General features: G+C 37.6%; 1 protein-coding gene across 1 annotated transcript; it reads left to right on the top strand.

Moving 5' to 3' along the window:
• Nucleotides 1-345: 345 nt before the first annotated feature.
• gabra6b (gamma-aminobutyric acid type A receptor subunit alpha6b) lies at nucleotides 346-28,224 on the top strand. Its single transcript, XM_040032203.1, has 10 exons — nucleotides 346-760; nucleotides 912-1,036; nucleotides 1,424-1,491; nucleotides 2,572-2,792; nucleotides 4,233-4,315; nucleotides 4,514-4,657; nucleotides 4,942-5,094; nucleotides 9,428-9,705; nucleotides 17,333-17,589; nucleotides 26,420-28,224. The coding sequence occupies exons 1-10, from the start codon at nucleotides 675-677 to the stop codon at nucleotides 26,430-26,432; spliced, it is 1,428 nt and encodes a 475-aa protein (XP_039888137.1). The 5' UTR covers nucleotides 346-674; the 3' UTR covers nucleotides 26,433-28,224.
• The last annotated feature ends 32,724 nt before the right edge of the window (nucleotides 28,225-60,948 follow it).

Here is a 60,948-nt window from a genome sequence, read left to right as displayed (position 1 = left end):
GTGTTTTCCCCCCTTGTTCTGGGTCTGTGGAGTTTGAAGGTGCACTAAATGTACCTACCGCCCACTCCACTCAACCACCTAACTACTATATGAATCATGCTTTCGCTCTACTTGCAGTTTTCGGGTTTTGCATGAACAAAGTCCCGCGATTACACACACACACACACACACACACACACATACAGACAGAAAAATGAATTTGAAATCAATCCGTACTCAAAAAGGTCCCTTGCTATACTGTCCATTGATATAACAGTATTGTATTTGTGCAAGCTCTCTTTCTCTACTTCTCCCTCCTCCCCTTCTGTATCTCTCTTCGCGCTTTTCTTTTCCATCGTCTTTAAAAACACAAATAAATAAATAAATAAATAAATAAAGGACGACATTCTTCGTTATTTAACCTTCAAAACGATCTAAATAGCAAAGTTGCCGTCGAGACCGATGTATTCCCTGCAAACTGCTTTGTCCCGTTAACGTTAAAGCTCGCGTCGTTCTTCCTCTTCACTCTCTTAAAAACTCTTCAGGTTTTTCCAGCTGAGCGATTCAGGCTGAGGCGGGCGCAACCGCACTAGAGGGAAAGTCAAGTCGTGCTGGACTGGCGCGGTATCCTCTCACGGTTTACAAGTAAAGCAAGAGCGGACTCGCATTTTATCAAGCTTTGAAAATGATGGAATATGCTGATTTTAAAAGTTGACCTGGGATTTCTAGTTGTCAGGTGTCGAGGCATGGCTTTCCTTGTAACTTGCTTATTTTTGTCTTGGTGAGTATGGCAACTCTTTTCTCTGCATGTTCTCGGACTTTTACGCATCTTAATCACAGACTGTGGATGCTTGTGCCTTTGAGAAACTCAGTATATTCAACTGATTTTCTATCTGTTGAAATGAGCTTTGAGCAGTGCATATGTACTTTAGTTACAGTGCTAGCAGTGTTTGGGGAAATCAGCACAGTGAGACCAGTATATATTTGGATAACATCACGCGTATATTGGATAGATTACTGGATGGCTATGACAACAGACTGCGACCTGGATTTGGAGGTATGCTAATGGACGTATTATATTGTATTTTGTATAATATTGCTTCATGATGATTAGATCCATATCCTTCCTTAAAGGATAAAGTTTTACTCAACTAGTTGTGTGTATCTCATCTAGTTTACGTTATCTCTTAGCCGTTTTCCCCCTCTTACATTATAATAAAATCACAAGTTTACTATTAGAAACTGTTCATAAAATTATCATATCTAAAGCATACTGTTTTGTTGTGTGTTCGTTCGATCTGATGTGGTTATTTTAAGTCTGTAAATGGCACATTTTATACATATAACTTTATTCCTTAACCTCTTTATATTTTAAGAAATTAACAAATAAGCTAGTCCAAAATTTTTGTCTGCATCAAAGCAACCACTTATCTTTCTGCTGTAGGTCCAGTTACAGAGGTCAAAACTGACATCTTTGTCACCAGCTTTGGACCTGTTTCAGATGTTGAGATGGTATGTCAACTATGCCGACCACTGAAGTACTGATACAGGATACACAAGGAAAAATGTGTGGATGTTATTCACATACATGTGTTTGGTTGATTGTAAACAAAGTACATGTGAAAACAAGATTTCACTGCAATGTATATGGTCTTTCAACCTCAACTCATGTTACTCCCAGCATTCATTATTCCAACATTTGGGCAGGATGTCATTAGTGCAGCTTAGGATTTTAATCTGGTTGACAATCCTTCCCCCCCCCCCACCCTCCGCCATAGCGATGTGGCTGTGTTAGGATGGAATAGGCGGGCTACTTCTGCCACGGGATAGACTGAGTGATGTATGTCTGTTGTACTCTACTATCTTTGGTCTTAAGCTTTAGATACTGCTTCACAGCCTCTAAAGCCTACTAGAACTGCCATGCGATATGCTAGGGGCAGTTCTATAGAGGGGTATGTAAAGCTTTTAAGGGAAGCAAGGCCATCCATGTGATCTAAAAGCTGGATAGACTCATAATACTGACTTACTGCTGACTGTACAGATGAAATAAACTGTGTCTATTTTAACTGTGTATTAATAATGAATTACTCAATCAATTCACTTAACTTTCAGAGCTGGTAGGGAATAAAACATGGAAAACAGAAAAGTAAAATTTGCAACAATTGAAGAAAAACTATATATATATATATATATATATATATATATATATATATATATATATATATATATATATATATATATATATAGATATATATATAGATAGATATATATATATAAAGGTGACCAAAGTGTACAATATGCTATGTCTTGAGGGTTTTCATCATAAACAAGGTTTTAGTTTTGGCAGTATTGGCATTAATAACATAATCCTCCAGAAAGAAAAAGAGACTGAGAAAGAGAAAACAATTCATCACATTGCCAATACTCTATCCAGCAGGTTCCTTCGAAACCATGGCTCACAAACCCATCTGCCATTATCTCCGGGGGAAGCAGGAAAAATAATGGCAGGAGATAGTAGATGCAGCACCAGCGGTAGGAGTGGTCATAGTAGTAGTAAATACATTCATAACCCACGCTCTCACCTCCATCCAGGAATACACCATGGATGTGTTCTTTCGTCAGACGTGGATTGACGAACGACTAAAATTTGAGGGCCCCATTGAGATCCTGCGGCTCAACAACTTGATGGTCAGCAAGATCTGGACACCGGACACATTTTTCCGCAATGGCAAGAGGTCGATCTCTCACAACATGACTACCCCCAACAAGCTGTTCCGCATCATGCAGAACGGAACTATCCTCTACACCATGAGGTAACAGTGCTGGACAGTGAGATTCAAACCTAGCCAAGACCGGAATAGAGCACAGACCTGGAAAACAAATTAGATGAACAGGCATCCAAGAATATGCACAGACATGAAAAGAAACAGCGTGCCATTCCAAAAACAAGATATGTGCCATCTGATACTGAAAACAGCCCTGGAAAGTGATTCAAACAAACATGACTCCAGCTTTGTTCCAAAAGGAGATATGCAGAATGAAAAAAAAAAGCCCCTAGAGTCAATAATGGCACAAAAACAGATTTTTTTGTTTTTAATTAGATTATCTAAGTGGATGAACTCTAAAACATTTAAAAGTAAATAAAAAGGCTTTATCTAAGAAAATTTGTAAACTATATTACAATAAAGGGATGCCACCTTTATCTACATTACAGATTTTATGAGGGTGGGGTGGGGGGCTATAGACAAGATGGCAGACACAAACCAACTTGTTTGTTTTTTTATTGTTTTTTTTTTTTTTTTTACATATATGAAGTAGTGCTACATTTATTGGTTCACTGGCTGAAAAGAAAATACATTCGAAGGCAATAGATGTTTAAATAACAGATAAGCTAACTGTAGTTTTGTGAGTATAATGATGCAGTTTCTACAGTCTCAGCTTGAATTTTGTCCTTGTGTTAGCTTTGGGTAAAAGATCTAAACTTTTTCTGAATTACTTCATCTTAAAGTTTTTTTTAAAAAAAAAGTAGTTTAACTGGAATCATTTCATTTGGGATCAGTTTCCCCCCCTTCGTCTGTGAGCCTGAGAAATTTCCTCAAAGCTCTGAGCTGCTTATTAGCTGTGAGTTCTTGTATAAACTGTCACTCTGGTAAACAAGAATATTATAACAACATTGTAGAACTGAATAACCTAAGTCATTTATTACATTAACAATAAAACCAATATAATATCACTGGAAATGTTTTAACAACTAAGGATATTATTAAGATGTTGTGTTCTGTGAATTTTATAACTTGAATAATTCCAAAGAATCAAATGTGTTTTACAAGTAAATAAACAAATAAATAAAATAAAATAAATACAAATAGAAAATAACATTAAGTTGTTATTAAAAAAAAGTTATAAATAAGTTATGAAAATATGTAAGTATATGTTTTACTTATGAGCAGACAACAAACATGGGATTCTTCCTCTGCCATTAAAAATAAATAAATAAATAAAAACATCCTTTGTGAAATGTGTTATCCACGGTTGTCCTTCGCCAAGTTGTGTGTTCACCGCAGTGAAATGGTCTTGCAGGTTTTAGGTCATCTATGTTACCAAAAATATTGTATAATCCTATATTCTGTACTTGTTTTTTTGCTATAATGCTGAATGGCACCACACCAGACCCAGCTTGAAAGAGCAGTGTTTATAAAGCTAGTATGAAATATAAATCATACACTTAATTAAACTGTTTTCTATTCCTACAGATTAACTATAAATGCAGAGTGCCCCATGCGTCTGATGAACTTCCCCATGGACGGCCATGCCTGCCCACTTAAGTTTGGGAGTTGTGAGTTAGTTTTTTTTTCAGCCTTACTCACCCGACAGATGGTGTCACTTTCAATCACTGATTACCCTGTCACTGAGCAGATGACTGACAAGATATCGTCAAAGATCTTAATTTGAAATGCCATACATATGTGTGTATGTGTGTGTGAATTTTTGAAAGTTTTCATTTTTAATCTCCCTTTTTATCCATGCTGTCTAGATGCTTACCCCATCAGTGAAATTGTGTACACATGGAAGAAAGGTCCTCTGTCATCTGTTGAAGTGCCACAAGAATCATCCAGTTTGCTGCAGTATGACCTTATTGGTCAGACAGTTTCCAGTGAGAGACTAAAATCCAATACAGGTGAGCAGATGTTTAACATCACCTGTCATAAAGAGTGTGCAGTGGTCACTGTGTTAAAACTAAAACCTGCTAAGGACACTTCGGTAAATCAGTGAACTCTTTACCATTACATGTTTGTGGAATGTTATGTCATGCATGAACTTGCATTCTTTTTAAAAATTTCATCATAAATAGAACAATACTTTTCACCAGTCAGTATTAAAAGACTGGTGTATTCATCAGGTGGCAACCATGTCAAGTAAATTCTCAGCATTGACAAATCTTTTTGGTATTTACTCTTCCAGGTGAATATGTCATTATGACCGTTCATTTTCACCTGCAAAGGAAAATGGGCTTCTTCTTGATTCAGACTTACATTCCCTGTATCATGACTGTCATCCTGGCCCAAGTCTCATTCTGGATTAATAAGGAATCAGTTCCAGCTCGGACTGTGTTCGGTAAGAGCTCCTTAAATTCTCATACTCATTTAGTGTATAAATTTCAATGTCAGTTTCAAGATTTGAAAAAAATATCAGAAAAAGGGATTTTGATGTAGACTCCAGAGCTAACACATTTCACACAGCCATTGACTACTTGGATTGAAATATTTGGAACGCTGAAGAACATTTTCAGTTTGTCTTCCAAAAATAACTCTGGCAAATTTTTGTAAATATTCAGGTTTTCTCAGTTCTAATTTTGCACCATTGCAGTTAGCTTCAGATTATGACACAACTTGAGTGCCCATTAATTAGCTGAACAAAATAGCCAAGCATACATTATCCATTATTTTGTTGTGGCTTACTTCTTTTTAGTAAAGTATCAAAGTATCAAAAAGCCAAATAATAAACTGTCTGGATTTATTGACTTGCCGCCCACTGGTTGACCCCACAACTCCTGACTCTCACTTTACAAACTTTAAGCAACTATATTTTCTCTGTTTGTTGCACCCTAAATTAAACTGCAATGAGCTGTCTTTAAAATGAAACCTCTTGCAATAGAACAAAGACCACCACAGTCATCACAGTCAGGTTTTACCTTCATTATCTCTATTCCTCCTCCACTATGGTGGAGCTGAATTAATTGGGAATAGATGTCCTTTTTGAAATTGGTCATGCAAGGGCTGAGAGGGGGAGGATGTTTACTTGGCCCTTTTCCGAGCACTCACAGGTTCCGCTTGCTCACATTACATTACGCTACAGTTGCTACCAAGCTCTAGCCTCAGGAGCAGCAAGGGTGAGATACACTGAACAAAAACAGAGATAGACTAAGAGGAATGACAGCAACAGAAAGACAGAAAAAGCACAGATGCAAAAAGTGAGGATAATGTGCAAAAGTGCACAGATTTTGCTATCATTTTTAGCTGAATTTCCATTATTTGTAAAACTCAAGATGCAGCTGTGCACAGAAGCAGTGCTAGCCCTTGTCTTTGGAAACGAGCCAGTGCTCCAACAAGTCTGCATTCTCCTTCAGAGAATAGATCCCCGTCATTAATGTTTGCATGGAAGTTGAAGCCTCATGTAGAAAGCACATCTGTGGCAACTCATTAGCCTCACTCATCCTGCTGTTCTCAATTCACTCAGTACTGGCTGGAATGAAAAGATACAGACAAGCAAAAAAAAACGAAACAAACCCAAAAACCTGCTCATTCTCAATCGAGGACAGAGGACACAAGAGATTATGTACAAAACAAGTTGCATTGCAAGTGATGGCCAAAAAGCCACTGCTTGAATAAATTGAATTAACACACACGTTTTGGGTTGTGACTAAAAGATAGACAGTTTAGTTAAGTTTGAGAAGAACAGATAAGTTATAGGTGACCTATAGGTGTAAGAATATTAAACATACAAAACATGTATTAAGGGAGTTCAAAACAAACAATTATTGTGTCTATGAAGTCATAATTCATTTGTGAACTTTAAACACTTCTTTGACTTCACAAGACATACATTTGCTACAACAACAGAAAACAGTGAATAGCTGTGTGTATTAATCCGATAATCATTATTTGGAAGGTAACCAGAGCTGGTGCACTCTCATTTTCTTCAGATGCATCCTAGGTTGTTTTGTTCTGGAGACAGGCCTGACACTGACAGTGCATTAAACCATACCATGTTGCGTGCTGAATTGTCAACAACCTAAGAGCTGAAAGTCCCTTGAGCACAAGTCTTACAGACTTAATTGAGTGTGGCCTAATTTGTACCTTGCTTTTTTTCTTATAAAAGCCCATAAATGCCCCAAGCATTTCATTTCTATCCTGTCTTTATACTTCATCCCTCTCCCTCCCACACTCTTTCTTTCTTTTTCTTTTGCCTCTCCCTCCTACCCTGACAGGCTTTCTTTCCATGTTCCTCCTCCCTTTTGCAGTCATTTAACTGGTGCTTCAGATTTAAACAGTCAGACTGGTTGACTGTTGGAGGAGGTTGCATCTGAGGGTTGTTAGGTTTTACCATCAAAGTGCTGTGTAGAAAATGTTTTTGAGACATTATTAGGTGCATTAAAACCCCCATAAGTTCCTACAATGCTAATGAAAAGTGCACAGCTACAGTGCACATTTGGTAAACCATGGGAACAGTGTTCAATGGCCCTTTATCCCTGCTTGCTTTAGCTTGATGAAAGTGAATTAGATATGTACTTTGGTAATGGGCTATTAAAAGAGATGTTCATTGTCAGCATCTTTATCTGACTTAATAAGGAAGGAATCTGGGTGGGGAAAAGGGAAATTCTTATCTAAGGATTAAGAACTACGGATCATTTCTATTCATGAATTAAGTAGTATTAGGGGCTATGTCTTAAATGTTATATCTAAAATGCACATGTAATGGACCTTTTGTGTGATAAACTACTCTTCTCCCAAATGAAAATTACTTAGAAAAAAAAAAAAATAATAATAATTATATATATATATACATGTATATTGATTTCCTACTAAAAGGAAGTCTGTTAGTCTTAGTGTAAGCTTCAAGTTCATGTTCATTCTTTCTTCTGATCATCTCTCTCCATCATCTTGTCTGTACCTCATATTAGACAAGCAGCCTGGATGTCTTTCTCCAGAATGTTTATAGATATTCGGTCTCTTTTTACCGACGTGCCAATGTGGGGGCAGGGGTTAGTCTGCTTATGGACAGATTAGCATTCCCTCAAGTGACTTTTTGGCAACACTTTCTGATTTGAAATGCCACATTCTAGTTATATGCCATAAAACAGGACTGCTGCCACATGTTAAAAATATTCCATGGGAAAAATATGCTCTGCTTGGCTCTGTTATTTTCTTGTTACATCATATACACATATATTTTTATCAAAGATTTATGACATCAACATCTTAACTAGTGTTACACAGTATCTTTTGTCGTATGATGTGCAATGTGCCTTTTTTTAAAAGTATATCTTTCTCTATAAATATTAATAACACGATGCTACGATTTCGATTGGGACCTGGAGGTGCAGGATTAGAAATGAACAGCTGAAATGAACAGAAAAGAACAGCTCAGGTTCAGTAATTTGGAGAGAAAGTAAGAGAAAAGGATGAGATGGTATGAATATGAGAAGAGGAGGGACACGGGGTATATTGGAGAAAAGATCTTAAAGATGGAGCTGCTAAGCAAAAGGAAAAAAGGAAGACCACAGAGATGGTTCATATATATGTAGCAAACGAGGATATGCAGAGAGTAGGGATGATAGAATTGGATATAAGTGATGAGGTGAAATTGAAGCAGATGATCCATTAGCAACCCCTAAAGGAAGCAGCTGAAGAAGAAGATGTATAAATGTGTATGTCAAGTTAGCTTATTATGATATTTATCAGTAACAAGTACGAGTCCATCATGATGGTTTGTTTGCAGTTTCATCATGGATATTGCTGATACTATTGATATTTTGATGAAAGTATAAATTTGAAATCTCAAATTTAGCAACTGCATGAAGAAACTGTAAGATTTTTCCCAATATTTAGGTTAACAATCATTGTTAACCTAAATTGTTAACTTTTTTGTTCTTTAGGAACAAATGTCCCAGTATTGCATATTTGTGTGTGGATTGTTACTGTCAGTGTCTTTAATTTTTTTACTTTTTGAGAAGCAATGAACACCTAAACATCCAGTTTTCTCAAATCCGTCTTTACAGAAGAGCTTCAACTTTGCATTGTTAGTGGGTTTCCTCGTGAACTGCTTGTCCTGATCCTTCCACATCATTTCTGCTGGATGTATATCAGAACCTTGATGATTCCAAAAAATAATCTTTCTTTTACTACAAAAACTTTTTGGTAGAACGACCGATCGGTGTTTGTTTACTGGTTGTCTTTTTCTTTCACGTTTTCTCTGGTAAAATTAAGAATTTATTGTTTCATCACTAATGGCAAGCTGCCCTGGACCAGATGCACCAAAACATGCCCAAACTACAATACTCCCACCACCACGTTTCACAGATGGGATAAGGTTCCTTTGCTGGAATGCAGTGTTCTCCTTTCTCCAAACAGAAACTTCTCATTTCAACCAGAAAGCTCGATTTTTGACTCATATACATCCAATAAAATCTGTTCAGACAATCCTTTGGCCCTCTGTTTGAACAGCAGTGCTTTCTCTTTAAAATCCTGACATGCGTGAAATAGTTTTTTTTCTCTTTTTTGGTGTTAAACACCATTGTAATAAGTGGTGTGAAGATTTGGGTAAAATGATAAATGATTTCTAAGATTTGATCTACAGATTTTGAGAAAAAAAAGGGCTCAATTTAAACAGGCAGGCTCAGCATCCTTATTTAACAATATATCTACTGCTGTCTCCTTCCCATATGCAGGTATCACCACTGTCTTGACGATGACAACACTCAGCATCAGTGCCCGCCACTCACTCCCTAAAGTCTCCTATGCCACAGCCATGGATTGGTTCATTGCTGTTTGCTTTGCCTTTGTCTTCTCCGCCCTGATTGAGTTTGCAGCCGTCAACTACTTCTCCACCTTACAGGCCAACAGGGAGCACCGGAAAGCAGCGGCCATGAAGGCAGCAGCTCAGGAGGCAGCAGCTGCGGCCGCTGCTCCCGCTGTGGCCGCAGGGAATGACGTAGAGGTGTCCTCAGTAAGTCTAGCTCACCTTTTCAAACTTCTGTTTACATGTATCAACAAATATTCTGATAATTAGCTAGTTGAAGATGACCAGCCTGCTGTTGTTTCTTTCAGATAAAACATCTTAATATCACTTAATATCACAAAAGTAGAGAAATGCCACCTTTACTTTTTTGCTTTTCTTTACTTAAACCAGTAAAGGACATGCAGAAAGTGATGGTATAGTATTAGCTCCAGCTTTAAACTTTAGAAATTGGTTAATCCCAGCAAATGAATGAAGCATGGCATTTAAAAAATGTGGCTCAGTAACATCTGGCTAATACTAAGCAAAGTGTATTCATGTCTTTTTTTGCACTAATTGCTCTGTGAAATGGCGTGCACATATTGATATATGCCCCTATTTGAATTACACAAATTCTAGAAATTTACTTATTAGTTTTGGTTTTTCTGAATTATAACTCAAGGAAGGTGGGAAGCAGTTTTTTTGTGAAGTATGAGTCATTTGTTTGGGAAGGGCTAAAAACGCAAAAATGAGGTGGCCAAAAGTGCTTGTGGTTCTAAGGTTGAGGTATATAACATGTGCATTATGACATCATCTCTATATATTGTATATCAGGTTCTTCTCCCTAATCATTGTGTTTATTTAGATCTGAGGTTTGACTTGACTTCTGGTATCTTGCTAAGCTTCTGTATTTTTTTTCATCCTGTCTAGCTGGTGTTTGTCTCTCTTTAGCTGACGAAATCCATTCTTTGCTCTGTGCTGTTATATAACAATTTCAGCGTTTCATTCTTTTCACAGTTTATGTTGGCTCTGTCAGCATGACATAAGCACATCTGTGTGGCAAACGGAGAGCAGTAGATAAAAAAAATAGTAATTGTGTTAAAAAAGGCGAGTACTACAATATGCAACCTTTTTGTTTAACTTACGTTGAGTCTAATTCTTGAATTCTGAATTGTCTAATCCTGAGTTAGAAAAGAGTTTGCTGAAAAAGACCTGAATTACCTGAACACCTGAATTTTTTTTAGCTAACTCTGACTATAGAAAAGTGTCTGACGAAGTTGTATGTATAATAAAAAAAGCCATTGTTAACTGAGCTCTGATGCAATGATTCATGATGGCAGTGATATAAAGAGCAGAGCTGTCATTTTATTCCAAGGAACTTGAAAAACAGCAATGAATCACACAACTTGAAATGTAATTATTCAAATTTAGTTCAATTCATTTCTGATATTTACAATAGGAGTTATCTTAGAGCACTCTACACTGTAAAGCCATACTGTAGGAAAAATGTAGGTAGTACTCCCTATGAGAACCCACGTGGGGAGAAAACACATATTCGAACTATATTCTGTCTATAGTGTAAAATGATTTAAACCACATTTACTTCAGTTTTATGATCGTATAGTTGTTTCAGCTTCATGCCAGCGATGGCAAGAATATTTCATCACTGTGACCGATATCTCCATGACAAATGATTGTTCATTGATCAATGTTTAAAGCTTAGTCTGTACTTATTGCGTCAACACAGTGTGCATCAAAAGCCATGTCACTACCGGAGCCACACACTTTGATGTCTTTTTTGACTAGTTTTACAACTCCTGTTATTTGTGCCATTTTTTTAGAGAATGCTCCATGGACACACAAATGCAAAAAGAGTTAGCTGGAGTTTTGAGTCTGTATCCATCATATAGCAGAAGACTCCTACATGGGCCAGTATTTCTTGGAGGGATACAATTACAGCAATTTGAAAGCATCAGACTTTCTACAGAGCAATGTGATGGATCACACAATTGTGCTTGTGTCCGAAAACTGCTTTATTAAATCTTAAAGGCTGCTTTGAAGGAGAAAGAGCAGGTAAAATTGGTTGTTTGAGCTCTGGTTGCTCCAGTCTGCATGCCAAATATCCTTGGTCAAGATACTGACCCCGAGTTGCTCTCCAATGCATCCATAAGAGTAAGAACTTTTATGAATTTTAGATAAAAACACTTACCAAAAAGAAAAAAATCATGGGAAAATGTACTTGACTGAATGGGGGTGAATTAGGCAAGTTGTATAAAGCACTTTAAGAAAAGTGGTATATAGTCCATAATGGTAGTCCATTTACCAACCACTTTCATTTTCATATTTGTTGTTTATCCTCTGTTTAGTGAAGATTTAGTTTGCATTCCAATTTGTTATTATTAGAAATGTTCCCATTTTAGTGTTACGGCAGATTCGTGTTTTTGTTCACTTTATTTTAAACAGCCTTTTTAATTTAAAGAACTTTGTTTCCATACATGAGTGTTGTCTTCAGTCGAATATCTAATAAAAAGAACAATAACAATATTTTAAAAAATCTTTAACAGCAAAGCCTTTCATGAAAGACATTTAACGAATATAATAAACAGAAACATACGAGAAATACCAAATTACCTGAAAAAAATCTTTAGTTTTTGTTTGAATGTAAATGAGAAAGGCAGGCTTTAACAAGTGTAGACCATGCCAAGTCCCTGCTGCATACATGAAGCAATCATGTCAATGCAGTGTTTGTGATATATTGTGAAATTCTGCAAAGAAAATTAAAGGTTGTTCTGTGAGCAATGGGAGACCTTACCCCTGCTTTAGCATGTTGGTCCTGCTTGACAAGAATAGATTTGATTCTACTCTTAACCTTTTTCCCCTAAATTCTTTCTGTCGTATTTTTTGCTGACAGAACAAATACGACATTTGCCACATCTATAATATAAACAGAACACAATACATGAAAAATCACAAAATCATGCTTTTGTTTGCAATTTATCCAATGCTTCTATCTCACCCTTTTGATCATTTAAATGTTACAATATTGCTTTTCCCTGCTTCCTCTCTCTGCTCTATGCTACTATTGTAAGACCTCTATTCTCTACTTCACACACACACACACACACACAGATCTCCCTTCTGCGTCTCTCCTGCTACTTTTGCTTGAATGTGCTGTCCACACATAAACAGTGAAACATAACAACCTTCACTTTTTCCAGTTTTGCACTCACATAACTCACATGCAGATATTATCTGCAACACACACCTAACCAACCCGTGTATATACATCATCGGCAACAAACGATGTCCCCCGCATCCATATAGTTCACTCATCGCTTTCAACAATGCCTTATCTATCCATCTAGCTACAGTATATCATCCATCCAGCCCTTTCTCCCAGTCCTTTATTCATCCCTGTAACTGTGTGATAACCACAGTGAGTGACACGGGGAGACAGCCAGTGGCTCAGTGAATGATGTTGCTGCCGATTATGTAAGAGCCATAGATTAAGGGAATATCCAGCATATCACTGCACGCTCACAAGAAGGAGGGCAACCACCACCACAATAAAGCAGAGAGGGGGCTGAGAAAGCAGGCACAGTCCATTTAAAAAAAAAAATAAATAAATATTTTTTTTTATATGGAACAAGATGGAGAGATGGATGATGGGCCAGTGTGGTTTGTTTTTTGTGTTTTGTGTGAGTTTGCATTCGTGTGTGTGTGTGTGTATGCATTAAAGTTACACTGAGAGGAGAAATAGAGTGGGAGGGATGCATCATGGAAAATGACTGCTTTCACCAAATATGTAGGAGGAAAGACTCTTTATTACATAGAAAAAAAACACAACAATGGTGTATCACTGGGAATAGAAATAGCCATCTACCAGTCACGATTTAAAAGACCACGACCTGTTATGACTGTCATGTAAAACACAGCAGGCATGGAAACCTCACAAAAGCAAATTGGTTCAGTTAATGAATCAAATATACAACTGTAAACATAATGGGGGATCGAGTGTTTGTCAGTGTGAGTAACGGGTGCTGAATGCATTTCCAGTGGTGAGTAGGTGGTGCAGTATTTAGTGCTGGAAATAAAGAAAATATTTTTTTTCATATTAAGAGAAAAAAAATAAGGTGAGAGATAGAAAGATGTGATCTTTATGCAGAGGTTGAGCCACGGGTACTTGCAATCACAGAATTTGAAAAGATTGCTTAGGCGATGAGACACTGATTAAATCAGGACATTTTTAAGGAAATTCTTTTGCTGTCCTGCTGGCTTAATAGCTAGACTGAAAGAGAGGATTTTCAGGTTCAGGGATCAACACTAACTAAAAAGTAGCGTCATGGATGATGCATAACATTTTGACTTTTGTTGCCAAGATGTCAGGTCTCTCTTGGAAATGAGATTTTTAATCTCAATGAGATTTTTTTTTACCTGAATAAATGAAGGACTAATAAAATAATTAGTTTAGTAAGTATATTGTAATGAAGTAACACTTGTTGAATGCACTGATTACAGGTATTTATTTAGAAACTTCTATTTCTACATCATCTAGCAGTCTTCCACCCCCCACCCCCTATTTTTACTGTTTATAGCTAACTCTATAATAATTCAGTATGTGAAACATGACCATAAATATCCACCTTTATCAACGGTATTATTAAATGATAATTTAGTCATGGTAATTCGATGGACATCCAGTTTTTGGAGAAAATTCTGCTGTGAAAAACACTGAACAACTGTTATCTTTCAGTCAACATGAGACAGGAAATAATCAAACCACCAGGGACCGGCGCTACATGAAGCTTACATCTCTAGCCTATTCATTTTTTATTCAGCGCAGTTAAAGTTTCCAAGCCTAAAATGACTGCCTGCCAGGCTTAATCATTGGGAAATTTTGTATTTTTAAGAACTTTTTAGAAACAAGCTACAACCATTAAGCCAGTTAATGTATGCCATTAGCCTACTTTCACTTCCCATAATGGCAGTAGTGTAGGAAAGTTAAGTAACTTTCCCACACACTATGCAGAACTGCATGCCTCCCGCTGTTTCCCACCAACTCTTTATTGAAATTTTCAGAAGTCATACTAGTAGCAGTTTTGCAATGTAATTTAGTCATGTAAATTAATTTAGTCATCTAAAATGTGCAACTGTGCCTTAAACTGTGCAATCACCTTGAGCAACCATGCTATGATTCAAAGAAGTCACCTGAATTCACTTCGCCTAGGGCAAGATCTCTGTGTTACTGAATTTGCGAGGTTAAAAGAGTTATGTTGTCACCAGTGTTTTTGAAGGCTTTGATATATGTGTGAACAATTTGTTTCTTATCCTTATTTCTCTGCCAGTAATCTCTTGGTACTGTACATAAAAGTAAAAAAAAAAAAAAAAAAAAAAAAAACAGTTTCGTGAACCCTTTGTGAGATTAATATGGTCTAAATGTGCAAAATGACAATGATCAGGAAATTTTTTCTCTTTTCATTCATTTATCTGTATACTTCGATGGTTCATCTTATTGGATCATAACTGTTGTGTGTGACTGTGTGTGTAATATCCATGGCTTTTAATTTGTAATAATTATTTACATATATTCACCCACTTACATCCAAACACCCACAGAGATGAGGCTCCTTAGTGGACAGAAAGTGAAATCTTGCTGTCTATTAACCCCTTCGCACACTATGAAACATAAACACACTCGTGTGTAGCTCTTAACCTGCTCTACTCACGGAGACCCACGTCCAAACATGATCCATATATCCGTTAGTCAGCACCCAACCTTTCTGTGAGTCTGTTGAAAACTAGAGCAGTGAATAAGGGACAAGGACTTGATCTCGCATGAGATTTAAGAGGAAGCCAAGAGATCCTGTTGTCATCATGAGCAATAGCTTGTCATTTGGCTCAACTGCAGACATGTGCAGTACACCATGCAGAAGTAATGCATGCGGTGTGTGTACTCACTGCATGGTCTTACCTAAAAGGGAAACAGAAACAGGTAGCTGACATTTGAAGCTACAGCCTGGTGTTGTGAAGCATACAGTACACCACTCACAGATAAGAGGATACACTATTATTCACTGAAGAGTGAACTTAACCTCGAAAATGACTGGCGGTAATGGTGGTTAGATCATCTGGACCTGCTCTCTCTCTCACAGCCCTTCCCCAGTGTTGCTATAGAATTTTACAGAGCTTGATATATTCATCAAGCCCATAATAATACAGCTTAAAGAGAATAGAAAGGTTTAAAATGCTGCTCAAACATTAGCTTTTTTATCTTTGTCCAACACCTCCATATCAAATGTTTGTGACTTGCACTCCTGTGAACTGCCTCAAATTATAAACACATTTAAACCCCCAGACGTATAATATATTAAGATTTTACAGCATGATTGCACTACTCAGCATAGCTGCCATGGAATGACTGACAAATAGTTTATATTTAATTTGATTCAGTATTAATGTTGTTAATAACTCTAACTTAACTGCTAATGTATTTTTAGACTGGCCACCATGGATTTTATTTTATTTATTTTTTTGGAATGTTTCCCCTAAGCCTTAGGATTGTAACAGTTTAATAGTTTCTTAACCTGTAGAGGAGCATGTAATCCCGTAGCCTCACAAATCCTGCCTAAATCTCACAAGTTCAGATTTTGTTCCAAGACTGCCAAAAAATATCCACAGTGAAGTGAGAAACACTGAATGCTTTAGTAAACTACTAGGAGTTTTTCCCCAAAAATAAAATGTAAAGAACTGTTCAAACTCTGCTCTGCAATAAATGTTGTTCTAGAAACTTGCAAATTTAACAAGGAATATATTTGAAATTTCCATGTAAACAAAAAGTGTCCTATAAAGCATAAATATGGCACAAAACAACATATATATAATAAATATTAAATTATATTATTATAAATTTCATATTCTGTATAGTTTTTCATATTTATATCCTGTTCATATCCTGTACATAGCTTGTACTCACTACAGCCTGTACATACTTATAGTTATAGAATATTCACAACATACTTCATACCGTGTACATTATAACATACCATAATAGACCCATTTCTGTAATATACTCACATATCTATATTATTGCTAATATATATTGTAATATATCTATATCACTAAAGCACTTCTGGATGGATGCAAACTGCATTTCGTTGCCCTGTACCTGTGCATGTGCAATGACAATAAAGTTGAATTCTATTCTAATTCTAATTCTATAAAGTTCAGTGCTTACTCAGTGAAGCTGCTGATCAATAAAAGGCCATCGTGGAATGACTGTATTTTTTTATGCTGAAATTTGTTCCTTTAAAAGGGAACGTGTTCTTTCTCACTTACTCTACCTGGAGGCAACACATTGTTACTTGACCCATTTTCCAGATGTACACTCCCCTTACTTTCTGTACACATACTGTATATGATTTACAACTATTGGAGCAGGGAGCATGTGTTGCGATCACACTAGTTTACTGAAAGTTGATGAGGCGTGAGAAACCCATGCGCCAATATATTGAGCTTCTTTTGTTTAATATGGTTTGTTTGCCTCCCACAACTACACCAGCCTTGACAGAATGGGCTGAAGTTTCAATCAAAACCAAAACATCATTGATTTTCTTTGCTGGGTGTAATTACTGTGATACTCATACTCATTTTAGATATAGATCTGAAAAAAACAAACCATATGGACATATGGTCTACTTACAGTAGTTTAAACACACCACTATCATCAGAATGGATTTTTCCTTTTTTCCTTATTTCCTCCCTTAACACTAACTGGCATTGATGTTATAAGATACTGACATTATAACATTTTGTTTTTCCCTGGTCTTTACTTTGTATCGTTTTTATTTTCCTCTCCAAGGTGGATGCCAGTAGTGTGCTTAAGAAGAGGATGAACTCCACCCCGATGTTTGAGCGTCCTGCCAAGACATTTCCCAACCCACCGGTCAATGCCCAAGCATTCCTCCAGCAAGGTTCAGCTGTACCGGCCAACAATGTTCTGACTGGCACCAGCATCATCGACAAATACTCACGCATCCTTTTCCCCCTTTCGTTTGGCGCCTTCAACCTGGTCTACTGGATTGTCTATCTTACCAAGGACACAATGGAGATGTCCAGGTGAACAGATGGCATGTTGTTACAAATGATTCCAGCATTTGTTTTTATGTGTTTGTAGAGAGACAACAGACAGATTTTAGGATGACTACTGCCTTACTGAATATAACTGAATGGGTTTTTTCCCCCCCCATTCGGCCATGAAAGCCCGATGGGATATTGTCGGCAACCTGCTGGGTGGGTGGGTGGGTGGGTGGGCGGGCAGGCGGCGTCGACACCCGAATTTGTGAATGCAATAACTTGAGAACAATGCAACATAGCAGTATCAAATTAGCACCATTGGTACATCTACTAAAATCTCACACAAGTTTGAATCTCACAGATCTCAGCCTCAAGGTCAAGGTCAGAGGTCAAGCATTAACCTGACTACTGCGAAACAAATGTACAGCTTCTGTACTTATATAAGATATAATGATATATGGAATGTTCATCAAATTATTGACATATGAACAAGAAAATTATTTGCACTTTACATTACTGCTTGGTAACAGTGTGGTAATAATAGAGTAATAAGGTGAAAATGACAAGGTAATAATATGGAAATAGGAGTTTACTATGACTTAAATACAAATTAATATCAAAGTAATAACTAAGTAATATCATGCATAATCAGTGGCTTTAGCTGAGTAATAGAGTAATAGTAATAGATGAGTAATAATAATATTGGGTGAGAAGGTGGAGTCTGAAGGAGCAGTGAGGACGTTGGATGGGAAACTGCAGGTTTAGTTATTTTGCTACTTTCATATTAATACCACACTACCACAGTATTACCAAACTGTAGTAGAAAGTCTTTTCTCTGTCAAGTTTGCATGCTGAGGTTCTCACACACAGTTGGTGTTGCTCTTTTCATCAGTTACAATTACCTACTTTGATTCCAGATCTTCATAATAAACTTGAAGAGTCAATATGTGGTAAATTTTAAAAGACGCAAAACATGCTTTTTGCTCAAAAAAAGCTCATAAGGTTCCACAATATGACTGTGTAATCTGGTTTATGTCCCCACAACAATAATACAATACACATACATGCATACACATTTCTCACAATCAAGAAAAATGTGAGAGTTTTGCCCCGTGTGGCTGTGTTAAACATGCCAGCTGAAGGATGAAAAGAAAGGCAGTATGCTGATTATGTGGGCAGGTGGTTCTGGAAGTTTACATTTTGCTAAGTCTCCAAGTGTGTGAGAAATAGCTTATATTGTCTTCCTTATTGGTGGATTTTGTTGCGCTTAGGGACCTTGGGCTATTGAGCAAAATATAACTGAAAATATACCCATCTGTGTTCTAAAGTTTGTCTGCTGTGTGTGTGTGTACTTGTGTGTTTGTATATCAATGGGTCTCTGTGTGCAAGAGATAAAGGAAGTTAGAGACAGAGAGAGAAAACAGAATATGGGAATGTGAAGTATTCATTATATATATTGTTTTACTTTTTTTTCTTTCTTCATTGTGCATTTGCTATTCTGGAAGGGCATATATTATTCATCAAATACACAAAGATCTTTCAACTTACAGAGAATTTTTCCAATATGACTTTTTCCAAACGTGTTAGAGACTGGTCACGGGGTTGATACTGAACGGACTGCATTATTTACAGGTTTTATGAGTATGTACTTTCAATACATAATGAATTCTTGCCCAAATAGGATGAACATGCAATTATCTTCTGTTTCTCTTAGCAACATTACTAAAAATATATCTCCTAGCCATCATTTGCCATGCATAGATTGCACTTGTAAACAGGCATAATAGCTGTGTGCAAAGCTTTAATGAGCCATGCCTGTCCAAGCCAGAGAAAATAAAGAAAAAATAATTAATGTATAATTGCTTGACCTCTTTATAAAGTCATAATTCTCTTATATTTGGGCTAATGTGGTACAAAACTGTGCAATATCTGTAATGGCCAGCAGGGGTTGGCTCTCCTATCTTAAAACAAGTCAAAGTGTAGAGAAGACTAGGATAAAAGTAGCCTAATTCACGCATAATTTATTGTCTCAGTCAACATTTCACTAATGACTTAATGGTCTCATTTGGGAATTTCAAGTCATATTGAATGCAAAATTAACTTTATGTTGAATCTGCAGTCACATTAAGTGAAATATATGGTAAAAAGGGACCGCTTGCTCTCTTTATAATTGGCAACTTCATTAATCTACCAGAAAACAACCCTTCTACTCACTTGATCTGTGACCTCAGTAAACACTTTCCTGATAGGTTTATTATCTCAACTGCTAATTTAATGTCTTATTAAAACTTTAATTTATAGTCTAATGAAAATTTAAAGTTTGTTATTGAATCATGCTAACTTTTTTAATCAATCCACTTTTTAACCTCCTAAGACCCGAACTCTTCCACTGCATGGATTTTTAATTTCTCTTTGGTATTTGGACATATTGGGGCCCGATGAATGTAAAAACAAAGATTTACCAGATTTTTGTTTTTTGCCTTATTTTTGTTTTTAAGAAAAATGAGAGCCACATATGAGCATATTCGTTTAAAATTTTCATAGAACAGTAGCAGTATAATGTCCTCGTAAGTAGATATCAGGACCTTGTAGAGCAAAATTCAGTATTTTGGTCTAAATAACCCAAAATGTGATGTCCACATATGTGGACACCAGGTCCTAGGAGGTTAAATAGTCATTGATCAGACACACACTCTGTATGATGATCTTTTCTTTGCTGTTTGCTAACTAAGCTCCCACTAATATTTAGTTTTTTTAAATTTTCGTTCAAATTTTCATACAAAATGTGATCTCAAAGAAATCCTTTAGCTTTTTGTCAAACATCAGCATCTTGAGAGGCTAATACTCACAACAGACTATATTATGAATACTTATAGTACAACATAGTAAACTAAATCTGAATCTATTTTTCTGTTTTTTCAGGTGCTGTCTTTTAAATTGTATACTGCACATAACTTACAGTTATTGCTGATATACACAGCAGTCGTGCTGCGTCTTGGCTTTGTTATTGCTAAAGCACAAATAGTGCTACGGTTCTTTTGATGACATCATGAGATGCATTGTGCTCTCTTATATTACATCTATAGCTCCCGTATGACACTTTGATAGGATGTTGAGATTTATACTAGTTAGAGAGAAAAAGGCTCACTTTATTGTGTATGTGTGCAACTTAGTGTGCTTGATTTGTCCCGGCCATATGCTCTAAACAAATGTGTCTGCCTGGTTGTGCGTTTATGTTCACACTATCGATATGCACACTATCAATGTGCATCAACACCTCTGACTCTGGGGCTTTTCAACTGTGTGGGTTCAGCTCCTTTTATTCTCTTTTCTTGCTCTTTCTCTAAAAAGAGAAAAGCCCCCTGGCATGAGCTGAGACAAGTCAGATGACATGACAGTGTTGGAAGGCATCGGGATAGCTGTGTGTGACTAACCCGCTTAGTGACACTCTCCTAACTGTTTCTGTTAATTGATAGGAACTGCAAGCTTGAAAGGAGATCCTGACAAACGTCCTGTAGAAAAATTGCAGAGTGACAGCATTTCAGCTCTGGGAATCAGGAGCAATTAAAAATAAGAAAATGGCATATAATAAAGTATGCATGTGTTTCTTTTGGAATTCATGTGCATATGTCACAGAGGAATTTCTTCACATACAGTGCATTTAAGTGTGACTGAGAAAGTGCAGTGAGTGGGGAGGATTGATGAAAGGCAAGAAGGAGGTGATCCAATACACAGAGCCCCAGGGCTAATAACTGAAACCCCCAGTGGTCATAGAAGCAGCTAGTGCAAAGAACAAGTATAACCACAGGTTGTCATTCTGATCGATAACAGCTACATGGCTGTAAGAGTTGAATCATCTAACATCGACAAAAACTGCCACTGAACACGCTTGCTGCAGGTGGTGTTGTAGAGATGGTTCTTATATTCATCCTGAGAAAGATTAGAAGGTCTTCTCCAATACAGAACATCTCATGTCTGAAATCCTACTTGCGAACTTGGCAAGTCAGCAGACGACAACAACCGCAAACAGACCCTTTTTGGGGAAAATAATCTTATTGACAGTGATATGCTGCGAAGAGATGCACCTGTTAAAATGTTATCCATTTTTTCAGCAGTAGATATTACATCTTTGGAACAAAATTACTTCTTTTCAAATCACAGTGGGTCTCAGAGGCAGCAATAAGTTACTATCGGGCTTGGCAAGGGAATAAAGTTACTGGCAGGATGATCAGAGGTTTTTGGTGTGCTCGTCATGTCAGGAGCTGGGCAGTTATCTGCTGAGATGACTTTAAAAAGTAACAGTACTGCACCTCAATCCATTCCATGAAAATAGACAAGTGCAGAGAAAAACTCACAACGCTTTTGTTGACATAATGATGATTTCTAAAACACTAAAAACAGTCATAAAACATTTCTTGGCATGCATTTTGTTATTATGAAATATATATAGTTGCTTGGTAATTCACTTTTGGCATCTTGCCAACAGACTCACCCAAATGATAACCTTTACGAGTAAAATCACACTGAAATTTGCTGCCAATCTTTATGCCACATGGAGGTAAACATGAATAAAGAGGTTATAAAGCTGCCAACAGTTGACTTTTCTCCATAAATAAACTGTTTGGTATTGTAAAGTTCACCCTTTTCTCAATTAAACATGCTGATTATCAGCATGGAAGAAGGGAAACATATCAACGTGGGTGAGTACCTGAATGGTGAATTGCATTTTTACCTAATTTGCTTGTTGCCTGGGATAATTGAGATATATTTGGCTGATATTTTGAGTTGTGGCTAAAGTGGTGCAAACACTGCCTAAGATTATAAGTTAAATTACAGTTAAAATAGCGGGAGCGCTATAGATTATGACTGAAACAAGTCACGGTCCACTGCACAATACTTTCACAGTTAACACTTTACATTTCTTTGCTCTTGTGTGCAGCACCACCTACACTAGTAACCTCTTGATTCTCAGTAAGACCCACATGAATCCAAATATTTTATCCATTAAATGAAAGTGAGCAGCTCTTTTCATTTCAGAGAAATAAATATACAACTCCAGCGGCCCTAACTGAAAGCAGATAGCTGTGCAAGCAACAGACCCTTTTTCTCTCTTTGTGTCTTTGCTTTTTTATTGAAGGGTCTCCTGCAAAGATGAGGTGAACCAAAAGAAAAGATTTTGGTCTGCTGTGAGTGTATATGCAGGTGGATTTGTGTGCAAGTGTGTGTCTACTTCAGTGAGGATACAGGCATACAAGTGTATAAATGTGCCATGGCAGCAGTGCCTACCGACTGCAGGCTATTTTAATGAATAGCACCATTCAGGGCGAGACATGAAGGAAACAAATTTGCTGAAAACACTTCCTTCCGTGAAGGGCCCCAGCTGGTTGGTTGACTGGTTGCTGGCTGCCTAGCAGGCTAAATGGTGTATGTGTGTCAGAGTGGGTACAGCAGGCGATAAGCCTTGCTCCTCTTTATTGGCCATCAGAGTTCCAGGCTTGAAAAAACAACTTCCCTATTGTTGCTCATAAATCAAAACCACTAAATGCTCTTTCAAACTCAATTCCTATTTTCGACTGCAGGGCCATAGCCATAGCTTTGGTGTAATGATCATTCAATTACAGGCCACTCATACAGGGAGTAGAGAAGACCGATATAAACAGTGATCCCCTATCTATCATTTTTCTCTCCTGGGTCTTGTGAGAACTGTTTACATCTGCCTTTGTCTGTCAGGCGTTTATCACACATCTACCTTTGTTTGCATGGAAGCCTGTGTGCACACTCATGCAGAAAAAAAACACAAGCATTTACAAATCTTAATAGGATAATTTGTTATCAAACAAGAAATCTGTTCTCTTTTTTCTTTTTTTCGCATCGTCCATCACCCCTTGCTCCCATTTGCTTTTTCTATTTCTTACTCTATCTAGTGTCACTCTTTTAAACGCTTCCTTTCTCAGTCACCATCTCTCCACTATATTACCACATCTTCCACTCTGCCACGGTGCACAGTCTGCAGTCTGAATCTTCCTTGATAAAACGGGACAGCCTGACAGGCTAAGCAGAGTGCTGTCCCTCTACCTCATTTTCTCAGCATTAATCACCCAGGCTTTCAACTGCAAAGAAGAGACTTGTCTCTGTGGGACTCTCCCAGTGCTTTGCTGATCAGTCCTCTTTAGCAACTGTACAGATGCAAATTTGTCATTTGGTTAGTTGAACAAATGCAGTTAATAAGGAAAGGCAGCCTTGTTTTAAGATAAATGGTGCTGTTACCAAAAGGTCACAAGTTCACTTCCTTTAAGAGCCTGGCTGCAGTTCTTTGACCTGTCAGTGCACCCTAGAACAAGACTGATGATTCATTTCAAGTCAGACTCTTTGAATCTTTTTCTTAAAGACATATGAATTGTTTTGACAGTAAAATATTGTGAGAATGGAATGACAAATGTCGTAGCAAATGTCACATATATAATTTCTGTCACCTGGACACATGCATATTGCAAATTGTTTTGTTTAATCTAAGCAGTGTTCCCAGGGGTCGCCAAGTGGGCTTTGCCAAGTGGAGGTAGTGTGGGTAAGGGGGCAAAAGGGGAAAAAGACTCATTTACAACTAATTCTTACAATAATTTTGTAGGGTGTATTCATATAAATGTTGCTCCTTCTTTAGGTTTTCCTTTGCTCTTTGTCGTACATGCTACATAGTATATGCAGGAGTTACGTGAAATATTGTATTATGGCTGCTTTCCAAAACCTAGCCTTTGTAAACATGGAAATTGAGAAGAGTTGCTAAAGAAATTCAAATTCAACTCGACCTCATCTCGAAACAAGTCCTGTTACTTAGCAACGACAATGAATCAAATTTGGGGCAGTTATTTTAGTAATTATTTTGAAACATTATCAAAATTACCCTTCATTTCAATGGTCAGGGGACCATAAAAACTGCATGTACAAAATATCCAAATCCAATTGAATATACTTAAACATTTGTTGACTTTGCCCATAAATAAGACTTTTTTTTTTCACTTTTTCCAGCATATTTGCTGTTATAAAATCTCCCATGAATTTCATTTTTAGAAATTGTTTGAGTTTCATGTCTATCTTTCTTATGATGCTACTGCTGCTAGCTCAACCCAACAGTTGTGTAGCAAAGACCACAGTCTGCCTACTGTACAACGTGCCCAATAAGTCTATTGCACACTGCCCAGTTTGGCCGGCACCTGTTGTCCTCCATGACTTTAAATAAGATGAATTTCAATCATCATTTAATTTGTTGTCAAAGAGATTTCATTATATGAATTGCCAACTTTAGCCATAAATCATATAGAGATCCACTGAAAGCTAATATGAATTAGTCCTAAGCCTTAAATTTCCAGCTTACCAAATGTCACATGCTGAGCAGCACTTACATTTGAAAGTAATCTCTCAGTGTCCTCTCTTTGTTGCATTTTTCTCCACCTAAAGTGGGACGTTTTAAAACATCTTTGTTCTTCCTGGAAAATACGTGAACTGTGCACATCTAGCTAGCACACAGATTCTGTGCCAAACTGCACAGAGAACCTGTTTGTCAGTGGTGATGTTTGTTGAACTGCTAGAAAGGTTTCATTTGAGATTACCCATAAAAAAGTTATTTTGTAGTGCTAGCTAGATGCTGAAGTACTGCTGGTGCAACATTATTGATATCTGCATACTTGTTATTAATCTCTGGCTGTCTTCACCAGCATGTCTTTTATACTGTCTTCCTTCTCTTACCCCAACCGCTCGTGGAAGATGGCCGCCCCTCCCTGAGCCTGGTTCTGCTGGAGGTTTCTTCCTGTTAAAAGGGAGTTTTTCCTTCTCACTGTCGCCAAAGTGCTTGCCCATAGCGGGTCATTTCATTGTTGGGTTCCTCTCTGTTTGTATTATTGTAGGGTCTACCTTACAATATAAAACGCCTTGAGGAGACTGTTGAATTCAATTGAATGCATAACAGGAATGAACTGGTGGAGAAGGGGCTGCAGTAGGTAGGGTAGGGTCAAGTGGTGAATTAACTGTAGCATCAGCTGGAAAGATGGAGTTAGTAAGTTAGGCAGTTTCATACAAAATACTAACTATCAGATTTATTTAGTCATTGATCGAAGATTCTGTAATGCTATTCTGGATCATTCCAGCCCTCTTAAACCCCAGAGTGTACCAATAATACAAGACAGTGACAATAAATTATAACAAATCAGTATACAATGGTACATTTGTTGTCATACTCCACTGTGTTTTACTTTTGACTGGAATCTCATGACTCTATGGTTAAACACTTATGTCTACTGGATTTACAAATGCTAAATGCCTATTTTTAATCTGTCACAGCATATCACAGTTAAAACTTGATGATATAAAGGATGAAGTCAAAAGACACAAAAAAATACATTTGCATACTGAAACTATTAAAGATTTTGTTTTCACTTTTGTATTGCAGTGAACTCTAACTAAAAACACACAGAAAACCTCCAACTTTTGCCAGCAGGCATGTAAAGTTCTCTGGCTAAAAATGGCTCCCAGTGCTGTCAAAAGTGTCACCGGCTTCAACACATAAGGCAGAGATGGTAAAGATGTAAACTACCTAGCTGAGTTTCCCAGATGGGTTTCGCAAAGTCTTTCAGGACAACAATGGCAGTGAGACACTGAATAATTTCAGTTTTATTTTACCTTTAAATTCAGTCTGGAATGGTGTTCAGGCAGATATGGACAGATGCAGATTTGAATAGGTATGCATGTGTAGGTTTCTGTAAGCATATATTAGTTTAGTTGAATGTGTTAAAATCCATTCTTCATGATCATGATGCTTTCTATTTTATTTTAAATAATTTTTACTAATTCAACATTTTCTTCTCTGATTTTTGTCTTACAGGGATACCATCTAGGCCTAGTGTTTGTTCTTCTGGATGGCACACACACACTTACATGCATACATTTACATTTATATGTATCAGCCACAACCTTAAAACCAGCGACCGTTGAAGTGAACAACATTGATCAGTTCATTTAAATGCAGCACTCTTCTGGGAAACCTTGGGCTCTGACATTCATATGGATTTTACTTTGACTTGAACTGCTTACCTAACCTTTGTTCCCGACTAAGCACACCCCACCATTGCAACAACATTCCCCAACAACTGCAACCTTCCCAAGCGGTATAATTTACCCCCACGATATAAAAACTCCTCAGGAATGGGTGAAGAACACGACAAAGACAAAAGTTCCCAGATACTTATCTGATGATGAATAAGTGGAATTCTCCAGAATGAGCCACAAATTCACAGGAGATACACTCTACAGAAGCCAGGCACCAGAGGACACCCAGCCTCAGACACCCCATGTCCATATCTGGACAGGTTAGATTTGCTTTTGCAGATCAAGTGGAACCCAGTGCTAGGCAATTAGATTTATTGTTATGGCTAATCTGATATAAATTTAAGAGGCACAAACAAAAAGTTCCACTTCTCCATAAAAAAGCAAAACCCAGTTAAGTAAGTTATTAAGTTCTTTTGATGTCTTGCACTACTTACAATGCTCCTACTCCATTTATCATATCAAGTAGCCAACTCATGTAGGTAAGTAATAATGGTGGTAAGTGACAAAAAACTGCTATGTACACATTGCAACACAAGCCAGATTATTTGTGCCAAATGCTTCCCCTTAAACACTTCAGGATGTAAGCGAAAAGTCTGAACCTGGAGTTACACAGTACATGAAACAAAAGATAACCATGACTCTGGTCATGCTCCTGACCTGATGTACCACCTATTTGGACATTATATTCCCTTCTACTACTGACTGCTGCTTAGTCGCTTGGCTCTATCTGACCCAGCTCTAATCATTGTTATTTACATTTTGAAGAGATCTAGTTCCTTTATCCAGAAAGAATACCACAGGAGATTCAGATATTAATTGTAGGATATGTTTACCTGGCTGCAGAACTAGGGCAGCCACACATCTATAAGTTATAAAAGTTATAAGTTATTTTTGAACTGCCAAAAATATTATGCTTATCCATTTATTCAGATAAAATATTTTCTAATTTAATATCAGCTCACTGACTTTTATATGGCTGCAAATACAAGTAAAAATAGTATAGAAAGACTCCAGATAAAGGCTTCAAGGCTACCTGTAGAATTTCTTCTTTATCTTACAACATTAAGATTAAGAAGAAAGGGTTCAATGGGTTACAACATTAACCCATTGAACCCTTCCTAACAGCAAAGTAGATATAATCTAAAAATATAATATAGAGTAAGTTTGCCACTAAACTTCGTCTATAAGTTACACGACAAAAGCAAAAATATATTTAAAAAAAACAAACAAACAAAAAAAGCAGGTTGCCGGATTCTAGTGCTGGAGAAGATAGAACATTTATGAGGAGATTCACCACATAGAGCAATCTGATCACTTAATAAACTGGATTTTCACACAAAGAAAAAAATACTTGCCAAGCTCTCTTTTTGCCACCTCAGTGCATTGTATTTCATTTTATCTTGTTGCATGGAAAGCAAGTGCTTTGAGAGCAGATGTACCTGATCCTTTTGCCAACTTGACCAGGCAACTCAAAGCCATATGAGCTCCAGAGCCCCATGCTCTGGTATAATTTAAAACAGAAACTACATCTCTCTACCACTCTTTTTCATTCATTTCAAATCTCTGAGATATAAAAAAAAATTACCCATTAGTAATAGCTGGGGTAGGACCTACTTTGGGAGAGCAAGAGCTAAAGCATCCACAAAGATCCACTTTGTTGTATGTATTGATTTTCTGTGTGCATGCAATTCACATGCAGTTCCAGACATCAGAATGATATTGCATCTGTGGTTGAAATGACGCATTTCCTGCTTCAATATTTAGAACACACGTAAGGGAAAAAGTGTACTTGTCCTGATACTGCATCCATTGTGACTGAGTGACTGATTGCAGACTCTCTCACTGCCAGCTCTACTTTCCACTATTCATTTTTTCCCTTCCAACACTCTATTTTTTGGTTCATTGGCTTAATTTCCCCCTGCTGGAGTATAGAGGATGTGAAGAAAAATCTTCAAAGGGTTTAGATGGTGTGTTCCACAGATTCATTGGCTGCACTGAATATTTAGTGTCACATGCAGATGCAGATGGAAAAAAACGCGTGCATACAGTTACTAGAGCGTTAAAAACATCCACGCATACCACTTATTTACACTTTATGTTTGTTACGATTTGGGGTCAAATTATATATCCTAGAAGTATATCTCTCTCTCTCTCTCTCTCTCTCTCTCTCTCTCTCTCTATATATATATATATATATATATATATATATATATAATGAGAAAATTACACTTTGCTTGAGCCACATTTTTGGACTAAAATATTGACATTACTTGCAACCATTTAATACTGCGAGGCATGGCAATAACCCCCTTTTCACAGAAAATATTTAAACCTTTATATGCTAATGTAAGCATTTTATTATTCAATACTTATTTTTTCTCCTTTTTTTCATAATTTTAATTGAAGTTAAATGATTCCTGCATTGGTTCCCAATAATTTGTCAAGATGACAGCCATTGCTCTAGTTTTTCATTAAAAAGCAGCAGAAATAGAAAATTAAACCTATCATCACCAATTATACAAAATGCCAAGACATATTCATTAATAATCCACTTATGTGGATTAGCATATGATTATGCAGTGTTTCCAATTAAGTACAAAGGGTAACATGTTCAAGATATGTGGTGTCTACATCTAAACCAGTGTGTTTACTGCCTCATTGCATGCATCATGCACGAAGGGTGTTTTGATTTAAAGCGCTTTTATTGACAAAGACACAAAAAATAATATTATTTAATATTTGATATTATTAATAATTATTATTCATATTAAATAAAAAAAAAAACACCTGACTACAGCACCAAAAGATTGTATGAAGTCTGAAGTCTGTGTCTGTTGAGTGGCTGTTTGATATTGATGAAACATAAACAAACTTCATGGTGGAGAAGTTTTTCCCCATCTTCTTGTTCAGTTTTGAATATTCAGTTTGAAACAAGAAATAACATCATGTTTAATAGTATTCAATCATTTTATGTAATTATTGTATCTTATATGAACATTTGTGAAAACACAGATATAATCAGTAATGCAAAGGTCAAATGAAGACAATATGCAATGCAACAAAAAATGCAATAATAAATCAGTTTGAACTCTAAGGTTCAGATCAATTTCATAGAAAATGTTGGTAGGATGCAAATGTTTTCTTTTTTTTTTCTAAATTAGCATTTTAAATCTGTTAATAATAATAATAATAATAATAATACATTAATAGAAGGGTCTTTGAATATTGCCAAGGATTATACATAGCTGTTTTGTATGCCATCACTGCATGGTATGATCACAGTTGCCATTAGGTTAGCCACTTTATTAGGGTTAAGCAAAGACGTGTTCTGCTTGTTCTGTTTTAATAAGTTTGTAGATCTGTGAAAGATAGAATGTCTTGTATCCTACATGAAAAATCTGATGTTCTAGGTAAATTGTGTTTGAGATCCTTGTTCAGTTGACACTGAGATAAAGTGTATTATGATCTACGATCTTTGTAAACTGATTTTCAAAGATTTGCTCATTTTAAAACCTGTTGTGCATTTTTTTTCACATGTAAATTAGAAGACTAAAGTAACAATAATGGCAGTCTCTATAAACTGTCCTTGTATCTTCCTTCTTTCCCTACTTTATTCATCACCCTCTTCCCCTCTGTCTATGAGGCAGAGGCTGAAGAGATGGGACGTTTCAACCCTTAATGCCCTGTATGTCAGGCTGTGTTGTGGAACTGCCAGTGAAATCAGACTGCCAGAGAACTATTGGTGCAACCCCAATGGAGCCTCGGAGCACTGACTTTGTTCCACCTCCAGCAGTGACTGGGCATTTTCTCTGCAGAACAATATTCAGTCAAATAATCAGTTTAAACAGTGCTGAGAAACTTTTTTTCTATACGACTGAACTTGTATGCATTTACCCAAAGCCTAGTTGCAAGAATCACATATGCATGAACTCTGACCCTTTATGTGTATGTTAGGGTTGTTGAATGTAGAAGATAACGGACTCTATATAAAATAGAATTCTATTGTTCTGGTGACTTTGGCCACAAATCGGCCTTTGCAGTTTTTATTTTTATTTTTATTTTTTTGGTCATTCCACAGACATGGCTTATTGATTCTTTATCGAATAATGTTTTGTTCTGTTTTTCTTATTTGCCTAGAAGTTTTTACCACACCTTAGAAGACAGTGAATGCCATATACTGTTATATTATGTGTATATTTTGTGAATATAATGAGATATTTATGTATGTACTCCTATTGTATGGCTCTGCTTGATGATCATCTCCACATCTTCACAATATTAGCCATTTGTACCTGTCTGAATGACTACAGCTTTTTACATTTTATGAATTTAGTTGATCCCTTTTTGCTCCTTTATACACTGTTACCAAGTAAGGCTTGCTTTTTGTTTGTGTTTATTTATTAATTTATTTTCAAAAGATAATATGTGCATATGTCCATGTTTTGTCAATAAATGACCCCTGCTCATTTTCATATATATATTATATATATATATATATGCATTGAAACATGCATTTATATATACATTGAGTCATCACTCAAAGTGCAGACTGAAAAAAGAAATCAGAACAACAATGAGATGAGAGTACATATTTGCACTATTTCTCCTTATAAAACCTTATCAAACTCTGAGCTCACGCTACAGCATCTCAGTTGGGTTGAGGACTCATTTCAAGCCTTTTTTCTTGTTTTCCAAACATTCTGCTTTAATTTGCATCAGGTAATTTTAATATTGCAACACCCAACCTTTAGATCATACACTATTGCTCTGATTTTTTTCCTGTAACATTTCTTTTAAGAGTTTCAAACTCACTGTTCCGTCAGTGATTACGGAATAACCCGGGCTTAAAAATAGGAAAAGAGTCTCAAACTGCGATGCTCTATTTTGGTATTGGCGTGCGGTGCCTATTCCCTCTAACAAACTGCTGTGCAAGTTATCTAGATTTCTTCTATTTTTCACGTCTTTTATGATGCATGTTATACTCCCAGTGTGCTCTTTTGAGGGAAGCGCCTGAATTTCCTGTTTGTAGACAGTTTTGGACTGGTGAACACCTCTCTGTATAAATGCCTTTCTAGCTTTATATCAGGTTCATACATCTATGTAATACATCACTTATGGTCCTATGAAAGTTGTTTCAATTCAGGGATGGTTTAGACCAGCTCCCAAACTTAGCATGTTTTTATTTATAAGGAGAGAAATCTTTACAAACCTCATATAAGGTGGCATTAACTTAATTGGAACACCTGACTTCAAGTAGCCTCTGAAGAAGTCATTAAAATAGGTTCATCTACTTTTTTGTTTTAGCCTGCACCGTGAATGATTACTCTGTGTGTTTAATAAAGACACGGCAAAATTACCTTTGTTTGTGTGTTATTAGTTTAGTCAGAAAATCTTTGAAGCTCTTGTGAGATTTGTAAGACACAATCTGTTGTTTGTAAAACTTTCAATATGCAATTTATGTAGTTCTTCTCAATAGGACACATTTCCTTATTACTGACAAAATAGAAACTCAATACGGTTTAATATAGCTTAATTTGTTTCCTTTAACTACATTATATGAAGACCATATCTTGCAGTTAAGGTGCTGCACAGTAACTGTAATTAACACAAATATCAAATCAGAAAATCACATGCCTGTAACTCAGTGGGTTTAGGCACATTCAAACTGAGCATTAGAATGGGGAAGAAAGGTGACTTAAGTGACTTTAAATACAGCATGATTGTTGCTGCTAGACTGGATGTCTGAGGATTTATAAAACTGCTAATCTAATTGGATTTTTCCACAGAATCATCTCTAGAGGTTACAGAGAATGGTCCGAAAAGGTGAAAATATCCATTGAGTACCAGTTGTCTGAATGAAAATCCCTTTTCAGAGGTCAAAGGAGAATGGTGAGACTGCTTTGAGCAAAGGTATGCAACAGTAACTCAAATAGCCACTTGTAACAACCAAGTAAATCACAAGAGCATCTGTGAAAGCACAAGACATCTGGTGGTATTGGTGTAAAACTGGGGGGGATATTTTTTGGCACATTTTGGGCCCTTTAGGTGCATGCGAGCATCATTTTATTGCTGACCATGCCCATCTGTTTATGACTATAGTGTACCCATCTTCTGATTGGCTTCAATCCATCAGAAACAAGCCATATTATTAGGTACAAATCATCTTGAACGGGTTTCTTGAACATGAAACAGTCACAAGATCTCAGTCCAACAGAGTGTCAAAGCAATTTCATAGATCAGAAGATTAGCATCATGGATGTTCAGTCAATAGATATGCAGCAAGTGTGCGATGCTATTGTGTCAGTATGAACCGGATCTCTAAGGAATGTTTCCACTACCTTGTTGAATTCAAGCCATAAAGAATTATGGCAGTTTGGGAGGCAAAACAGGGTTCAACTTAGGACTATAAGGTGTATAAGGTGTACCTAATCAAGTTTCCACTAATTGGAGCATGTCATGACAAAAAAGGTAGAGGAATGATTTATGGTGACTCATTCAAGCATTTATGTAATTCACTCTGAGTATTATCTGCTCCATGAGTGGGGGTATGCTACAATAAACTACAGCTGATCGCACTGCAAACACAGAGTGCACTGCAAACAGGTACACAAGCAATCATGTTTAGACAGCTAATATACAAGCATGAACATGTATACAGGCAACACATGGCCAGGTGTAGGTGAAATATTGCTTTAAACACATAACATCATAAAGGCATGCGCCTCAACCTCTATCACACTCTCTACTCCCTCTGCATTTCAGTTTCTCTACATTAAGAGCAGCTGACAGGCAGAAATAACCCAGACCACGGAGGGAAAAAGTACATTTTATTATCCAACTTCCTCTTCCGTTTGGATGGTGCTTGTGAGACCTGTCTTAGTCTTGGTCACAGCAGCCAATCAAAAAAGGGTAGAGTGCCATCTATTGGCGTATAACCTGAATCCTCAATTTTCTCCATCCCCACCTATCCACTCTTCCTCCCCCCACAGACACACAGGCACACGGCTCCGACACACTGACTCACCATATGTTTTTACACACGCAAAAGGAAACACAGTTTGAGCACACACTGTAACCCCGCACACACAAAGACTGACACATGGAAACGTTCCGTTTTTTTTACCCACACAGTTGCTAGGACACACAGATTCATACATTTATTAATACTAATAAATACAAATCAGCAATAATTTCTACAGAAAGTTAAATAAAATAAGATAAAATATCATAAAAATAAAAAATGAATAATATTAAACACTACTACATCACACTATTAAGCTATATTAAGGTATTAGTAAGCTATTAGCAAGTGGTTATTTCATTTAATGGCAATACTCCTCCTTAGTATGTCATTTATAAATACATAAATATAATTATGACTGTGATTATGATTTTTAATAGCAGTAATGTAGTAGCAGTGATAGCTGTACATTGTGTAACAGTAACAAACCTAAGTAAGGAGGACAATGATACATAAATGATTAATTAAGCACTTCCTAATACCTTGCTAATGCTTAATAGTGTGCCTTTATATGTATGTAATTTGGGGTGACTTTTTTCTGAGATTTCATGATTATTTCAGAATAAATTATGTCAGTATTTTATTTATTGAATTTTAGTACAAATAAGGAACTTATCTTTGCTCATAAACATTTTCACTTGAATTTACCAGGTGATCATAAACGAAATGAAAGAAAGAAATGCAAAAACATAATTTAAATACTCATTTTAAGCTGTCTCTATGAAGGTAACTTTTTCCCTTTTTTGGGGGGGGCAGGAAGTTATCATAGCCAAACTATTGTGTAAAATAGGTTTTGCACATGCTTTGTTTCCTTTATGTAAAAGTGTACACATAGAGTTCATCCAGTAAGCCTGTTTGGCTTCCAAGGTCACTGGAGTTTGAACTCATTGAAGGTAGAGCTGCAAGAACAAGGATGACTCGTGTAGGTAGAGTAAATTGAAGGCAGCTTATTCTGCCGACCTTTGACCACTGTGAAAAAAAATGTTTATTTACACCCACAAGTGCACACATGCAAGTAAACAAGTGCACCCTCCATGCAGACATGCTAGCCGCAAATAGAGTGTGCAAAGTTGGGCCAAAATGTAGCTGTCTATGAGTGCTCATGGCGATTTCCACAGCACTGTCAGCAGGCACCATATTAACCACATCAGATTCACTCAAATGCCAGACTGTCACATGCAGTCTGATTCATCATCTTTCCACACTGTCAACACAGGAGAAAACGAAGACAGAGAAACAGAAGGAGGGAGTGAGCGAGGGGAAGCAGAAACAGAAAGGTGAGGGAAAAGATCCAAACATGCAGAGGTGAGAGAAAACTGGATAGTGGAAGTGGATAATATGACAAACCGGGAGGAGTGAAAGAAAATAAGCAGGAATAGGGAGGGGGAGAGTGGATTCAGATAAAAGATGAATAAATAGAAGCAGCACACAAGCAGAACTCAAGCCCTCTCGTGCCTGACGAGGCAAGTTGGTGCTCAATAAGAAACGTAGCGGCACAAACCAGCCACTAACCCGGGAACTCTGAGTGTCACACAGATGGCTCTCTCTTGTTGTCTCTCCTTCTGTGACAGAGCCACCGACACACTAACTGTAGCGTTTTGTGTGGAGGTGCTTACTGAATCTCATTTCATTTTGTTCCATGTTGTTTTCTTCTGAAGCATTAATATAGTTTGATGCACACAGATCTCCAATTCCATTTGCTGCTCAGTAGCAACACAGCACATGAAGGTTTGGAGGCTGCACTTGATGTGGAGTATTTTGAATGAAGCTAAAACCAGACGTATCACAGTTCAGCTGTTGAATATATGGAAATATATAGACTTGAAGTATTTAAGAGCACTTATTCAACAAAGCTTCGTGGCTCTTTCCAGCGTACCTTTTTATAAACCTAAAGAGAAAATCTTCAGTGTTTCATGATATTATGCAATGTGTCACTGTGTAAAATGTAAATGAGATCTAAAGTGGCACATTACAGCTGGAGTGACTTTTTAACTGTCACTTGTTTCAAAATAATTTTGAACAGGGAGAGAGTGTGCTGTATGGTGATGATGATATACACCTAAATTACAGCTTTTATTACCTGCTCATTTCTTAAATATGGAAATTTTAACCGAACTTGGAATACTCTACAATGCAAACACTACATAAACAATACAACAGCAGGAAGAATGTCTTTTAAATTTGATCATGCATGTGGCTGTAAAACAATTATTTTTTGTTTTCAGTTCTTTTATGCTTCATGATATGATGGCAGCTCTGTTCATCTGTGTGACAGATTATTGCTGATTTATCTGATTGATTGCATATTCACAAGCTAGTCTACTCCTACTGCTGGGCCCAAGCCTGGATAAATGGGAGGGTTGTGTCAAGAAGGGCATCCGGTGTGGAAATCTGTACCAAATCAAGTATGCAGATTCATCCACTGCAGTGTTCCTTGGGAAATAAGGGAGCAGTCGAAAGTACTTTTAGCTGTAGTTTCTACACCATCCTGAAATACTTTACTGACACAGAAGCAAGATTGGAAACCACAGAGATGATTATTATGTAAAATATGACTTTGCTTTTGGTTTAGCTTCCCCCCCAAAACCACCTGCTCTCTCTCGCTCACACACACACACATGCACAGACAAACACAAAAAACAAATATTTTTTGTGGAGGAATTAAAAAACTCAACCGGAATCTGCACTAAACAACATTAAATTTCCTGCTCAACTGAAGTGGGTCTGCTAAATCAATGTAAGGCATACATAGACACAGTCTCATTTCATGAAAATATACTTCCTGGTTAATCTGATGAACATCCTGTTCTGATTAGACCTGCACGTGGGGAACGGTTAAAAATAACCACAGAATCGGTGACAAATGACCTCCTTCAATACACTCCAGTGCCCCCTGCACATTTGAAACTGAAACATCACATTAGGCAGATGAGGAGCTTCAAAGAGTTTGTAGTTCATTTACGGTTCTCTTTGAACTCAATAGCACATAAATGTATCCAGATGACAGTAGATTCTGTCCCATGCACATTTACTTCTGGTGAACAGGTGTCATTGAAAATTTACGTAGTTTGATTCTCTTTTATTAAATTGATTTAAAAAATAGACATTATAGCTATGTTATATAAACTTTTGTGGCATTTTGTCTTTATTGGATAGCAATACTGAAGATAGACAAGAAGGCGGAGAGAGAGAGAGGGGAAGACACATAACAATGGTGTTCAAGCATTTCAGCTTGAACCCTAGAACCAGTTTTCACAGAACATCTAAAGTCAGGACAAACATCTTTATCTTAACATCATCTTCTATAGTTTATTAATGTGTATCTACAATGAATTTCAAGCATCATTGTTCTACCAAAAAGACACTAATTCTAACAGTGTGTTAATGTGTGCAGGTGCCAGCTCTTATATGGTCGAGTTTTTGGCAAAAATTAGGACACTGGTTACATCTTTTCCACATGTGTAAATATGTCAGTGAAAAAGCAATAACATTTGTTTTGCTGTATATTTTCTCCTAAGCACACTAAAATTTATCAGCATACACTGATGGCTAAACAGTATGCAGTGCAATAGTCATAAAATGGAACACAACAGGGCACTACCACCTGGGCCCCACTTAAAATAATACATTGTTCTAACCACCTTTGACAGTACAAATAACTATTGCTTCTGTTGCCTTATTGGCATGGAGATGTAGTGCCCTCATCTGCGTTCTAAAGCTGGTTCCTATGAAGTCTCTTCATACCAAATCCTTTAAGTATATCATTAAAATTCTTCTCGATACCATAGCAACTGAGCTTTTCCTAATGCAGGAGGTCAGTGGGAGCCTTTAGAGAAAACAGCAGGTTACCAATGGCTGGGTCTCCCACGCTGACAGGTGAGAGGTTACATCTCAACTTCTGCATCAGGTTTGAACTCTCCTCCACCAGATTACTCATGAGTATACATTTGTATTGTATTTGGTGTTACTCCAATCCCATGTCAAAGACACTCAAGGGGCCTGCTGTAGGCTTTTTTAGTATTCTCATCTCATCTGTTATTTTGGTTCTTGAATTGTTAGCATAACACTTTTTGTACAGAAGAAAATGATGGTAGCCTTAGTTTAGCTGCTGCCTGTAGTTTTGACATTCATGCATTGTATTCTAAGAGTAGATATCACCGATTTTAACTCATCAAGCATTCATGCAATAAAGGAAAAGAGTACATAAATAGGGTTTGATCACACAGTGAAATAAATGAATGTAATCTAAAGGCCACTTCCTGCAGTTTATGAATTGATTTTGAAACAGCATCAGCAAAACCATCATGTTTTTAGTGTTTCACTGTACAAGCAGTAAACACTAAAAACATTCATTGTTTTCTAGTCTAAAACCAAGTCAAAACAACTGGGAATTTCTTTTTTTTTTCTTTTAATGATAAGTACATAGTAGAATGATAACGTGGATGCTCAGAGAATCGGGATAATGAATAGCCTCCTGAAACCTGTATTGTGAAACAACTGACAAGCTGGAGGAGGTGAAAGCATAACCTTCATGACAACCATCAGGGTGTTGAACATGAGCAATCCACCATATGTGCCTGTGTGGGCTTGTGTACTTATATTCATCACATTATGGGTATATACTGTAAATCTGTAAACACACAGTCACTGTTTTTTTTTTCAGCATTAAACATATCACTGATATGTCAGACTTGCAATCTTTATTTAATTTAATTTTATTCTATTCCCAACTCTCCTGTGGTTTCAAACCCACTCTGAGCTTCACTTTTTCCCATTATTTATCTCCCCTGCCTGAATCCACTTGACTGATAAGCCCTGTCAATATTTTTCCCACCTTCTACTTTTTGCCAGATAGCTTTGGCCCGCTCTGCATGAGCTCTGTAACCTTGTTTTTGACCTGTTTTGATTCCTGTGTTTCTCCCTGCTTCGATTTTGCCTACCTGTTGTAGTTTATTTTTTTATTTACTTTGGAGCCCTGTAAGAGAAGTTTCCATAAAAAGATTCTCAGAAACAAGATTCCAGTAAGCTATTCTAGAGTGCTTTCTCTGTCTTTGCTCAATTTTTGGCCTAGATGCGTAAATAAATCACACTTCCGAGCACATCCTTGTTAACAGGGACGATAAAGCTAAAAACTTCTAATGGTTTAGAAGATTAATGAGTTACGTTTGTAATGCAAACAAAAACAGTGCCGGTGCCTGACTATATTGTCTGCCTTTAAGTTTGCACTGGCATTTGCCAGTGCATTTGTAACATATTTATCTGTCCTGATCACAAATGGTCAAGGACTGTAAGTGCTGTATTAAAAATCCTTTTTTTTTCAAGATTTAAAAATGATTTAAAAATTAAAAATCAGCAGTACTTTCCAGCTCCTTGTGAAAATGTATGAAAATCAATACAGTCATCTTTATTTCCAAACAAATAATAAAACGGTAAATGGCCTGTATTTGTATAGCGCTTTACTTAGTCCCTAAGGACCCCAAAGCACTTCACACTACATTCAGTCATTCAAACACTGGTGATGGCAAGCTACATTGTAGCCACAACTGCCCTGGGGCGCACTGACAGAGGCAAGGCTGCTGGACACTGGCGCCACCGGGCCCTCTGACCACCACCAGTAGGCAACAGGTGAACTGTCTTGCCCAAGGACACAACGACCGAGACTGTCCGAGCCGGGGCTCGAACCACTAACCTTCCGATTAGAAGACAAACTGCCAACTCTAGAGCCACGAGCCATGTATTTATGGCACATGTTCATGCATGCCTCTAAATGTCTCAATTGTATTCTACATACATGTTTAGTCCATTAGTCCATTCACACTAATGGACTAAATAACAATGCTGGTTTGGCTGCTCAGCTATCCAGTAATGTTTAACTCTGTGCCTAACCACAAACATGTATCTAATTCCTTACATTTGCATAGTGTGAAGAATAGTGTTACTCCTAACCCTGCAGTTTAGATGAAAAAAAAAATGTTTATTGCAAGCATTACAGCAGGGGAGGATGACAGAAAGAAACATTGTGAGAGAAAAAGAGCACATACTGGGTGATGGGAAAGTCTCATCTGTACTTAAAGAGAAACCAGTGCTATTAAGCAGCTTGGTGTGAGCTTGACGTCTAAATTATACTCTACATTATAAAATACCAATGACGCACTTGGCCATTAATCCGTATACCGCAAATAAGAAGCTAGCTCATAGTCTGCAGGTAGTCGATTCAAATGTAAAATATTAACATGGTTACCACATATCAGGTATTAATGGTTTTACATTGGGAGAACAATATTTAGAATTTCAGCACAGAAAAGGAAGAATATGAAGATATGCGCATCTTGAAACTCAACCAACACTTATAAATACATATATAAACATTTATATTATCTAAGAGTGTATTAGGTACCAAAGCATCTCCACACTTCAAATGTCTTTCCCTGCTCTGTGCACTTTAAAAATAATGGTAGTGTTGTGAAGACCTACCATGTTACCAGTTACAACTTTGCAATAAAATTAGTGTATACATATTTAGTTTTTAGGCATTTATGAATAGGCCATAAAGAAGGAAGGCAGAAATGAGGATGAGCAGGGACCAGATAAAGCTGAAAAGAAGTTCTTAAGTTGTCAATGGGGGGTTTAGAGTTAAAGTGTTAAAGGTTCACTGTAAAATGTAATTGCATGGTAATAACTTAGTAATAAATTTGAAATTACCACATTTTTATGTTTTATGTTAATATGTTAAAAAAGTAAGTATGTCATATCTAGCTTTTTTGAGGATTATCCTGCCTTATAGAAAAAAATATACTGGGGACTTTTATTTCAAATTGCTAACGGATTTGCTATTTTTGACCTGTAGCCAAAAAGTCAACGTGAAGTGTAACAAACCTGAAGTAGACATTAAAAATATAAAGAAAAATGTGCTATAATCCATTTAGGGAAATTCCTAAATAACAGATCTACTCTGCCAACGAGATAAAGCAAAAAAAAAAAAAAACTTACAAGATTAAGTAGAAGAATGATAAGAGGCTAGATTGTGTGGACGGAATTATGCTAATATGGAACACAGGGGACCTCCCCTGGGTATAGGAAGCAAGCTGAATGAGAAGAGACTACAGTGCACAGTTGGTAAATTTGTGCATTTTTATGCTGTTGTTATTGTTATTTGTATTGAAAAAAAATCATTTTACTGTTATAATGAGTATGAGCAATGAGAGTTTGATGTGCTTAAGTCTATATGGCTTATATTGTTTGTGAATATATGTGAATATAGGCTACCGTTTATGTCCATATTGTTAAAGAATGCATTTGTGGCGGGTGCAGCATTAAAGACAAATAAGGTCAAATCCACATTACCATGGTAACCCACCAGAAGAGACCAGCTGGTCCATCTGTTATTCAGCTAACTTTGAGTCGGCTCTCCCACACCTCATACCAGCTGCTGCTGTTATAGTCATACAGGATCTGCTTGTTCACTCAAGCAGCAACATCCTGTGCTGCGCTGTTTCCCTGGAATATAATTGTGAGGGATTCAGTCCCCCCCCCCCCAAAAAAAAGACTGTCATGCCCTTTTTTTTTTTTGCAAGCGGAAAGGTCAGACAAATGGAGGTATCTTATTTTGCCTTGCTGCTTAAGGTAGAGAAAGGGGTAAGACAGGGAGAGTTTTCTGTGCTCTGGGTCATAAAGGTAAGCAGTTTTGTCTGGTCTGTTTCTTAGATGTTTTTTTCTATCCAACAAGTAATATTGCCTTTGTTGCAAGCACGGTGGTTGTACTGACAGCTTTCAATACACCTTACCAAGTTTGCTTGCATTAGCTGAACTTAACACTTCACCATCTTACATGGCCTCTTCCCTCATTAGTCCATGACAAATTAAGATAGGAGTGTGTTGAACTTGTATTTGGTAGATTTTCACTGGAACTCTTAACCTGAGGTCCAATATTATGTTGGAGATATTGGAGGCTGATTCAGAATGAGGCTAACATTAGGCTGAAAAATTGAAATAAACCTACCAGAGAGACAGCAAAAACTGGTGTGTAAATACTGTAATTACAGTTAGAATACTTTTGTTTATCTCGTTGAATTAAAGCTGAAAGTCTGAACAGAGGCAAAAAATGATGAAAAGTGTGTCATTGTCCAAATATTTGTGAACTTCCTGTTTGCCGCCTTCTTTATAATCTTATGTACACAGATGACTTAGCTGTTCTGGCTCCCTGTAGTTCTGGCAACTGTTATGTTATGGTGTGCGGTATGACACTGAATTTAACACTAAAAAGACTTTGATAATGATTGCTGAATCCAAGTAGAATCAGAAGCAAATTTTCCTCTCATTCTGTTTGGCTGATCAAGGACTAAATGTGGTGATTGAGGTGAGATATCTGGGTCACATGTGATGATGATTTTTTGCAAGATAAGTGTTGTATCCTGTATGCACAAGCAAACTGGCTGACACGCAAATTTCATATGTGTACAGATGATGTCAAAATAGCTCTTTTTATAGCCTAATGATTTCTGCTTTATGCAGCACATTTATGGTGCAATTATAATAAAGTAAAAATAAAAAAATCTTCACTTACCATATAATGATGCATTCAGGATTTTGCTCAAGCTACCAAGACGGATTATGTTTTGTATTAGTAATGTTCCTACATTTAATGCTCTGCTGATTAATTTTATGTGCAAACTTATGTGGCTTTTAGTTGATTCTGGGGATGTAATCAGAGTTGCCTTAACTGGCCCGATTCTACATTACACCTTTACCAGAAACTCAGCAAACTTTCAGATCACAGATTTTTTTCACATCCAGGTGTTGGCATACCTGTTGTTCTGTGTGTGCGTGTGTGTGTACTTTTTTCTATTTATTTTCTGTTATTTTGGACTTCCATCCATCGATTTTCTTAACTGCTTATTCAATTCAGGGTCACAGGGGTTGGAACGTACCCCAGCTGGAAGTCCAAGGGGCAGCACACCCTGGTCAGGTCATCAGTCTGTTGCAGGGCAAACACATAAAGCCAGGGAACCATTCAAACTCACATTCACACCTACAGCCTATTTAGTACCACCAATAAACCTAACATGCAGGTCTTTGGACTGTAGGAGGAAACCAGAGCAGCTGGAGAAAACCCATGAAGGAGAATTATCCAGAGTCCACAAAGAAAGACCTATGACGGATTTACACATCTGAAATGGAGTAATTACATAAAATATATATATTTTTGGTTAAAACAAATCTGAGATAACTGACACAAAAAGGAAAAATAAAAATATCGTCAAATTTCACAATACATTTGTATTCACTAGGTCCTTCTTTTAATGACTCAATGCAATCAAGGTCATAGACTCTCAAAAGTTTGTGCAAAACATAAGGCAGGGTATAAAATCCAGCTTGACAATTTATAAAGTACTTCTTGCGCTGTAAGGGGATGCTTGGCTTTCTCACATTTCAAGTAGCCTCATAAATGTTCAGTGGATCTGATGTCAGGTGACTGCGAAGAAAAGTACATGACAGTCAGCTTTCCTTGGTCCTCTTTGATCTTCAAATAGTTCTTGTAAAGCTTTGAGGTTTGTTTGGGATCATTATGCTGCTACAGTAGGAATCCTCCTCCACACAGATGTAAACCACAGAGTGTAGCATGTCTTTGGAGAATGCATTTGTACTTTTTTTTATGAGGTAGTAGTTTATTCAATAATGCAGGTGTCCAACTCCAGAGTTCAGAAAAAGGAAAATGTAAAAAAGCACAGATACATATTGCTTTTTTTCTGGCATTGATACACTACTGGATCATTTATTCTCCTTTTATATGTTGATGCACATTCAAATTTATAACAAGAGAACGAAGACTGTAAGCTTATTTACTTAAATAAGGATTTGAGCTTCTCATCTAATATCACATATATAAATATCACAGAGTTAAAAAGCTTGTTATCTTATCTTTACAGTAATTTTAGTGTATATTTTAAAATATAACAGATTTTCTATTTTTTCCAATTTAGCTCTAATTTATGTACGATTTCAATATACAACAATGTGTAATGCATGCAAAATTGTAATTAAATGGCTGTATTTATATTAAACATTTACCAAAACACTTTACATCATCCTGCTTATCCACATGTGCATTTTTTAAAACAATAGCAACGATCCACAATGCAAGCTGCATGTCTAACCAATAGAAGTCTGGTCTTACCCAAGGACACATCCATGATATTAAATCAAAAAACATGTTTTTCCAAAGCTCACTTCAGAAGGTTTCTCTTGTACAAATGCTGAAACTGTAAAGGTAAGTGAAATAAAGCCCTTGTATCTTGTCCTTTTATAAAAGTGGCTTTTTCTGCCACAAATCGCTCTCACTTTTGTAGCACAAAGAAATCACAGATACAGCTGCCTAGTGTGTCCGGCTGGAGTATTTTCAGTCTAGATGTCAAATGGATATTTTTCTGGTTCCTCACCATGGCAGCCACTCTTATTATCATGTGAATCTGGGTGGTGGTGGGGGGTGTCTGGAACCAAGAAAACCTAATGAATTGGTTACATAAAGTCTTCTGCAAAGATTGTCTCAGTCTGTCAGGATGTCTGGGAGAAAAGCTCACCGCTCATTGGAGCACAGTGTCCATAACATGGACGAGCTTTAGAAGAGAGAGAAAGCAAGCAAGAGTGAGAGGGGTGGAAAATGGAGAACAGATGAGAGAGGTGGATTTAAGGATAGCAGAGAGCAGGAGAAAAGTTGAGAAAATAACAGATGGCCAGTTATACTGTAGCTGAAAGAGTGGTTGGGTGGGTCGATGGATGAGAGGGGGGATGGATAGCGTTAAACATTCTTAGATATATAGCTGGATGGCTTTAACTCAAAATCTGAGAAATGAGAGGACCAAAATGACAATGGTTTGTTGCAATATATATATATATATATATTTGTAAAATAGCACAAGTTATTGAATAAGAAAAAGTTTTCAAGTGATTGATAATCACTGATCACCAGAGATGGGCAGTAACGCGTTACTGTAATCAGAGCAGGTCAGCCACTAATCAGAAGGTCGGTGGTTCGATCCCAGGCTGCATCCTGGCTGCATGCCAAATATTCTTGGGCAAGATACTAACCCCATGTTTGCCTACTGGTGGTGGTCAGAGGGCCCCGTGGCGCCTGTGTCTGGCAGCCTCGCCTCTGTCAGTGCGCCCCAGAGCAGCTGTGGCTACAATGTAGCTTGTTATCGCCAGTGTGTGAATGGGTGAATGACTGAATGTAGTGTAAAGCGCTTTGGGGTCCTATGGACTAGAAAAGCGCTATACAAATGCAGGCCATTTACCATGACAGTGACGTAAGCGAGTGCGACGTTCGTGACAACAGCTGTGTGCAGATCAACAATGGATCATATATCGAGTGCGGGAGAGAGTATGAGCGTGCAGCGTTTAAAGCTTGGAAGTACTGACCTTATTTTGAGTTTGATTCCATAAAAAGTGACAAAAACATTAGTGTCCGTTGTGCGTGGGAAGAAAACTTCTTTTTACAGTGAAAAAACCCCCCCTAAACGTCCAAGCAAGCACCAGGAGTGCGCTACCACGTAATGGGAAACTCACAGAGAAACTCGCGGATTCTTCCACTGACCGCTGCGGCACACCTGCACCAGGGCAAACCTCCGCCTACGCCACTCCTGCTTTACAGGTGAAAATAGAGCAACAGGACCACTGAGTCTTTGATGTTATTTATTTTCTGCTGTGTTTTACTTGCATCTATTTGAAAGAGTGAGTGTAAACACACAAAAAAAAATATTTTATGTGCTGGAATGTGCAGAAAATAGGTTTAAATGTTAAACAAATTTCTTCCAGTCAGAGAATGTTGCATATAATTAATTTTTTTTTTGCATAAAGTTAAAAGATTAAAACTAATAAAACAAGTTTTAAAAAGAGACTTTTCCATTTGATTACATTTTGTATGATGGATTATGCAGAAAAAGTAGAATTGGGCTAAAAGATCTATCGCTTTATCACCTATTCAGGTTGTAAATCGTGTTTTTAAAAAGTAACTAAGTAACTAAGTAATGAATTACTTTTGAAAATAAGTAATCAGTAAAGTAACGGGATTACTTTTTTGGGGAAGTAATCGGTAATTAGTTACTGATTACTTTTTTCAAGTAACTTGACCAACACTGCTGACCACATAGTTTTGTCATGTGGATCAACTCACACTTCTTTCATTGAATTTTTTGATTGCCTGCCAGGCCATGCAGCTTTTGTTGATTGCCTAATTCTCAGGAACTGGATGAAAAAATAAGAAAATTAAATAAACGAATGACAAAAATGTAAAAAGGGGAAGTAATAATTTACAATGTATCTACAATATAATAGATAAAGGACCAGTGATTCATCAGTGATTGAGCTCATACAAAAAAACCCAAAAAAACACAGAAATATGCACTCTTAAGATGTAGTTACGGATTCAGTACGGAAAAGAAAAATAAATGTACTGACAGTAGTTTATAAGCAGGCATATATATTTATAAATTAGACTTAGCAGTTATTCGAGTTCCAAAACATTGAGCTAAGATGACAGTAGACCAGCAGTTATTCGTCTTTATTATTATTAAGTCAGTCCATTATTATTTATCATTATTTAATTTAATGTTGTTTTACTTCATTACTAGATTACTTGTTGTTAATAACAAGGAAAGTGTTCAGCAAACTAATGTCAAATCACATCAGATTGTGGAGTTCTCTCTTTTGTAACGTTCATGCTCGAGATTCCTGGGAATTTTGCAGGCAGTTAGCTACTTCCTCAACACTCCTGTAAAGAGGAAGACATGTCATGTCACTGTCTGACCCCAGTAGCAGATATTAGCCTAATATTGGGATAGAAACTATCGAGAAATTGGACCTTCATTTCTAATCATTAGTGGCTCATTAGACTTCCTTAGAATCACATTTTTAGAGGCGAGCAGCACTGTTCTGAGTAGAGTAGCAGCAACTGTTGCTCACTGAACTGTCTGTACTGTGCTTGTGATCAATGCACCCATCACCTTTGGTTAGCTGTTGAGTGTTGTTATTCTTGTGTTTTGAATGCATATATTTAATGATTTCACAGCTTTACTACATGATTATATGATGTGATACCAGGAGACTCCATAAAGTGCATCCTGTTGTTCATTGTTTTTCTCGTTCTTGCCCAGTTTACTGGTGTTTTTGAGCTAGCTCATTTACTGTTTTGCCTCTTTTGCTTTGTTTGTTTTATTGAACTGAAAACCAGTGTACTAAACAAAGCCTTCTCTTTGGAGTCATGCGTTTGGGTCCCTATTCTGAGTATACCAGTCGGTAAATTACCTTCACGTATGGTTTCTTATTGACACGAGTTCACACTTTTTCCACAGTATTGTTGGTGTCATTTTATTTGAGGTGAGCCATTTTCTCTTTTCTAACTGCTGTCATTGAATTAGAAGATAGTATTTAGTAAAGTATTTGCATTTTTTCTATTACTAAAACCTCAAAGTATTTTGTTTGTTTAGTTGTTTAGTTGTTTGTATTTAATTGGATGTGCACCTACACAAACAACGAGGCAGAAAACTAGCTTGAATGTTTGAGTGAAGCTTCTGCAGTACAGTGAAAAGGTTGAGCGAAGGTTAAGAAATGAGTGGGTTGTCAGAAAAAAGAAACAGAGCAAAATGCATTTAAACTGCTGAAAGTGTATATGAAAATGATACTATACTGTACAATACTGTAAGTACATTACAGTAGACTACGAATCTGTTTTATATTCCTTTTATTTGTCTTTAAGGATCTTAAAGGTTGTGCCCTATCTGTCCCGTCTTATTCTCTCAGGTCAGCAGACCAGACGCTTTTGCTTGTTTGAAAGACACAGCACAAACTCAGAGGTGATACAGCTTGCGCAGTTACAGCTCCAAAATTGTGGAACAATTTGTCATTGCACATCAGGCAGGCTCCTTCACATACAGTTCATTTGCTGGCCTTCGACCCAGTGTGAGACATTGACTGTGATATATATATACTGCCTATTTAAACAAATGTACAGGAGTAAACTGGAGTCAAATTTCTTAGTTGTTTGTCATTTCTGTTTGGTGTTATTGTACACCAAACAAAATAACATTATGTTTATGTAATATGTTATATTATATTATATATTATATGGGTGGTGCAGTTGTCAGCACTTTTGCCTTACATTGTTGCCCGAGTTCGATTCCACCACAGCCCGTGTGGAGTTCGCGTGTTTGCGTGGATGCTCTCCAGGTTCTTTGTGGGTTTTCTGGTGAATCTCAACCACCCTAGGGGAAATTTTGACCTTGGGATTTCCAGGCCATGTTTGGTACAGATGTTCCTGTATACCAGTGGTGTCCAAACCCAGGCCTCGAGGGCCGGTGTCCTGCAGGGTTTAGATGTGTCCTTGATCCATCACACACATCACAGTTACCTCCTCAATATGTCTTGAAGTTCTCCAGAAGCCTGGTCATGAACTAATCATTTGATTCAAGTGTGTAGACCCAGGGTGAGATCTAAAACCTGCAGGACACCGGCCCTCGAGGCCTGGGTTTGGACACCACTGGTATACAGGAACACCCTCGAGGCCTGGAGTGGGTCAAGCCTGCTGTATACTATGCCAGCCACTTTGTTATGGCATTCCATGTATGCTTGGTCCAGGATTTCTCCATATCAACCACTTCTTTTATCTGGCGGTGGTAAATGCCATACAGAATCCAGACCTTCCATGCGCAGTTCCTGTTCTTGCTCTTCTTCTTTATCGGGTTTCTGCTGCCTGAGGTATTCACTAAGCACATGATCTGGTGTGACCATCTTCTCCATGTACTCATGGACTCAAAGGTATTTGTACCTCAAATACCTTGGAATCCATGCCTTCTGGTAGTGTGATCCTCTCACTTCTCCACTCTAAATGACATGTTGTTTCTGTAGATCTTGGTGGTTTGGATCAGTGAATCCAAACCACCATAAATGTAGAGGAAGCGGCTGATGTCTCTTTACTAGACATTACTCAAAATGTCTAATAACATCCTTTTCCGAAATAGATCAATGGCAGTTTCTTCTCATCTATGTTAGAGCCACGTGAAGTTGAAAAAAGCATGGAGAATCAACGGGAAAGCCAGACCTCATATCTTGGAATTTACCACACGCTTTGATAAATGCAATGATCATAAAGTGGACTGGTCATCTTAGCAGAGTGAATAGCTCCAGGCTTCCAACACAATTCTATTCCCTCTTCAAAGATAGATGTCTTAGCCCCAGGGGTCAGAAGAAGCATTTATATGACAATTCCAAATCATGAGGCACACATGACACTGGCGACAAAACAGAGGAGGGTTACTACATTGGATTTAGGGCCAGTGTGATATATGTAGTATATAAAGCATGCCCCTCAAATGCTTGGCTGACAAGGCAGCAGCAATTTGTACTTCAAATAGCATCATGTTGATTTAGATTAAATGCCATCCCTATTTGAACACTAACTGTTACATATTAACAATTACACTTCACTGGATTATTATACAGAAAATGCCTTGCCTTGTATTACTTTCTTTCACCGTGTCCATGTATTTTAATTCAAAAACTGATGTGCTAAAGTAGACAAATTTCAGTTTATCTTTGCTTTAAACTACATATCTTAGTTTGACTACAAAAAAAACACAAAAAAACAAAAACAATGATAAGATAAACAAGAAAGATACCAACCTTTCAAGTACTATGCATTAGGAGCATGCAGAATAAGCCCTTTTCAATCATGTTGTCAAATACTGACAAGTTCTATGAATGTATAAAAACCACAAGGTCAATTCTAAAAGTGTTATGGCTTTAGAGGCATCAGCCAGGACACTTTCTGTAAAATGGGATTGATGCTTAAAAGAATCTGAACCTACATTCTACTGTATAAGGCACAATACACCCACTGCAACCATCTCAACACCATCACACCCTATTACACATGTAAGCTCCAGTGGTCACCCCCTCGCCAATATGGTCTAGTGCCCTCCATCAATCAAGATCAACTAGCTATAGAGGCTGAATGGAGGTGTGGTAGGGACTGAAAAGCATTTGGGATATGCTAACGCAGCCCCAAATGACAGCCATAACCACTATTTAAAGATGTGTGACCTGACCTTAAATTAATTCACATTGCTTAAACTGCTTCTCTGTAAAATGAAACACTAGCAAAGGCTGTTTTAAGGTTGGGTTTTTTTTTTTTTTTCAAGTGTCAGGCTTCAATTTTTTCTCGTCCATAAGCACAGAAAAACACTATCGGAAACATTACACAGTGCTGTCAGTTTCAGTCAACATCACACAATGTCAATCTTGATTAAGCATTTGACCTTGGATGTCACCACTAAAGGGTGGGTGATACCACCTGGCACAGCTCTTGGTTCATGCGTGCTCAGTAGTGTGCTACATTGTTATGCCGCAGCAGATCTGACTCCCCTGCATATTCTTAAACAGTGTAAGTGTAAAAGGCAAAACTTGTTTACAAGACTGCTATGTTAGTAGTGCATGTTAAAACACGCACAACAAAAGATTGTGTCTACAATCAATCAATCATTTTCAGAAGCTGCAAGGAGTTTGTTATTGTTTTTTTATTGTATGTTTTTAACGGCATCAACTTAGTTTTGATTCGTCTCTATAACTGCCATAAATATGAATATTTTAATATTGCATCTCAGAATGGCAGCAACTACGTCAGCAGCTTGGCCATTACTCATTATAATGTTTACTACATAGTATTAATTACTACTTTCTGCTAATTTACTACTAATTGCTATATGTTTAACTAGTTATTGAGTTCTCTGCTGTTACCGTGGTGTATCTCCTCAATTTTCCGTAGAACCCTTAAGCTGGTTTTCCAACTGCTACGTCATTCGGCTTTTGTCCTGCTCTTCGAAACCGTCGCTTGACTGTGGATCATAGACGAAGGCAGGATTTTCTGAGCAAAGACAATTTTTCTCATGCCAGCTGCTGAGGTTTTTTCTCTCTGCTAGGGCTTAAGGGGCTGAGCCAAAAGCAAAAGCCAAATCACAGGCTCCACTCTCTGGTATTGATTCGCTAGCTCTGAGGTAAAAGGGACAATTCAATCATTTACTTTTAGTTTTTTGTTCTTCAGTGTTTAAAATTGATAACATGTCACCAGCATCATTTTACTCATTAAAAAGATGATATGTCAGATGACATAATTTCAAATCAAACTACAGTAAGTCTAGTCCTGTATTGTGCATTGTTTGCAGTAAGGTAACACATAGAATGGATTACTGAGTATCCACAACACTGAGATTCTCACCTTTTTCCTCCTCACTCCACAAAAGGGAATGAAGAGTGTGGTTTACCAGGACAAAGACAACAATAATTTCAAATCCTATAGAAACAGATGCATGGTTATAACTGCGAATGTCACCATAGAGTTAAGAAGATCAGCACTCGTTATTATTTGAATATTTGTAATTACCCAGATGTCTGCACTGAGCAGCATCTGAAAGAAATGCCTGTATTGATAAAATATCTGGGACCATTATAATCTGAATATGTCATGTTGGTGTGCAACAATCTATTGATTTTTCTTTTGTTAATAAACTGTGCAATTAAATATTTCAATGCTGTGTCTTTTTTTTTTTTATCCTTTCCACGTTACACTGATTAGATTTGCTTTAATAACATGAAAGTAGGACTGCATGTGGCCAGAAGCTTTATTTGTGACAGGACTTTGTGAAAAGATTTTTTCACTGGTGCTCAAAATATCAATTTTTCTGCATGTCTGTCTCTTTTTTATTTTCTACTCCTGCTAATGTATTCTGAGTGGCAGCAGCTCAACGAGTGCTAAAAGAGCAAAAACAAAAATAAGCATCAAGTTTTACCACTTGTTCCTGCTAGACTCTGATCAAAGGGGGGTTTAATTGTAGGTCTGTGTCTGATGGATTTTCGTATGAAAGCAACAAGAGACAGAAATGATGATGCCTGCAGCCATTTAATTAGGTATCTAAGCTTTATCTTTTGATTATGATGCCAGAGTTGTTTATTTTCTTCATCCTCTGAATCCTGTGCTGTACTTAACTGCTTCTAGCTTCTTCAGCCACCTTCAGTTGTCTGTAGACACCAGAACTTGCCTATAAATTTAGCAAACCTGGCTTCACTAACAAGCAAGTAAAGCTTGTGTTCACAATCTTTAAGTTCACACGTACACGCCCACACGCAGATGTGGTTGGCCGGGTCCCTTCACACAGCTAGCAGTTTTAACTGTTGAAACAAAGCTGTGAGAGACAGGACAGAGAAAGTCAATCCAATGATGGAGATGTGCAAGAAGTCAGATGCAGATGAGGAAGAGCGGATGCAGAAAGAAGAAGCTGTTATGTACATTACATAGACAAAATTTTGGCTTCAGTGAACAATTTACAATTTAAGAGGCTTTTTCCACAACCCTCTTTGTTTATAAGTGTTGGAAAAATTGCATTTTATGTTAAGAAGAATCATTGACTGTTATTACACGGGGTTTATAACCAGTGTTGGGACTAACGCGTTATTAAGTAACGCGTTACAGTAACTACATTATTATTGTGGTAACGAGCACGGTAACTAGTTATTATGCCAAAACCAGGAACGCGTTAATCGTTACTGGGATTTAGATAGGCTCGTTAGTCGTTACTTCGTGTGGTGGCTATCGCGGAGCTTCCACAGATTCAGTAACATTAGCAAGTGGTGGAAGCCAGCAGGTGGATGAGGGAAAGGGGAGTCAAGAGGAGAGACCCGAAGCGGCCGCCAGTCCGAGTGTCAGGTGAAATGAACTTCAGGTAAGAAGTTATGACCCGCAGTCTATCTGGGTCAGATATAAACCAAGTTTAGGTGGAGTTTATTTTCGTTGTGCTAACTTTTTCGTACTGCGTGCTAGCTAGCATGATGGAGTTTCTATACAGCTGGGTGGGTGCTATGATGTTACTGATGTTGAACTTTATTTTGTTCATAAGGTTAATTATTAGAGTTGCCAACCGTCCCCTAAAAAACGGAGTCATCTCGTATTCAGAGCAAACATTATGCGTTTCGTATTGAGGTGAAAAGGAACACACTTTGTCCCGGACTTCAGCTACAATGAAATAGACACAAAGCTGGATTTATTCTGTCTTTATGCTGTCAGCTGCCTCTTCTTCACTCATTCTCTCCCCCTCCCTCTCCCATTTCTACTTCAATCATGAAACTGATCAATGATCAGCTGATCGGCTTTTCTCTCTTGTTTGTTTATTGCCCACTTTGAGCTAAACGACAGCAGCACGTTTAAGCTTGATCAGTTGTTGTTAGAATGTATTTAATATTAATTTCTAGTATCAGCTGATGTTTGCTGGAGCCACAGCTGTAAAAGCTGCTGGTCATGATGTCGGTTTGGTTATCTGGTGAGAGGGAAACATGAAGATGAAACCAGGAGATGTCCTTACTGAATCATCAGAGCTGAACAGGTGATGGAGAAACAGGTTTACCTTTTAGGTGACATGAATGAGTTGAAGGGAAGTTATGAACTGTTTCTGAGAAATAACACCAGGATCCTTTTCTACATAGCTGACAGCTGGTAACTGCGCAGGGGCGGGTCTAGCAAAGTTTTGCCAGGGGGGCCAGGGCATTAACAGGGAGATGTGGGCACAAAGAAATACTTTTCTTTCTTATTCTCATTTAAAATGTCTCGCTTTTAAAAGCAAATTATTATCTGAATCTTACAACAAACGATTAATACATATATATACCATAAAAACAGTGTTCATCACTGTCACAACAGCGTTTGTTTTCATTCAAAGGCTTTATGAGTTTTCCTATAATGGTGGGCCAGTCTCTAGTCAAAATGCCCGGGCCAATTTTCTGTCCCAGTCCAGCCCTGTATGCAGCTCATCTGCAGTCTGGTGTTACCTACATCTTCCTATTCAGAAGGCAGAATTTCCGAGTTCTGAGTACAATCGAAAGCACCACGACTGCAGTTTTTGTGTTGGATGTAAAAAGCGCACATGACGCTGTGATGTAGGCTAGAATTATGGCGGCGGTCAACGGCGGTCCAGGCGTGGGATTTCTCTTGTGGAAATATGCACATTATCTTTTCCTTTCTATTGGTAGGTGGCACAGTGCACTTGTGTCAAGTAAGCAAGCTAGAAGACTGGCAGTCTTGCTGGGTATCCAGTTACGGAAGCAACGTATTAACAAGAGAATTCTGAGTAAAACCAAAGTTACTTTCCCTAGTAACTAGTTACTTTGAAAGTAACGAGTAACTTGAAGTAACTGAGTTGCTTTTGATAGAAGTAACTAGTAATGTAACTAAGTTACTAATTTAAAGTAACTTACCCAACACTGTTTATAACAGAACAAATAATGTACAACTGATGGTTCAAAACAAACCTAACATTCACTGATTAGACTTTAACAAGATTATCAATCAAAGGGGAAATTTGTGCTTGTTTTACAGTAGTTCACAGTAAAAATGATCTTTGGAAAGAATGCTATGAATTCACTCATATTTTTGCAGCGTGTGCATATAGGTGTATGTATGTTAAGCCATTTTTCAGCATAATTCAAATTTTAAAACTCTGAAATCTACAAACTGCTTTAGAAATTGAGGCCTAATTATAAAAAAAAAATACAGGTTAAAAAAAGAAGGAAGAAATAGTGTCTTTTGTTGGCTCTATGGTGGAAAGTGAAGCGCAGCTTTTTGTGGCTGCAACCTAGAATAGCACCTCCATACAAATTTACAGTTTTGCTGAATGAGTGAATGATGAGCTCTAATGAGTTAGGAGATGTGTGAAAAATATTTCTTTTCCTCCATTCCCTCTCTCTGTTTTTTTTTAATGCTGTCACTTTCTCCCTTTCTCACACATTCACATGCACGCTCTGACACCATTCGTTTCTCTGTCACGCAGACACACAACAATTTGCACAAATCCACACTCACACATGCATACACAAATACTCCTACACCTCCAGAAATAGAGGCAGCAACAGTCTCACTGAATCTCTCCGCCCCCATGTTGATAATGTCACCTTTTCAGAGTTTCATTACCTTGTGCTAACAATCAGAGAACATCTTTCTCTCTCTGCCGATCTACTCTATCACGTTCGCTCTGTCTTTATTTTGGGATCAGTGGGATGTTTGAAAGGAACTGTCATTCCATATAATTGCCACAGTTAATGCCGCTGCACTGTAATTTCTTCATCACATCTGGGCAGGAAAAAGATTTTATGATCCATTAGTGTCAGCACTTAAATGTAAACTGCACTCAGTGGAAATATTGGGCAAAGGGACAACAACATGGAACCGAGGTACATCACGAAGGAGGCTTCGTCACAATTACAAATTAAGAGAGCCCCTCAACTCTAACATCCCGTTGATCTTCATAGCTTCGAGTATTACTTAAAGCTGATTCGTTTTAGTTACAATGCAGTCCCAGAAAATCAAATCTTATCGTGTGCAGCCTGCCACAATTTGATTTATAAACACAAACAAGCAGTAAGCACATGGTAAAACAATGGTTGAGAAACTGAGACTTTATCCATGACTGAAGGTAAGACCTCAGGAGGGCTAATGGTCAGCGAGTCAGCTAACATGCCGAAGAACAACAAAAATACTCAAAATGAGCATCTAATGCTGTAATTATATTTTTCAGAGCTTGCAGTTGTGTTTGGCTGTATTCACGGGCTGGCTGGGATAACATCCACTGATGTAAGGAGTACTGCCAAGAAAGCTTTGGAAGAATATACAAGACAACAATCAAATAAACATTCCCCGCTGAACAGAATGAAAACCGGTCATCCTGAGACATTAATCAACAATACCTATAACAAAATGCAAAAAAAAAATAATCTTCCTTCTATACTGTATTGGTATACCCTGAAGCATTTACAACATCCAAATAAATATCCATCCCCTGAAGGGAAATTGGTTTCTTATAAGTCTAATGTGTTTCTCAACCTGGCTCACTTTGGAGAATAAATAAAATACAAAAACAAACCAACATACACTTGACAAGGAAAGTTTGATATCCTGCTCAATGCAACAGAAAAGAATTGGCCTAAGTGTGTTAATAATATCTTATAAATCCCAAAGATAACATTATGACAGAATAAAAAAAAACAGCATAAAGGGCTACATTGTATCTGCAGCTGATTTATTTTGAAGGTGATTTGCTGTGAAACCACCGTGTGAGGCATGACCGGCAGCAGCGGACAATTTTACTAGGTAGAATAAGTGTCCAGGAAAACTATTTGAAGGAAGTCAACTATGCAGTTGAACAGATGGTCAGTGAAACCCAGGCCAACTAAACTGTTGCGCATTGGTTGGCTAAATCTCAGGGTTATAATCAGTGTTATGTAAACTGACGAGTGAAAGCGCTGCTGCTGCTGCTGTGTGGTCTGCCTCTGCTCTGTGGCCTGGCTTGGATGCTTCCGCAGTGCTGTTTGTGTTTAGTGTGCTTTCATGTGCAGGCGTCCATGTTTTTGAGATGAACCCCCCCCCACAAAAAACCCCCAAAACAAACGAAACAAAAAAACTGAAGGCAGTTTGGCTATAAATCAAGCAGGACAGTAGGAGCAAAAGAGAGCTCAAGATGTGTGAGAGAGAAGCAGATAAATTCAGACATTTAGTGCAATTCAGATGCACTTGGTAGAGCAGAGATATTTAGGTGGCATAGTCACATCTCTTTCATGGAGACCCGAGTTAAACACTGAAATCAAAACAGCCGAATGCTGCAGTTACTGCAAATAATCCTTAAGTTGCATTTCCTCTAGTGACCACTAGAGGCTGGATAAAACAAGTTGTATTGAGGTGACTGTGTGAAACTCTGGGAAAGGATGAGTTTAGTTAGGACCTGGTGAAATTCAGGCACCACATGAAGAAATTGAAAGCTTTTCTAAATATAGAAAATAAATAAAACATATTTTAAAGCACAAGTTTAAACAAACGGTCAAAATTGAAGTTATATTTGTAGCAGAAGACATAAAAATCAGATAATTCTCAAATAAATAATGCTGGCAGAAATAATAGTAAAATTACTTCTAATTTCCGTAAATATTCTAAGCTGTATTTAAATTGTCTTTCTCCCCTTTCACCATTCCTTGGAAACTCTTTTTTGATTATAAAATTATTCAAGTTTTTTACACTGGTCTCGTAAAGGTCCTTTAAATAAATCCCTGGCTGTCTTCTTCTTGTATTCAAACATAAGACACACCATAAAAACTAAATACATTGTTTAGATTTTAGATAGATTTTAGCACCACAAATCAAACCACAGAGTAAATTTTATATATGCAGTGCTATTGTTGCAAGCAGCTGTAAGCATGTGTACATTTGTGTCCATATTCAATATGATTGCTTTATTTTACATATACCCATGTGGCCTGTGTGTGTCAGCAAGCATTTCAGCTTGCATGGATGATTCATACACACCATATCTGTATATGAGTGTGCATGACTGCATATATGAGTTCATATAAATGTGTGTGTGCGTGTGTGTGTGTGTGTGTGCACCTATGCTAGCGTGTGGTACACTGGACTTGGCCTAAAACTGTGAGTCAGAGAAGATGTCAGCTTTGGCTGATTGCAGAAAGCAGCTCACAGAGGGGAAGCGCTCTTTTGTCCTCTGCACAGCCTGATTTATTTCTCTGAACAACTGATTGAGGCAAGTCACTCCTAATACTCTGCAGAAGGAGAACTACAGACAACAGTGACAGTGGATTTGTGTCTACTTGTGAAACTGCTAGAACAACAGGTACCCAGCAATTTGGTGATATTAGCTTGTGACTACATTCAGGTTCACTTAGTGCCTCCTTAAAGTCATTTATTAAAGGAACTATGCAAACACTAGTAATATATGGATTCACTGTTAGTGTCTCTTCTTCTTAGTACCACTTATGGATAACACTGCAATGAAAATCTTTCCACTAAACTTGCAAGAGTTTTGTCCTGATTGGAAGGCTGAAGCATAAATGATGAAATTGGAATCCAGGTGGAGACGAAGACAACACACTACAGAACAGTGCAAAAGTCTTGAGACTTGATACATTTTGAGAAAAATATTTTGTTAGAACAATGGGGGAAAAGGTGTGATGACTTGTTGAAAAATGCACAAACATACATGAAAATTAAGTATATAAAGCAAACATTAAGTGTGTAAGCTTGATAGTCAATATTTGACATCACCTTTAATCTTCAACATAGTTTGAACTCTCTTCGTCAAGCTTTCTTAATTGTTCAGATTTATTCAAGCAGTCTTCCAGGCTTCTTGAACTACATTCTGACCTGAAACAGTTACACCTGTACATTTTACTGTCCTGCTGTACAGTCCATGTGACAAAATAATATGGGTTTGAGGGTTTGGGATCATTGTCATGCAGAGAGATAGGCATTTCCAATTAGATGATTTCCAGATTCAAATCAGTTCAATTAAATATTATTAATACAGCACCAAATCACAACAACAGTCTCCTCAAGGTGCTTTATATTGTAAGGTAAACCCTACAATAATACGTACAAAGAAAAGACCCCCTATGAACAAGCACTTTGGCGACGGTGGGAAGGAAAAACTCCCATTTAACAGGAAGAAAACCTCCAACAGAACCAGGCTCAGGGAGGGACGGTCATCTTCCATGACTGGTTCGGGTGAGAGAAGGAAGACAGGACAAAAGACATGCTGTGGAAGAGAGCCATAGATTAATAACAAGTATGATTCCGTGCAGAGAGGTCTGTTAACATATAGTGAGTGAGAAGGGTGACTGAAGAAGAAACACACAGTGGATCATGGGAATCCCCCAGCACCCCTATGCCTTTGCAGCATAACTAAGGGAGGATTATGATGCAGCCCTAACTATATGCTTTAACAAAAAAGAAAGTTTTAAGCCTAATCTTAAAAGTAGAGCTAGTGTCTGTCTCCCAAATCCAAGCTAGAAGCTGGTTCCACAGAAGAGGGGCCTGAAAACTGAAGGCTCTGCCTCCCATTCTACTTTTAAATACTCTAGGAACAACAAGTAAGCCTGCAGTGCGAGAGCGAAGTGCTCTAATAGGGTGATATGGTACTACAAGGTCATTAAGATAAGATGGGGCCTGAATATTTAAGACCTTGTATGTGAGGAGCAGGATTTAGAATTCAATTCTGGATTTAACTGGGAGCCAATGAAGGGAAGCCAATATAGGAGAAATCTGCTCTCTCTTTCTAGTCCCTGTCCGTACTCTTGCTGCAACATTTTTGATGATCCTACATGGTGGGTTATAGCTGACAACACTTTTTTGTATTATTAATTACATCATGTTTGACAAGATCCACAACACCACTGTCTGAAATCTAGTCCCAAACCATGACAGAGCCTCCAACATGTCTTACAGAAGGCTGTAGACACTCACTGTTGCACTTCTCTCCTGACATCATCAATACATACTGATAATAATTTGAACAAACAATTTAACATTTTGATTCATAAATCCATAAAACCCGCTGCTAATTTTAGTCCAGTTATTGTGTAATGTGGCATACCTCAGTCTTTTCTCCCTGTTTCCTTGCTTAAGAATAGTTACGAGCATGTCTGAAGAGGTTTTGGCAAACTGTGGATAGATCACACAAATGCATCTCTCAGGTCCCATGTCACGCATGATTTTATTTTCTATTTCTTAAGGACATGACTTTCATATACTGTTCACCTGCTGTTTTAGGCCTCCGCTTGTCCAGCTTCTTCCATCTTTCAAGGGACAAACTGCAAACTGTGCAGTGTGAAAATGAGTAAAAAGGCACTCAATGTCCAAAGAAAAACTTTGACAGACATTCAGAAAGCCTGGAGAACTACTGGTCAAGACCTCTTTCAAAATGGCAAAAGGTCTGAGTCTTTGGAATTAAAACATAAAGAAATAAGGAATGATTCAAGACATTTCCACAGTACTTTACATCCAGGTTCAAAGGCCACACCAGCACCAGAGTTTAAACCAACTGACACCATGAATTGCACTAGCCCTGTGGATAATAAAAAAGGCAAGTGCAAATCACCCTTCACTGCAGTAATTGAAATAAAGTACTGCACTTGAGTTTATATCTCCATCTCTATCTCCTGGTAGAGCCTTAGATGGAGTCAGCCAAGGGGGGAGCCCTGCCTGTTGTTGCATATGGACAGAGTAATCTAGAGTGGACTAAACAAAGCTAAAATATGCAATTGGCTAGAACAGCCCAGAATCATGGAGACTGGATTTCCAATCTAGTGACGTCACATCCCAAATTAAGACATTTTTGCCTTGCGATGTGCATACTCCTCAAGAAATATACTGGGACTCTCTCATATCATGCTTCATCTATTTTTTAAATGTTCTTCAAAGCCTGCAAATAATTTGAAATTAGACTAGAGCTACAAATAAAGCTGAGGTGTTAAAGATTGTGTCACAGTGAGACCGCATGTGTTGACTAAACTTAAAATAAGAGTACAGTAAAAGCTTTCAGGGTCATGGGCCACTTTTTCTCTGAGACACAACAATCCTGATGCTTCAAGCGCATCCACAGAACATCCCAAACAGCAAATAACTGTCTTCTGGCATGTGCGGTCACGTGGCACTTGGGCAACAGAGAATGCAAAAACATATTGACTCTGTGAACACATAGAGGAGTTGGCAGCTGGTTGCTATTTGCGTTAATGTGTCATTAATACAAGACTGCAACACGTGGTGTATGAAAGCCAATTTACCGCAGTCAGTACTTTAAGATTGTGTAAAATGAAACAACTTATCACCACATACAGCACTTTGATGGATGCACAAAAGGAAGGAAGAGGGGAAGTGAGAGGGGGTGGAGGCATAGTTACTCAACGCTTCTTTCAAAATTCAAAAACACTGTTCACAGCGAGTGATTATTTCCACATAACCTGCACACCTCTCACCTAAATTACCATCATCCATCTCTCTCTGCAAACACATACACACAGCTCACTTCACTATCCGTTCCCATCACCTGTCCAGAGATGGAGCTGTGAGGAGCCAAGTCGCCTTTGTTTGCCATTTGTTTAAGCGGAGTCCCTAGATATTCATCTTAACTGATCACTTGCAATGTTTGGTAGAGGCTCTACATTGTTCCCCAAGAAGAAGTCCCCCTCTTCGGCACAACGGAAGGTTAATAAAACGCCAGGAGGAGGAGAAGGAGGAGGAGGCGAGGAAGCAACGACAGTCATACTTTTCCCTCTCCACTATCCATCGCGGGCGTGCGCGTCGATTTGAGCGCACACGGGCACGTGTTGGTTGTGCATGCGCTCAAATCGAGTCACATGCAGCGGTGGCGTCTGGCTTTGGGAGAAGGGAGGCAGCTTGAGACGATACCCCACTT

Source organism: Simochromis diagramma, unplaced genomic scaffold (assembly GCF_900408965.1).
Source record: "Simochromis diagramma unplaced genomic scaffold, fSimDia1.1 OVJJ01000216.1, whole genome shotgun sequence".
NCBI classification, from domain to species: Eukaryota; Metazoa; Chordata; class Actinopteri; order Cichliformes; family Cichlidae; genus Simochromis; species Simochromis diagramma.
This window is presented reverse-complemented; position numbering and strand designations above follow the sequence as displayed.

Coding starts and splice junctions, on each gene's coding strand:
- gabra6b (XM_040032203.1), top strand. CDS start 675: ATGCTGATTTTAAAAGTTGACCTGGGATTTCTAGTTGTCAGGTGTCGA. Junction 2,793..4,232: donor ACTATCCTCTACACCATGAG/GTAACAGTGCTG, acceptor CTATTCCTACAG/ATTAACTATAAATGCAGAGT. Junction 9,706..17,332: donor ATGACGTAGAGGTGTCCTCA/GTAAGTCTAGCT, acceptor TTCCTCTCCAAG/GTGGATGCCAGTAGTGTGCT.